The sequence below is a fragment of the Cornus florida genome, unplaced genomic scaffold (genome assembly GCF_030987335.1).
Source record: "Cornus florida cultivar Cherokee Brave unplaced genomic scaffold, ASM3098733v1 CherokeeBrave_3.0.0_Hap2_Chr10, whole genome shotgun sequence".
Lineage (NCBI taxonomy): Eukaryota > Viridiplantae > Streptophyta > Magnoliopsida > Cornales > Cornaceae > Cornus > Cornus florida.
The window spans coordinates 55,259,817-55,331,905 of record NW_026775580.1 but is presented as its reverse complement, the minus strand read 5'-3'; the positions used below and the strand labels follow the sequence as shown (position 1 = coordinate 55,331,905).

General features: G+C 35.1%; 1 protein-coding gene, 1 long non-coding RNA gene and 4 other non-coding genes across 6 annotated transcripts; 1 reads left to right on the top strand and 5 right to left on the bottom strand.

Moving 5' to 3' along the window:
• Positions 1-30,848: 30,848 nt before the first annotated feature.
• Positions 30,849-35,302, top strand: LOC132279252 (growth-regulating factor 1-like). The gene is made up of 4 exons (XM_059781184.1): positions 30,849-31,422; positions 32,173-32,400; positions 32,965-33,346; positions 34,107-35,302. Exons 1-4 carry the CDS (start codon positions 31,020-31,022, stop codon positions 34,957-34,959), a joined length of 1,866 nt encoding a protein of 621 aa, XP_059637167.1. The 5' UTR covers positions 30,849-31,019; the 3' UTR covers positions 34,960-35,302.
• Positions 35,303-40,346: 5,044 nt separating this feature from the next.
• On the bottom strand, positions 40,347-40,435 carry LOC132280653 (small nucleolar RNA snoR8a). The gene has a single exon (XR_009471658.1). It is a non-coding gene; the product is annotated as a small nucleolar RNA snoR8a (small nucleolar RNA).
• A 3,939-nt stretch (positions 40,436-44,374) lies between these two features.
• On the bottom strand, positions 44,375-44,464 carry LOC132280654 (small nucleolar RNA snoR8a). Its single transcript, XR_009471659.1, has one exon. It is a non-coding gene; the product is annotated as a small nucleolar RNA snoR8a (small nucleolar RNA).
• A 309-nt stretch (positions 44,465-44,773) lies between these two features.
• LOC132280656 (small nucleolar RNA snoR8a) lies at positions 44,774-44,862 on the bottom strand. Its single transcript, XR_009471661.1, has one exon. It is a non-coding gene; the product is annotated as a small nucleolar RNA snoR8a (small nucleolar RNA).
• Positions 44,863-45,940: 1,078 nt separating this feature from the next.
• LOC132278367 (uncharacterized) lies at positions 45,941-49,762 on the bottom strand. Its single transcript, XR_009471047.1, has 2 exons — positions 47,852-49,762; positions 45,941-47,185 (listed from the first exon to the last, which is right to left on the bottom strand). It is a non-coding gene; the product is annotated as an uncharacterized LOC132278367 (long non-coding RNA).
• Positions 49,124-49,211, bottom strand: LOC132280655 (small nucleolar RNA snoR8a). Its single transcript, XR_009471660.1, has one exon. It is a non-coding gene; the product is annotated as a small nucleolar RNA snoR8a (small nucleolar RNA).
• Positions 49,763-72,089: the final 22,327 nt, after the last annotated feature.

Below are 72,089 nucleotides of genomic sequence, written 5' to 3'. Positions count from 1 at the left end.
TTTTCTACCGGCCATCTGTCGATTTTTAGGTTTCCTTTAAACCTTTTCTATCTACGTGTCCTTTTTGTGCTAGATTTGGCCCCTCTTCAGGTGAACCTTAACTGTTCCCGCATTCTCTCTTGCCTTCTGGCTTTGAATCGGACTCGAAGGATGTCTTTGAATCTGGCCGATCATCTTTTCTGTTACTCATTAAATATAATAAAGGGTGAGAAAGGTAGGTATCATTTTCATTCTATAGTTGGTAGGGCCTTATTCTCTGGCCTCAATACTTCTGACAAATTATGGAAGGAGAAGATTGTCAAGGTTGGGCGTCTGGTATGCCCCTCTTCTATTTTGGATTTTCCTATTCGGGCAAACTTTTATACCATCTCTACCCTTGCGTTTGACGACTCAAGCGAGTCCTCTTGCTTTGTCTGTGTGGTGAAACTCTTCTGGTATATTTATGATTTATTGGGTCACAAAATTGATCTATTTCCCACTAAATTTACAGACATCAAGCTCGAGTATCTACAATTGAACTTGTGGGACAACTTCCCTCTGGTTAAGACTCTTCTTTGCTCTTCTCTTCTTGAGATTATTTCCAAGAATCCTCTTCTAGCCATCCAGTCATCCTAAGAGCCCATTGATCTTGGGGATTTTGACCTTAAAGATGAGCCCATTTCTTTTATTCATCCCTCACTCTTTAATCGGCAATGGAACTTCTACCTCCCAGGGCTCGTCTTACCAAAAAGGAGAGGGAGGCAGCTCCAAAGCTGGCTTAGGAGAGGAAAAATGTGCTTCTTGAGGCAAGCAAAACCCTTTTTCCTCAGAAACAGAAGGGGGTTTCATCCGAGCTGGTGCTTAAGCGCCATTTACTAAAGGATGCTTCTACCCCAAAGCGCCCCAAGCTCATGGCTGGGGCTTTTAAAGGCAAAGGTGCCCTTTCTGGTGTTGTGCTGCTGATGGCTCCGCCAGTCGCGATTTTACGAGATCTATCAAGAAGTGGTTTCCCTAGATGTTGTAGGCTAGAGATTATGATGGGTTTGGCTAGAAGAATGTGGCCACCTAGGGATGAAATTCTTGGGCAACAAATGAGTGTTGATGATTTCCTTTCTCTTACCCCCAATCCATCATGGAGGTAATAAATTTTGGTAGGCATTTACACTTTTTTATACATTTTTATTTCTCTCCTTGATTCTAACGTTTCCTTGGTCTTCTGTAGAGCTCCTTTTTTTAATGTTTTCTCTCTTGAAGAAGCTCTCTGCTAACTCTCTTTAAGTCTGCCAAATTGAGGCCCTTCAAAAAAGAATCGACTCTCTTGAGGCCTCACTCAAGAATACTCAAAGGAAAAACAAAGATAGTCACAAGTCGACTGAGTATTTTGGCAAGAGAGCCAATGAGATGGAAAACAAGGTTGCCGAGCTGGAGATATAGCTTACTAAAGCCAACTCTAAGTTGCGTGTCATCAAGGATGGTGGCTTGGAGATGTTCCAGCGCTTTTCCCAAATTGCTAACATCCGGTATGCTAATGGTTTCATCTGGGATTCTCTCAGGTTCCCTTCCTATCGAGGAGAGTGAATATGCTAATGCTAATAAGCATAATATGGAGCAGGATCTCCAGCTTATCGACAAGTATACTAAGCTCTTTGCTGAGGCCAACGAAAAAGAACCAGTTGAGCTTCTAAAGGGTCCTTCATCTTCTGAGGTCTTGCCCCCGGTTCAATATCCTTTCTCTTCTTTGGCTAAGCTCGTCTTAGCTATTGATGTTATCCTCTCCTCTAAGAGGCCCTCTGGGGTGAGGCTGGTTGATGCTTTCACTGACTCCTTCAATAAGAAGGATAGAGCTTCTTATTTTGAAGATCACGTGGAGGAATACTAGGAAATATGTACTTTTTTCTTTTTGCTGAGGTATAGGGTATATCCTGCCTCTTTTTGTAATGATCTTAGCCTTCAATTAACATTTTTTTTTATCATCTTATGGGTTTCGTGCACTTGCCCCTCCCCCATTTGCCTTTTGTTACGATCGGCTCTTAGGGCCATTCGGTTTTTTTTGGACTATGTCAATTTTTGACATGGCGTTTTGGCTCTTTGGGCCTTCGCCTTTTGTTACAATCAGTACTTAGGGCAGTTCGACTTCAATGCCATTTTTGCTCTTCGGACCTTCGCCTTTTATTGTGATCGGCACTTAGAGCCGTTTGGATTCAATGTCATTTTGGCTCTTCTGGCCTTCGCCTTTTGTTGCGATTGACACTTGGGCTAAAAAGGATTGCAAGGAGTGTACGCTGATAACAATCCGCCATTATCATCGGGCACTGCTACGCAATTTTATAATCAATGAGCCACACTTAATTAACATAAATACAGTTTATTTTTTATTCGATGTGGGACACAGCTTGACTTGGAGAAAATACTTTCTTTATTAAAAAGGACCATGTTGACTGAAAAAAGTAGAAATGAAATTGTCTTATTGATAATACCTTTTGAGATGCATTGCATTTCGGGGTTTGTCTACTTTGGTTCCGTTCAAGTGTTGAAGCATGTAAGCCCCTTTACCAATTACTTCAGAAACTCGAAATGGATCCTTCCAGTTTGGCTCCAGTTTTTCTACGTATCCATCTGCTTTTACTAGCACAAGATCACCTAGGTTGAAGCTTTTGTGCTGGACTTTTTTTGTTATAGTTGTTCATCAATATTTGTTGATAAACGGCTTGCTTGATTGCTGCTGCTTCTCTTTTTTCTTCTAGGAGATCCAAATTGTGCTCCAACTGCTTGTTACTCGTCTTTTTCCCCCATGCCAAACTTTGAATGGTTGGAGTGATCATTTCAGTGGGTATTAACGTTTCAATCCCGTAGGCTAGGGTAAAGGGGATTTCGCATGTGGGACGTCTCGGGGTGGTTTGATATACACAAAGGAAGCTGGGCAGTTCATCTAGCCACTTTCCCTTCTTCTCCTCGAGCCTTTTCTTGATATAACTGAAAATTATCATGTTGGTTATTTCCTCTTGGCTATTTCCATGGGGATGGTATACTACTAACAACTTTTGATTGATCCCATACTTATCAAAGAACCGTTTGGTGTGTTGACTTGTTCAAGTTTTTACCATTGTCCATGATGATTGAGCGTGGGATTCCGAATATGCATATCAGGTTGTTCTAGATGAACTTTTGGACCTGCACATTGGTTACGCTTGCCTACACCTCCGCTTCTACCCACTTGGTGAAGTAGTTGGTTGCTAACAAGATGTACTTCTTCTGAGATGCAGCTGTGCGCAGAGGACCTACTACGTACATTCCCCATATGCAAAAGGCCATGCACATGGCATGGAGGTCTTCTGGAGGCTGGTGTACGAGGGATGCAAGTCGTTGGCACTTAATCACATCTTCTGGAATATTCTTTAGCTTATCTTGCCATGTATGGCCAAAAGTGGCCTTACGTCAAATCTTTGTGAGCCAGTGATCTCTCTCTAGAAAGGTTGTCACATTCTCCTTTATATAGTTGTTTTAAAACTTTTCTGTGGGGGTCAGGCATCTCAGGTATGACCTCGAGAATGATCGTCTGAAGAGCTATCCACTAATTACCAAATACTTGGCAGCTTTTAACCTGATTTTTCGTGCCGCTTCTTTTGAATATAAGTGGTTTCCTCTTTTTAGATATGCTAGAATTGGGTCCATCCAACTTGGTTCCCCTGGGATGACCAGCACTTGTAGTGTCTTTGTGATACTCGGTGTGTCCAAGATGTTTATTGGTATGATCCCGACCATTAAGTCGTCAGTTACAGAGGTCGAACATGCCAGACAATCAGCCATGGGGTTCTCTTCCCTTGGAATCTGATTGAACTTGATCGTACCAAAGGTGTTTGCTAATTTTTCCACCTCTTCTTTGTATACGCTCATCCTTTATTCTTTGGGGATGTACTCGCCCATCATAAATTATGAGTCACTATAAACTTGTAAAATTTTTACCTGGAGCTCTTTGGCCAATCTGAGTCGCACCAACATTACCTCATACTTTTGCTTTATTATTTGTGACAGGGAACTCTAGCTTGATCACCTGGTGGAGCTTGGTTTTTTTAGGGGTTCTGACTTCTAGTCTTGCACTTTTTCCCCTCTTGTTGGTAGACCCGTCCACGTATAACTCCCAGAGAGGGATTGTCTGGGATTTGTTCATTTTCCTCTGGATCAGATTCTAGTAGGAAGTCTGCAATCACTTGTTCCTTCTTTATTATTTGGGGCTCATAGCATATTTCGAATGAGCTTAATTCAATGGCCCACTTAGTTATCCTCCCAGAGAGGTCTAGCTTGTTGAGGATTACTTTGATCGGGCGAGTCGTTGGTACAATTATCCGGTGTGCTTCAAAGTAGTGTATGAGTTTTCTCTTTGCTTGGACCAAGGCAAGGATTACTTTCTTGGTTGATGAATACCTGATCTCTGAGTCTATCGTTGACTTGCTAGAATAGAATACTGGATGTTGCTGTCCATATATCTCTTTGATCAAAACAGCACTGGTTAGTATTTGACAAACAACCAAGTATAAATATAGTGTCTCATTCGGGATCGGGGCAGATAGAATGGGAGGTCTGACCATGTATTCTTTTATTTTGGCCAGGGTTTTCTTTTCCCCATATCTCCCCATTTTTGCCTTAATAGCATCGAAAAATGACTTGTATTTGGCTGAGAGTCTGGAGATGAAACGGGTAAGAGCTGTTATTCCCCTGGTTAGAACTTGAACATCTTTCATGGTATGTGGAACTTCACTTTAGATCAATTTTACTATTTGGACGGGGCTAGATTTTATTCCTCTTTTGTTGACCAGGTGGCTTAGGAACTAACTAGATGACATTCCAAATAAGCATTTTGCTTGATTTGGCCTCATGTTATTCTCCCTTAAGGTGTCGAACACTTCTTGCAAATGTTGTGTATATTCCCCTTATTTTTTGCTTTAGACCATCATATCATCAATGTAGGCTTTAACTATTTTTTGAACACTTTGTTGATCAGTCATTGGTTGGTTGCCCCTGCATATTCAGTCCGAAAGGCATTACCTTATAACAGTTGGTTCCCCGTTCGGTGATGAATGATATATTCTCCTCGTCCACTGGGTTCATCGGAGTCTGGTTGTAACCAGAGTAAGCATAAAAAAAAGTTAGCCTCTTGTACCCAGTTGTAGCGTCCTCCATTTGGTTAATTTTTAGGAGTGGAAAGTTGTCCTTTGAGTAGGCTTTGTTCAAGTTGGTAAAGTCGATGCACACCTTCCATTTTCCATTCTTCTTTTGAATAAAGACTACGTTGGACAACTATTGGGGATATTACACCTCCCGTATGAATCCAGCCTCTAGGAGTCAATTAATTTCTTCTGAAATGATTTTGTTCCTTTCTGGAGCGAATCTTTTTTGCTTTTGTTTCACTGGATGGTAGCTTAGATCCACGTTTAAACTGTGACATGCTATTTTTGGATTAATGTCGTGCATATCCCAATAATTCCAAGTGAAGACCTGTGGGTTTTGCTTTAGGTTTTCTGTTATGCCCTTCTTTTCCTTGGGTGATTGAAGTGATTTGATATAGGTACCCTTCTGTTCGTCTCCTGGGATTATCTGTATTACTTCCAAGGGTTCTTCGGTTGGTTATTTGTTCTCTTACTCTTCATCCATCTCAGGACCCAAGGGGCACTGTAATTATTATTTCATTGGTTGTTTGCCTTTGTTCTTTGGCTTAATGGTAGTATCGTAGCATTCTTTCGTAGCTACTTGGTTCCCCCAAATATCTATTATTTCTCGGTCATTGGGGCTAATACATCTCACGACCTAATGTAAGGTTGAAGGGACTCCTTCCGTTCAATGAATCCAACCTCTCCCCATGAGGAAGTTGTAGGTGGGGTGAATGTCCACTATCACAAAGTTCTCTTCGCTGCGGTGATCGAGAATGTAACTCCGCCCATTAGCTCTACTTGTCTTCTGTTGATCCCAGCAAGGGTTCCCAATAGAGCGCTACTGCCGAGGTCGATTAGGACTCTTCTAATAAGATATTTAACTGCTAACAGGCTGATTACCAAAGGATTTTCGTGCGGTTGCTGCACCCTTTTGAGGTCTCCTTTGTGGAAGGTAATATGGGTGAAACCCAATATGTTTTCGACTGAGTTGACTTCTCTGATCCTACGTAGCTTATGGGTTTGCCTGAGCTGTATTCTGTAAGAATTTTTTAACTGCTCGTCCTCTTCTAAGTGACCGTGGATCATATTGATGACCCGAATGGGCTGGTTATCAGATGACGCCTTCGGGGCTGGCTTGGCTCGCTTAAATTGCTTCTGGTGGCCTGGTTCGAGCAGATAGTCATCCAGTTCTCCTCTGGCTATTAATGCTTCTACTTGTCTTCATAGGCTCTTATAATTATTGGTTAGATGACCGAAATCACTATGGAAAGCGCAATGCTTACTCTAGTCCATCGGCTGTCAGATCGGTGGAGGGACTTAGAATATTTTCCTGCCTTTAGTTTCTTGGTATAGTCTGGCCAGGGTGGTTTTAAGTGGAGTGACTTTCTCTACTATTCGTGATATCTTTTAAGGAGATCTGTTTTCAATACTTGGTGGTTCTAGTTGAGCTCTCGAGATGTTCACCCGTTCCCTTGTCCGGCTTTCCACCTTAACCAGTGTTGCCCTTTGTTACCTCGTCATCTTATTCTTCTCGAGTTTGATATAATTTTGGGCCGTCGCATTCAGTTTTGACATATCCGATAGAGTATTTTTCACTAGCAAGGAGTGGAACCTTGTATAATACTCCTAATTTTAAAAGGATAGTGTCGGTATTTAATTAATGATTTTATTGCATTTTTTTATTCGATTATTTGCTTATTTGTTTAATTGTTTAATTATTTATTTATTTTATTTAATTATTAATTGTTTATTTAATTGAATTAATTGGTTAATTGTTTTTGTTTTATTTATTGCTTATATGATTTATTTGTTTTAATTCTATATATGCTTAGGTGGACTAATTTGTTTATAAGTTATATATGTCGTATATAGTTTAGGGTTTTCTTTTATGAAATTATGGTGGCCAAATAGTTTTATTTAGTGTACGTTGATATCTCTTAATATAAGTGGAATTAGGTTTTTGGTTAAAACCTATATAAGGAACAGTATGCGTCTGTCTAGGGTTAAGAAAAACCCTATTCACGTATACAAAGGGTTCGTGGTTACAGAGAGAGACTTGAAAGGAAAACAGAGTACTTCGGTTAGGGTTTTGGCCATAGTTTAAGATTGGACCAAGGAGAAAGGAAGGTGATTGCTCGTGGGTTCAATCAAGGGGTAACAGAGGAGGAGAACAGTCTTAGGATTTGCCGAAACTTGAGACGACGGTGTAAGGTTTTGAACTGAAACCTAAAGGCAAGTTCTATTCTTAACTCCCTCCCTTAGGCTTTATGTTCTTTACATGCCTAAATAGTTTCAGGATGAATTGAATGATAAAACTTTATCTGTTATCATGCTAAAGATTTAATCGTAACAGTATGAGGGTTAATAATTTTTAAATTGCTTGAGTTTGTAATTTCTTGCATGATTCTCTGTTTAAATTAATGTTAGTAATACATAAGGACTTAAACACTGGCTGGAATAAACTCAGACTTAGCTACGACTGCTAGGAACCTTAACAGAGAGGTACCGGATGTGTGGAAGACGCCGAAAAAAGGGAAGATGAAGTAGAGGAGGGAGAGAGCCGGCTCCCTCTTAGAGAGAGCCGGCTCCCGTGGAGTGGGAGGTGGCTCTCCTTTGTGGGGAGCTGGCTCCAGGGCTTTGAAAGGCGGCTCCCTAACCTAGGGAGCCGGCTCCATGAGGTTAAAAGGCGACTCCCTTTGTTAGGGAGCCGGCTCCTTCCTGATTTTTGATTTTTTTTCCAATTTTGGCGAGTTTTTCTTTACTGTTGATGGATTTTTGATGTTCCAGATGTAATGAGGAGCTGTAATGGATGATTTAAATGTTTTCTAGAGTCAAATTAAAACTTCAAAAGACAGGTTAATGCAAAAGGAAACACTTAGTGTTAATAGCTTGATCAATATGAAATTATTAAATAAGTTTGCACACTGTGTGGATTTGGATGTTTTAAATTTCTTATTTATATGTTAGAAATTTTCTGGGAATGAATATACAGTTTAATCATGTATCGTTGGTAGCAAATAAGCATGTTAATTAGTATATTTTTATTATGCTTATCATGGATTAATGGATGGTTATACCTGATTTCTGTACTATCACTTGTTGGATAATCCTATATCAGTGGTTAGGATAAGCATGTTAATTTTATATATTTTATTATGCTTATTTTGGATTGGTTGATATTTATATTGTCATCTGTATTATCAACTACTGGATTTATAGATTATATGCACTGATATGGAACGATGGCATACTAGGGGGATTAGCTCAAAACGCTAAGTCCTACCTACTCTGGGATAAAGGAATGGATTAACTATAAAGTTAAGTCATATTGATTTGTCGTGTCAAGCAACGAATAGTTGAGCGGCATTGTTATGGTTTTTGGATGGATTTTAAATATATATAATTATGGTACCTCGATATGAGCGTGAGTCTCAGGATTGACGGTTAGGAAGTGTATATGCATTGGGATGCATAACTGGCTATGATGGTTAGAGGTGTACCCTGTTAGGTCTAGGTACTCATGTCCACTTCAAATGCGTTTCGCATGTTGCCTACTAGTCAAGTTGAGACCGGCCTGTAGTCTAATGAGAGTCCTTTAGTATGGATATATATATATATATATATATATATATATATATATACGGACTACATAGTTATTGTTGGATTATTTAGGATGTACATGCGTATCGGGTCTTTGCTTGGATTGTAGTAGTATAGAACTTGCTCGTGGGTCTGACCCACTCTTATTTTTCAGGTATCAGGCGGTTCCAGTCTTAGAGCTTGATCGAGCTGAGCAGAGACAGTTACTCATTCTTATGATTATGTAGGACTGCTTCTTATATTTCAATTTTACTTTTGGATTTGATTTTTAGCGGTACACATTTCAGTTTGGGATTTTAGGGGTCCACTAGAGGTGGATTCCCAAGTTGTTTAATTATTAGGGAATATTTATGGAGGTTTTGGATTATTGGAGTTTAATCATTTAATTTTAAGGACTATATTTTAGATATCTTTTCAGCCTTTATTATTTATTTATTATTTCATTTTGTATTCCGTGTTCATTTAAGTATTAATTGTTTGGTATCCTTCGGATCTGTGCTCGGACTTGATCACCTGTGGCTCTAGAATCGAGGGGTATCACAATTGGTATCAGAGCACTCCAGGTTCAAGTGTCTCTAGGATAATATCACATAAGACTTCCGCGTAGTGTATTCTCTTGTGTAGAGCTTAAGTTTAGGATTCGTTGTATTCCTTTACTGTCTTTGTAAATTGCACTGATGTCTGTCTTTCTGTGTTAACAGAATGGTTAACGTTAGGAAAGGACAGAACATGCAAGGGAATAGGCAGCAGAGGAGAGCGGCATGTAGGCAGCGATATCTCCTATGGCGTTAGCAGATTGAGGAAGAACAGCAATTGCCTGGGTTTCAAGATGATGATGGTCGGTTTCAAGAAAAGCAGGAGGAAGTTCAGCAGGTTCAGGATCAAGGAGAAGATCCAGAGTATCCTCCTCATATCAATGACCTCATTGCTTGGGCAATAGAAACAAGGGTAACAGCTGCACTTCGGAATCAACCACAAGTTCAGCAGGCACCTGTATCAGCACCGATTGTTCCGACTAATCCTTAGGAAAAAGGCTAGGAATTATTTCACAAAGGGGAGCCCACCTGAGTTCACAAGCTCCACCAATGCGAAAGCAGCTCATCAATGGAAGAAGGATATTAAGCGACATCTTCAAATGGTTCAGTGCACGGAGGTTCAGAAGTAGATGCTAGCTACAATCAAGTTGGTAGGAGATGCACTACAGTGGTGGGAGTTAGTTACCACCTCAGAGGAGAGGACTTCATTGACTTATAATCAGTTCAGTGCTCGCTTCAATGAGAAGTCCTTTCCTTATGTAGTTAGGACAGCTATAAAGACTGAGTTCCTCAATCTAGAGCAGGGGAACATGATAGTGGCAGAGTATAAGTAGCAGTTCACGCGCTTATCTCTTTTTACTCTCGAGAAGGTGGATACAGAGGAAGAGAAGTGAAATAGTTTCGTTAAGGGACTTATGTAGTCTATTAAGCGAGCTATTATAGGTAGTCCAACCTATACTACCTATGCTCAGGTGGTAGACGCCGCTCTACAGTAGTATCAGTTGACTGTGGACTTCAGACAGGCTAGGGGTGAGAAGCAGGGTGACAGAGACTCTACTAATCAATCGGCTGAGAAAGGGAATGGCAATGGACACCGACAGAACGACAAGGGTAAATTCCAGGGATAGCAGTCTCAGAAAAAGCGCAAGGGTGGTTCAGATGTTCACAAGGATGGGGCACCTATTCAGAGGCAGCAGAATGGGAGACCACAGGAAAGACCGGGTCAGCCATAGGCTAACCGATAGAGGAAGCCATTTGGCACTTTCCAGGGTAGTTACTACACTTGTGGAGAGTATGGTCATACTTTCAGGCAGTGTCCTAAAGCAGGACAAGAACAGGGACATCATGTGCATCAGGGACATAGGGTACCGGTACCTTTACCAACTCCACAGGTTCTACAGATTTAGGGACAGATATATTTGGCTTTACTAACACCACCATAGCCTCAAGGACAGGCACCGCAGCAGTTGCATTATGGCAAGGTGTACAACTCCGTGCCATAGGATGTTCAGGCACCTCAGGCTGTTGAAGGTATGTTTCTTATTCATAGTTCACAGGGTCGAGTTTTATTTGATACGGGTGCTACAAATTCATTTGTATTTAAGTCTTTTGTTACTTTATCTGGGATGACGAGGCGAGTATGCGATAGACCTCATGGTATATCTACACTTTTAGGCACTACTGCCATTCTACATAAGAGTGATAGGCTTGTGACACTAGATATTGATAGACTCAAATTTCTAGCCAATCTATTAGTCCTAGACATGCACACTTATGATGTAATACTTGGGATGGATTGGTTATCTCACTACCATGCCCAAGTTAATTGTTATGACAGGTCTATTATTTTCACCATACCTGGTCAGGATATGTACGTTGTCGCTATGCCACGTTTTAACAGGGTCATTAGCACTTATTTGTTCCATGTGGAGGAGGAAATAGAGAAGGAAATTACTGTGTCATTGGATAGCATACCGATTGTATAGGAATTTCTGGACGTTTTTCAGGATATTCCAGGGTTGCCACCTAGTCGAGAGATAGACTTTGTGATTGACCTAGCTCCAGGTACTACGCCTACTGCTAGGGCACCATACAGGATGGCACCAGTGGAAATACAAGAGCTCAGGGATCAGATTCAGCAATTACTCAGCCAGGGTTTTATACGGAGGAGTACTTCACCTTGGGGAGCACCAATGTTGTTTGTGAAGAAGAAGGATGGTTCATTTCGTCTATGCATTGATTACAGGGAGTTGAACAAGGTGACTATTCGGAATAAGTACCCTTTGCCCAGAATTGATGATCTTTTTAATCAGTTGAGGGGAGTTACATACTTCTCTAAGATTGATCTGTGTTTTGGATATCATCAACTTCGGGTTAGGGAGCAAGATGTTCCTAAGACAACATTTCTCACTAGATATGGTTCTTATGAGTTTCGTGTGATGCTGTTCGGATTGACTAACGCACCAGCAGTCTTCATGGACTTAATAAACAGAGTCTTTAAGGCTTACTTAGATCAATTTGTCATTGTCTTCGTTGATGATATTATGATTTATTCTAAGTCAGAGGACGATCATGCTAGACATCTTCGCACAATGTTGTAGACGCTTTGTGAGCACCAGTTATATGCCAAGTTCGAGAAATGTGAATTTTGGCAGCGAAAGTGAAGTTTCTAGGTCACGTGATGTCAGAAAGGGGAATAAAGGTAGATCCGGCCAAGGTTTCAGCAGTGGTAAAGTGGGGACAGCCTACTTCACCTACCAAGATTCAGAGTTTCCTCGGATTGGCAGGATATTATCGTCTGTTCATTCAAGGGTTCTCAAAGATAACGGGACCACTCACTCATCTGATTAAAAAGGGTGTCCGGTTTGTTTGGGATGAACATTGTTAGAAAGCTTTTGAGGAGCTAAAAAGTAAGTTGACTTATGCACCAGTTTTGTCTACTCCACAGAGCGGGATTGAGTATCTTATTTACACAGATGCTTCTTTGCAAGGTCTTGGGTGTGTTTTGATGCAAGAGGAACGACCAATTTCATATGGATCTCGTAAGCTTAAGCCTCATGAGCTTAATTATCCAACACATGATTTGGAGTTGGCAGCTATGGTCTTTGCCTTATGCATTTGGAGGCATTATCTGTTGGGAGAATCTTTCAGGTTATTTAGTAATCATAAGAGTCTGCAGTATTTGTTCACTCAGCGGTAGCTGAATATGAGACAGCGCAGATGGTTAGAGTTTATGAAAGATTATCATTTCTCTATACAGTACCATCCAAGGAAAACGAATGTGGTGGCAGATGCACTCAGTCGTCGACCCTATGCAAATCTTTCTGCTGTATTCACCACTGAGTGGAATGCTTTGAAGACAGTTGACGAGTTGTCGGATACTTTTATGGCTTACATGGTAGTTACACCTTCTATCATTCACAAAGTTTTGAAGACGCAACTCACAAATCAGCAGTGCATTGACAAAGTTACAGAGATAGCTTCTGGGGAGGTTTCATTTTACTATGTTGGGACTGATGGAGGTTTAAGGTACAAAGGGCGTTTAGTAGTACCTTCTACTGATGATTTGAGGAAGGATGTGATGACTGAGACTCACCACTCGGAGTTTTCTGTTCATCCAGGAGGAGACAAGATGTATTAGGATATGAATCGGCAGTTTTGGTGGGCAAGTATGAAAAAGGACATTGTTATTTTTGTCTCTCGGTGTAGTACTTGTCAAATGGTTAAGATTGATCATAAGCGGCCGCCAGGAGCTCTACAGCCACTACCTATACCGTAGTGGAAATAGAAGATCATTTCTATGGATTTTGTGAAGGGATTACCTAATTCCTTTAAGGATCACAATTTCGTTTGGGTCATCGTGGATAGGTTAACTAAATCAGCTCATTTCTTACCTATTCGCACTGACTTCACTTTGGAGCAGTTGGCGACACTTTACAATTTAGAGATTGTGAAACTGCATGGCATTCCGTTATCTATTATATTGGATAGGGATTCGAGCTTTGTGTCAAGGTTTTGGAAGAGTTTTCAGCAGGCTTTGGGTACAGAGTTGCATCTTAGAACTACTTATCATCCTCAGACAAATGGTCAGACCGAGAGGTTTAATCAGATCATGGAGGATATGTTTCGTTCATGTGTCCTTGACTTCAAGGGCCACTGGGAGGAGTATTTGCCACTTGTGGAGTTTGCATATAATAATAGTTTCTAGAAGACGATTGGTATGGCACCGTTTGAGGCATTGTACGACCGACTATGTCGATCTCCTGTTTGTTGGATGGAGGTTGGTGAAAGCAAATTTTTGGGTCTTGAGTTCATTAAGGATACTTGCGAGAAGATTGCTCTTATTAGGGATCGTATGCGCACTTCCCAAAGTAGGCAGAAGAGTAATACAGATCATCGTATTCGTGCATTAGAGTTTCAGATTGGGGATCAAGTTCTACTCAAAGTGTCTCATATGAGGGGTGTAATGCACTTTGGGAAGAAAGGGTAGTTGTCATTGCGGTTTGTCGGTCCATTCATCATTATGGATCGAGTTGGAGCTGTAACTTATCGGTTGGCACTTCCGGATCATTTGGATCTCGTCCACAATGTATTTCATGTTTCCATGTTATGGAAATTTCTGCGAGATGAAGATCGGTATCAGCATATCGATGTTGGGGAGATTGAGTTGCAGCCGGATGCAACATATTTGGAGCCACTGTGTCGTATTGTCAACCGTCGGGATCAAATTCTTCGTAATAAGGTTATCACTTTAATGCGTGTTCAGTGGAGTCATCACAATGAGGCTGAGTCTACTTGGGAAAGGGAGGATGTCATTCGCTCGTAGTTTCCTGAAATATTGGAAGCAGGTAAGAGTGAATTCTGAGAACGGAATTCCTTTTGTTAAAGGAGAAGAATGTAATACTCCTAATTTTGAAAGGATAGTCTCGGTATTTAATTAATGATTTTATTGCATTTTTTTATTTGCTTATTTGCTTAATTGTTTAATTATTTATTTCTTTGACTTAATTGTTAATTGTTTATTTAATTGAATTAATTGGTTAATTATTTTTTGTTTTATTTAATTGCTTATATGATTTATTTGTTTTAATTTCATGTATGCTTAGGTGGACTAATTTGTTTTAGTTTAGGGTTTTCTTTTATGAAATTATGGTGGCCGACTAGTTTTATTTAGTGTAGGTTGCTGTCTCTTAATATAAGTGGAATTAGTTTTTTGGTTAAAGCCTATATAAGGAACAGTATACGTCTATCTAGGGTTAAGAAAAACCCTATTCACGTATAGAGAGGGTTCGTGGTTACAAAGAGAGACTTGAGAGGAAAACAGAATACTTCGGTTAGGGTTTTGGCCATAGTTTAAGATTAGACCAAGGAGAAAGGAAGGTGATTGCTCGTGGGTTCAATCAAGGGGTAACAAAGGAGGAGAACAGTCTTAGGATTTGCCGGAACTTGAGACGACGGTGTAAGGTTTTGAACTGAAACCTAAAGGCAAGTTCTATTCTTAACTCTCTCCATTAGGCTTCGTATTCTTTCCATGCCTAAATAGTTCCAAGATGAATTGAATGATAAAACTTTATCTGTTATCATGTTAAAGATCTAATCGTAACAGTATGTGGGTTAATAATTTTTAAATTACTTGAACTTGTAATTTCTTGCATGATTCTCTGTTTAAATTAATGTTGGTAATGCATAAGGACTTTAACACTGACTGGAACAAACTGGGACTGCTAGGAACCTTAACAGAGAGGTACCGGATTTGTGGAAGATGCCGAAAAAAGGGAAAATGAAGCAGAGGAGGGAGAAAGCTGGCTCCCTCTTGGAGAGAGCTGGCTCCCATGGAGTGGGAGGCGGCTCCCCTTTGTGGGGAGCCAGCTCCAAGGCTTTGGGAGGTAGCCTCCTAACCTAGGGAGCCGGCTCCATGAGGTTAGGAGGCGGCTCCTTCGGTTAGGGAGCTGGCTCCTTGCCATTTTTTTTTTTTTTTTTTTTTTCTTCTCCAATTTCCGCGAGTTTTCCTTTACTGTTGATGGATTTTTGATGTTCCAGATGTAATGAGGAGCTGTAATGGATGATTTAAATGTTGTCTAGAGTCAAATTAAAACTTCAGAAGACAGGTTAATGCAAAAGGAAACACTTAGTGTTAATAGCTTGATCAGTATGAAATTATTAAATAAGTTTGCATACTGTGTGGATTTGGATGTTTTAAATTTCTTATCTATATGTTAGAAATTTTTTGGGAATGAATATACAGTTTAATCATGTATCATTGGTAGCAAATAAGCATGTTAATTAGTATATTTTTATTATGCTTATCATGGATTAATGGATGGTTATACCTAATTTCTGTACTATCACTTGTTGGATAATCCTATATCAGTGGTTAGGATAAGCATGTTAATTTTATATATTTTATTATGCTTATTTTGGATTGGTTGATATTTATATTGTCATCTGTATTATCAACTACTGGATTTATGGATTATATGCATTGATATGGAACGATGGCATACTAGGGGGATTAACTCAAAACGCTAAGTCCTACCTACTCTGGGATAAAGGAATGGATTAACTATAAAGTTAAGTCCTATTGATTTGTCGTGTTAAGGCAACGAATAGTTGAGCGGCATTGTTATGGTTTTTGGATGGATTTTAAATATATATAATTATGGTACCTCGATATGAGCGTGAATCTCAGGATCGACAGTTAGGAAGCGTATATGCATTGGGATGCATAGCTGACTATGATGGTTGGAGGTGTACCCTGTTAGGTCTTTGTACTCATGCCCACTTCAAATGCATTTTGCATGTTGCCTACTAGTCAGGTTGAGACCTGCCTGTAGTCCAGTGAAAGTCCTTTAGTGTAGATATATATATATATATATATATATATATATATATATACGGACTACATAGTTATTGTTGGATTGTTTAGGATGTACATGCGTATCGGGTCTCTGCTTGGATTGTAGTAGTATAGAACTTGCTCGTGTGTCTGACCCACTCTTATTTTTCAAGTATCAGGCGGTTCCAGTCTCAGAGCTTGATCGAGCTGAGCAGAGACAGTCACTCATTCTTCCGACTATATAAGACTGCTTCTTATATTTCAGTTTTACTTTTGGATTTGATTTTTAGTGGTATACATTTCAGTTTGGGATTTTAGGGGTCCACTTGAGGTGGATTCCCAAGTTGTTTAATTATTGGGGAATATTTATGGAGGTTTTGGATTATTGGAGTTTAATCATTTAATTTTAAGGATTATATTTTAGATATTTTTTCAGCCTTTATTATTTATTTATTATGTCATTTTGTATTCCGTGTTCATTTAAGTATTAATTGTTTGGTATACCTCGGATCTGTGCTTGGACTTGATCACCCGTGGCTCTAGAATCGAGGGGTATCACACTTTGTGCCCTGGATTATGGCTATTTTGAATGCTTCTATGGCTGTTGCCTGATTACAATCGGGAATGCCAGAAGATTACACGTTGAACCTGGTGAGGAAAGTTTGGAGTCCTTCGCCGTTCATCTGGCAAATGGTGAATAGGCTGGAAATGGTCTTCTTTTGATTCTTATTCCTGCAGTATTGGGCCAATAATGATGTGCATAGTGTCTCGAAAGTCGAGATGGACTTATATGGTCTAGTCTTGAACCATTCCAACGCCACTACTGTTAGGCTAGATGGGAATATCTTACACATGAACGGATCATTTCATGCCTCCAAGGTCATTTCCTGGCTGTAGTGGTTTAGATGATGGAGGGAATCCCCAGTTCTATTTAACTTAATAAACTTCAGCATAGTAAACTTCTTCAGTCTCTCGATCTGCTCTATCTCATCCGTGAATGGAGTTTTGATTATAGAGTCAGTGAACTTTCTTGCCATGTCCTTGGGTGTCTAGGATTTTAACCCCTTGATCCATTTGTCTACTTCTTTTTAGAAGTTTGCTAGAACGTCGCCTCCTAGCAAGTGTTGGTGGTGCTTGTTTGGAACCAAAGTATTTCGCCTTCCTGATTTAGAGTGGTCTTCTAAGATATGGGCCTGAGTCATTCGCGGTCCTCCCAATATGAAGCCTGCTACTGCGCGGGATTAGTTTGCTATATCATCACCATTGTGCCACTCTGGGGAAGCATGCGGTGCGATGAGATTTAGTGGTTATCGAGGGACCCCTGACTGTTGGAAGGGATCGTTGACTCCGGAGGCCAACGGTGCTGGTGATGGGTTCAACTGCTCATTCTGGTGTTTAGGTTAAGGACCGAGTAGGGCCGGTTGTTGGTCCGTCGAGGGAGGTGGATTGGTCTGCCAAATGATAGCCCAAAGTTCCTCATTTTCTTGACGCAAAGTGTTGATCTGTACCGCACTGGTTTCATTGGCTTGCATTAAGGCATTAATATGTTCAGCGCTAACCTCATTAGCTTGATGTATGGTGTTAAATTGTGCCTGCATCTCCTGTCACATTTTTTGTATGATTTCTAATTGTTGCAGTTGAACGGCATCTGATCATGTTACCATACCGGAGCAATGTCGCATGTATTAAAATTTAGAGTAGTAGTGAGAGACTTTTCATAGCTTCCCATAGACGGTGCCAAAGTGTAGGTGCATAAATTTTTGGACCAAACATGATAGCTCGAGCAGAGGAATTCTATGCTCAAACATTCACTGTGAATGCAATCAATCAATGAATAAGAAAGAAAGAAAGAATGAGATCAAGGAAAAACAAGGGCTAATAGTGCTAATAAGGGGGTGTTTTTTCATTTGGGTCGTGCCCTTATATTTATATCTATACAATGAGCTTTTTTTGGAGCCATTATTGAGCATTACATATGTGGACTTAACTTCTCCGTGATTCCTTGTGATTTGATAGCGGGCATTACTCCCAGTTGTGTTGACCAAGGATTTGGATTGGGCTTGCTAGGCTTAGTCCTGCTCTTTGGGCCAATTTGGTGTTTTCCTTCTAGACTTTTAGTTGTTTTCCTTCTAGACTTTTAGGCTTCTTCCTCTGGTCTAATGTATTTGGCTGGCCTTTTGGCTTGGTTTGTTGACACGTGGCATTTTGTGAGTGGTGGGAAAATTTCCCTCCACACAATGTTTTGCTATAATGCATAAGCAATCGGAACCACCAATTTGGTACTTCCGGTTTTGACTTATTTTTCCGAAACGTTTTGGTATTATTGAAATTGCAACAAATTTACCAAATTCACTCCTTATTTTGCTTCGCTACAATACACCATTTGGGAAAAATAAATAAATAAATAAAAGTGATTGCCAAACAGGGACTTAATGATTTCATTCGAAAAAAAAAAAAAAAAAGAACGCGATTGTCAAATCGAGACTTAATGATTTAATTCGAAATATATATATATATATATATATATATATCACGAAATAGAAATGATTGCCAAACAAGAACTTTAGTGATTTCATTTGTGATTTTACGAATCGAATAAGTAAAAATTATTATATATAACAATATGTTATATTATTAATTTTTTACATATTCATACCATATTTGTGTCCTAATTTTTGAAATAAATTACTTTTATTGTGTTTACAATGTGTCGCACCGATGTCTCGTGCGCATATTCATGATCTCTCGTCAACTGAAGCATGATTTCTGGTGATGCACCTTCAAGTAATGTATGTAACAAATGCATTTCTTAAATATTTACATTAAAGAGAGGGAGATGGCAATATTGTTTAGAGCAACTCGGAGGTAAGGAGGGAATAAGATTTAGGGAGGTGTGCTGATGATGGTGTCCATGGAAGCCATGTGCTCTAGAAATTCCATTATAAAAATATGAGCATCTCAATTCTCACGTAAACAATGCATAATACTATAACAATCATATTTTAAATATTAGAAAAAGAGTATAAAATGATAAATAGAAAATTTTGAATCTTTCATCCTTTTGCAGGGAAATTTTTTTTATTATACTCGTTGCACAATGTAATAAGCACATTCAACTATTGTAATAAGCACATTCAATAATATATGCATCGCCGTTTGCTAAAAAAAAAAAAAAAAAAAATATGCCTCCATGGTGATGAGGAATCATCGCATTACCATATCAACTTAATTCTTTAAAGACAATTACTGAAAATGGTAGTGGAAACAGATGCCTCCAATATCGGATACGGTGGTATTCTTAAACAGAAAAATCCAAACACAGAAATAGAGGAGCTTGTTCGCTTCACTTCAGGAACTTGGAAAAATGCACAATTAAATTATTCAACCATAATTGAATCTGGGATAAACATAATTTAGACAGAGTAATATTCATATTGTTCATTACATAATTACGATAATAATCATGCTACCAGAACCTGTGATACGCTGTAATATATAACAATATATAATATATAATCACAGATGGATCGATAGATAAAATTTAAACAAGGGTTGAACAGACTTACAGAAAGCTTTCTTTATGAATAGTCCAAGCTTTTACAGAGAAATATTACAAAAGAGAGAAAAGAAAATTGAAAGATACATTGAAGGGAAACATTTCCCTCTATTTATACATAAAATGGACTTGAAATTAACAATTTGAAGTCCGCATAGTGTAGGGGATCGTGTGCTAGAATAATGCAGTCGGTCGGCCCACCACTAAGTGCTGTCTCCTTATCTGATGGAAAGTAGACATCTGATGAAGGGAATACTGTTGAAACAAAGACTTTTGGGAAAAGTTCTTTGTCTTCTTCTGTCGGCAGGATAAGAGGAATCTTTACTTTTTGGGTGGATTCATCCTGTCCTTCAAATGACCGGTAAGAGAGTCCCAATAGTCTGCTACTGTAGGCTCATCTTCAGAAATAAGATCGTCATTGGGATCTTGGGCATAACCTGCGAGACAAGAAAATTGATTTCCGTCTTGGCTGGTCTGGCTAGAGACTGACACCATGGATGCATCATCTCTTACTGTAGGAGTGGAGGATTCAAAGGATTTAACAAATTTATTCTTCATAAAATCCATGCATTAAACCATTAAATCAGCTTCGGTAATTAATGGTTGTTGTTTTCTGATCATATCTTTAACAAGTTCAAATGGGTTAAAGATTTCGGGTTCTGGAATAGTTAACTTTGGAATCTTATCCATATATTCCATTGTTTTCTTTCTGATCTGATGGAGGAGGGCTTGAATAGGTTCTTGAGTCATGCCTGACCACCATCTGTAATAAAAAATCCTCTGAAGGACTGGTAACTTGTCAGTGGTATAACCACATTGGAAATCCCATTTCCAAATCCAAGGGATTCCAAATTCAGTAAAGAACAATAAGGTGGATTTCCCTATAGGAATATTATCCTGTCCTCGTAATTGAGGATGAAATTGTTGCCATGGCAAATATAATTGACTGATTGATTCGGGCAACATATCCAGATCAGGGCCAAATATAGCCCACCAGGGTATAACCCAGTTTGGGAAATCAGCCTTAACTGATTGAGGGCATATCTTGAGGAACCAAGAATGCTTATGCTTCGGATTTTGATAAAAGAACGAATATGTCCAAGCTGAGATATAATCCCAATAATTGTAGCTGTGACCATAGGATATCTTCCTTGGCAAATTTGGATTTAATCCCCAGTCACTAGGCCGTATAAGCCTCTTAAAGATAGCTTTACTATAAGTAAGAGGACTATCTTTGGAATTCGGAAATTGCTTCGTGTGGTTGATTTCCACAGAGGAAGTTTCAGTAAGAATGGCTTCATAGATATATCTATGGCGACCATCTGGTGCAGCATATTGTTGAGTTTGGAAATATCTGGATTTTACTTCCCAAGGATCTGGCATCCATTGCTCATCTTGGGAATCCAGTACCAATACTGTTTGAATATACCTTTGATTAGGTATCCATGGAGTTTCTTGTTCAAGAACCTCTTTCATGGTTGGTTTCTGTTGTTTTTGCTGCTGGGAACTGCTGCTTCCTTTAGAAGGAGTTTTGAGTAGATCAGCAACATGTTCCAAATATGGAAACTGATCATCAGTGAGTGGTATAACCACTTTGGCCTTAGCCTTGTTTTTGCCACGAGCCTTTGGAGTATTACCCCGGCCCTGCCCATGGGGGGGCTGATTCATGAACCCTGTAAAAATTCACGAGTTAGAAAATCAGGTAAAGAATTAGAACTGCCTTTAATATATTCAATAGAAAAATCAAAAGCAGATAAATCAGCTTGCCAACCAGCAAATATCTGTTTGGAAACTAAATTCTTGACATCTTTTTCCAGTACTTGTTTAGCAGCACTACAATCAATGCGTAACAAGAATTTCTGATTGATTAAATCGTCTTGGAATTTATAAATGCATTTAACCAAAGAAAGAATTTCCTTTTTTATGGTTGAATAATTTAATTGTGCATTTTTCCAAGTTCCTGAAGTGAAGCGAACAAGCTCCTCTATTTCTGTGTTTGGATTTTTCTGTTTAAGAATACCACCGTATCCGATATTGGAGGCATCTGTTTCCACAATTTTGAACCATGAAGAATTAGCTAGAGCTAAGCAAGGAATTTGTTTGGCTCTGAGTTTAATCTTCTGGACTGCTTTGGTGTGTTCCAAAGTCCATGGGGAAGGAGATTTCCTTAACCTGGTATACAAAATTGCTGTATCCTGTGCAAGATCTCTGTAGTGGTTGCGAATATAATTCAAGCTACCCAGAAATCTTTGAAGTTGAGTTTTATCCTTGATTTCATCTGGAAATTTAGAGGCAAACTCAATACTGCGATTAATAGGTCTAATTTTCCCATCACAAATTTCATGACCAAGAAATCTGACCTCTGTTAAAAACAGTTTTAGTTTAGGAGCAGAAACTACTAAACCACTTCGGTAAATGACATCTTTGAAAATTTTCAAGTGTTTATAATGCTGATCAATTGATTTTGAAAATATGAGAATATCATCAATATAAACAATCGAAAATTCAGTAAAAGGATTAAATATGTCATTCAAAATATGTTGAAATTCTGAAGGGGCATTTTTTAATCCAAATGGCATTACTGTCCATTCATACTATCCGAAAGGTACGCAAAAAGCTGTTTTGTACCTGTCTTCTTCTGCAATCTGTACCTGGTAATATCCAGATTTAAGATCAAATTTCGAAAAGATTACAGCAGATTGTAACCTATCTAAAAGATCTTTGATGTTGGGAATTGGGTATCGGATCCAACTTAAAGCAAGATTGAGGGGCCGATAATCAATAACCAATCGAGGAATTCCTCGTTCTTTTTCAGCATTTTTATTGACATAAAAAGCTCTGCAACTCCAGGGGGAGTAACTAGTAGTGACAAGCTTCTTAGCCATTAAAGAACTGACTTCAGTTTTACATAATTCCAAGTAGTCAGCTTTCATGTGGCTGGGACTAGCTTTAGAAGGAATCATGCGATCGGTAAATCCCTTTTCATAGGGTAAAGAAACAATATGCTTCTTTCTGGCCCAAAAGGCATTAGGAATCTTACTACAGATTTCTTTTAGAAAGTTTTGTCGTAGTGACTCAACTTTCCTTTGCTCAATGGGTTGTACCAATCTTTGATTAATTGCTAAGGAGGATACCTCCTTTTGCAAATAATTCAGTTGCTTTTCCTTAAAGATAATGTTATCTTTAAGAGCATTGATATGCTTATTTACTGGTGGGGTCAAAAACTGGAAAGTAATTGACTGACCATGTAAATTAGAGCATATTCCATGAGAATCAATTTTCTCAATTGGCATAATCAAAGCTAAAAAGGGAGTGCCCAAAATAACTTGTTGTGCCATGTTTCTGATGAGTAAGAAAGTAGATGGTAGACAAATACCTTCTTTACAAATGAAAACATGATTAAGTTTATACTTAATCTGCATCTTACCTCCACTTGCACTGGTAAGACCTTGAGTGGTTTTCTCAAAATATTGAGTAGGAACCAATCCTTCCTGTATGCAGTTCATGTCTGCACCACTATCAACTAAGGCAATTGCATTAGTGATTGTGTACTCCTGATTAATTACCAAATTGATAGATATATACCATTTTTGGTAAGTAACTTGATTCAAGAGTTGAAGATAATTAGTACCTTCCGATTTAGGAACTTCATCATTGGATGATGAAGATGGAATTGCAGATTTTGCTTTTAAAAGAGTAATTTCCAAATCCATCTTAGTCTGACGAGACTTTAATTGACGAATTTCTTCTTTTAAAAGATTAATCTCCATTCTAAGATCAGGGAGATTAGCAGGACGAGAATTTTGTCCTTGGTGTTCTAATCTGCTTAGAACTTCTTTCATGCTGTAATGATTTTCTGCTCGCAGAAAATCTGGATTATCCGTATCCTCATTAGATCGTGCCAGAGCAGAACCTATTTCAAAGACTTTCATCTTGAGTTGAGGATCCTGGATATGATCTATAAGATCCAATAAGGATTGTTGAGTCGAAGTCAAAACATTTAAGCTTAACCCATTCATCTCAACAATTGCCTTATAATAATCATCATACGAAGGATTACAGGAACATCTAGGGTTTTCAATCTCTGCTTCAGAGGAAGAAGAAGACTGTAATTCCATGACAACATCTCCGTAATCACTTGATGATTCTGGTTCAGAAGAACTAGTATTAAGTAACAATTTACTTAATTGAAGTCTCAGTTCCTCTTCTATGTGAAGACTACTGAGTTTCTCCTTAGTTCTGCATTTGTTTGCATAGTGGCCAATACGTCCACATTTGAAACATTTAGCCTCAGCTTTGGGTTTTCCTTTACCCTTTGCTTTAGGAGTATATTTCCTTTTAGGCTTAGTATACTGTCTAGAATTATCCTTTTCCTTTGAATAATTCTTTCGTTTGGAATACTTCCTTTTATAAGGTTTTTCAACCTTATTTCTTTTCCTAGGTTTAGGATAAGATAAGGGAGTCTGGTAGGCAAATTGATCACAAAATTCACCTACTTCCTTTCGACCAGTTAACCTTTGGGACTTTAACTGGGATTGTAACTTCAGATCATTACAGAGAGCTAGACCTTCCTGGATTACAATGTTGACTAATCCACCATAGGTATAGTTTCTGTAAGGGATAGAGATACCATTATTCATATCTCTAAGCTTTTTTCTGATTCTTTCCGCAAAGAAGGTTGGTAAACCATCTACAAATTTGGCTTTCCAGTGCTCATGATTTGCATCATTGAGTTGGAGAACTTTTGCCAAGAATACATCATTATACCACCGGAAATGAGTTAAAGATGGACATCTTAGATTTTGTAGAAGTTCACGACTCCGTTCACTATTAGCACCTTCAGGGCCAACAAAATGTTGGATAATAGTGGTAATGAGTGTGTAAACAGCATCAGGAGCAGGGCCTGATTGTTGAGTAGCTTCATCTTTAACAATCTTGGTAGCAGAAAAGATTTCAGCTTTCTGAATGTCAGTGAGAACATTATCCCACCATCCTTTAAGGATTCCTGTAAAACCAGCAACGACAAACTTAGCAATGGTTGGGTCAGTATTGTTGTTGATTTTACAAACTTGGCTATACATCAATATTTGATGAATAACCTCGTAAATCTGATAATCAGATTTGCCATCTATGTTCCATTCATAAATGGTCTTGCCATGAAAAGATTTATGTGTATGAAAATAATCTTCTTCATACAAGATATCTTGAGGTGTGGGTCTGGGATAATAATATCGACTCGGAGCAGGGGCTGTATTAGAGTGGATATTCTTGTCATAGACAATTCTGTTGAACTCAGGCATCTGAGTAAAATCATTTTGGAATACCTCAATATGAGGTAACACATTTTCAGAATCAGAACCAATTTCAGATTCATCATGGGATAAAGTCTGAATTTTGAGTCCTTGAATTTTCTGAGTAAGAAGAGTAAGAAATTCTTCATTCTTCTTAGGATGTGTCAGATTGAAGCCTTGAACTTCAATTGCAGGTTTCACCAATGCGCTGGATAAGGAGGCTTCTGGAGGAGCTTTCACAGAAATACACTTAGTATTAATTGTATTTAATACTGTTTCGATTCCTGTTTCAATTCTCCCAAGCTGGGACCCTATCGTTTGTAGGCAAACATTTGTATAATTGTTCTGCCTGTAAACATGAGTAATGTCCTTTTTAGTAGCATTAGAGGATGGATCAATTACTCTAGGTTGGCTATAAGCCTTGGTTTCCACTTTAGAACCGTTGTCCGGGTCAATTCTTTTCAGAATTAGATGTTCAGGGGGAGGATGGACAGAGTGGAAAACCTTGTCTTCAGATGTGGTCCATGGTTTGAGAAAATCATCCAATATGTTGATATTAACAAGAGAATGATTAGTCATGTAGAACCAAGAAACAAAAGGTATAACCATTTTGCGTTCTTGTAGAAAGTCATAAAATTGGGTTTTAAAAAGTTGTAATTGATTTTGGTCAAAACTTTTGAAATACCAATTTCTGAATTCTTTATATTGATCCTGTTGAAATTCAGTATTAATGGCAATTCTATCAGGGACAAAATCCATTAAAACTAATATTCATGAGGGTCATTGATGTCTGTGGGATCTTCAAACTGATCCTTTACAGATTCATTTCCGATTCCCATTTCAGATGGAGTTGGGCTGAATTCAATTCCAAATTGGCCACGAGACATACCTATTGGTGCTTTCTCGTAGACTCCTCTTGGAATTTGATTCGGAGATTGTTGTATTCCTTTCAGCTTGAGCTTGGAATCAACTGCTTCAGGGAGTCCTTCCTTACGGTAATCCGACGAGATCGAATGTCGAGAAGGGGGACAAGAAACATGATAAGGAAGATGACTTCCTTTGGATGATGTAGATGTGGATAGATCTATGGATTTTCTGAAATTCAGAAAAACATCACCATCCCGGTCCTGAATAACACAGTCTAAGCTATGATTAGCAATTGGCTGTGCTGGAACGGCATTTGAAATCGTCCAGTGTTCAGGAAATGTTATTTCACTCCAAGGAATCATCCTTTTTGTGGCAACATTTGATGTGTACATGTTGGTATCCCATAACGCTGTCACTCCTTTAGAGTCTTTGCGTATGGCTTTGGGACACATAGTATCAAGTACTTTGTAATGGATGCGATAAATAACACTTATCACTTCCGATCCAGGTAAGTAATCATATCCATAAGTCTGAACCCTAAGACTAACTGCCTCATGGATATTTTTATCTGTTAAAGATAAATTCAGACTAGGATAGACATTAAAATAAACCGGTCCATGACATAGACTGGTTTCCAGTGCACCCATTAATGAAGGGTGAAATTTCAGACATCTAGCATCCCTAAGGGTTGCTTGAATGCAGGCATCCATACCTAACAAGGTTAAAGGTTTAAAAGCAATTTGAATTAAACCTATATGGATGTACTTATACTTATGCATGTGCCTCTGAAGGTCACGGGAAGACAATAACTTAATTATTGTATCCTTAGTGCTTAATTGCATGGTCTGTTCCATGGTCTTGATAGTCCATAGATCAGCTAGATTAAGCATTCCGATTTTGTAAATGCTTTTTGCACTTACTGGAGGGATAGTCCATCTGTTCAATTGATTTTGAACATTGGTCCATTCCACTATTTCAGTATTTTTTACCAGTTCTGAATCCTGGTTATCCTGAAGTCCTGAAGAGGAGGACGAAGATGATTGTAACATGTCTGTTAATTATTGTTAATATCAACATATTGGATGATTTTCTCAAACCATGGACCACATCTGAAGACAAGGTTTTCCACTCTGTCCAGCCTACATGAGTGCTGAAAAGATCAATGACTGATCATCAAAATAGTATTATTTTTCTTAAATTAATTGCTTCGTCAATCCAAACTTTTACTACTTTATTAAATTGAGTAATATCCCCAGCTAACCTCCAACAACCACAAATTTATACCTTCCAAACTTTTTATTTATTTATTTTTATTTAAAAGTTACATTAAACTATCAAAGATATTTAGTCTAAGCAGTATAATCTCTCTATTTTCAAAGAAAAGAGAAAAGGTTCGAGTCCCGAAAAGAATGTGCCAAAAAATAACTTCAAATGTAAAAAATCAATAGTGCCCTTATATTATATTATATTGTTCATTTTGTCCCAAAATACTTATCAATTTCACATTCTTAAAATGAATGTACTAATTTTTATAACATTTCTAAACCTACCATTTTGATATTTATTTTATTAAATAAGTATTTCAACTTGGGAGTACTCTTTTGTCTTTGAAAATTCACTCTTAACAATACAATAAAAAAATATTAAAAATTTACCTTCATAAAAAATTAAATTCCCCATAATAACCAAAAATTTTGGAATGATGGAGTACATTTTATATATATATATATATATATATATATATATATATAATACTATATATTAAGGATGTATACTTGTCAAATCTCAAAAGAGTTCAAAAAGAATAAAAATTAAACCATTTACACATTTCGGTGGGTGTAATTTACATTTTTTGTTTTTGAAAATTTATATACCTGTTGAAACTTCACATACCTAAGTACATAGAAAAAGTAAAAAGACAATAAATATTCATTGATTTGTAAAACTATAATGACACTAAATTGTCTCGTAGACTTTTTAACGAAGTAGGTCTTGAACAATTGATTGGTGTACAAAGGTGGGCTAAACAGCACCAAGAGTGTTAAATTGTACCCATTCGTCAAACTATCTTATTGAAGTTTATTTATTATTTTTACCAAAAAAGATACTAGTTGAATTCCAACTTCAATGTTTTTTTAGTGCTAGGTAGGTGTAGGATTATAAAAGGCCTTAAGTTGTATCGAGTACCTAAATATATGGGGGGCATTGACACGTGGCAATGCAATTTTTTTTTTTTTAATTTTTTTTTTTGGGACATCTTATCTTTTGTCTCACCGAGCTTAAATGCTTTGAATGCACCTACATGCATCCACACATGAATATATTCAAAGCATATGTTGGATTGAAACACTCTAGAATCCCCGTATTAATAGGAGTAAAAGAAATTAGATGTACAACACTGTGAGTCGGTCACTTGTTTTTTTAATCAATTAAAATCGGATTGATTTTTTTTTCTATTTTCAATAAACATTAAATTTGTTTGAGATTGAGATATTGAACAAATCAAACCCAACCAAAAATTGACAACTAAACAATTACTGATGATATTTCTAGTAAGATATCATCTTCAAAAGTCGAACACCTTCTCATTTTGGTAAGTATGAAAAATTATACAATGCTGATGTGATACAATTACCGGTTACAAACAATCTATCAAAGGCTACAAAGCAAATAAATTAGTTTTTTTTTATTATTATTATTTTTTTATTGTATTGTAAGTCCACTTTGATTTAGTGGATTGTTTACTCATTGTAACCATTGCAACGTATAATTTCTCATTCATTGTAACTCTTACAAAAATAATGTGGTGTAACAGATAGTTACAGATACTCCAGCAAAATAAAGTGAACTAATAATATAACCAAAAAATTGATACATGTGCTTTGAATTATTTGCAACCATGTTATGCAATGTATAACTTCTTCATTTTGATGGTCTATTTTTTTCATAAATATTTTTTAAAAACTAAAATCCTTTGGTGGTTTTGACTCGGTGAGTGTAATGAAAAAAAATGAAGAAGAGATGACATGAATCACCATCCCTTATATTTATCTCCCATCATCAGGACAATCACATAAATTCTTTTAATTACTTTAATTAAATTTATTGGATATTTTTGTTGCTTATATTATAATTAAATAAACAATTTTGACTTTTGCATCTTGAAGTCTATGTTACCACTTAAGTGTATATTATTTAATTTTATCATTAATAAGTATTATTTCTAAATGACTATTTATTAAAACTTATTGGAGTGTCGGGAATAAGATGGAGGCTGACTAGTTTTATAAATAATAATACATACATGCATACTTATAGACTCACACATCGACTCATAATTTGTTATTCGCTATGAAGCACGAACACTTTTTTCGAATAACCTGTACCCGTATCGTATTCGTGTCGGACACTACTTGGACATGTGTCCGTAAATAAAAATAAATTTTTATTGTTTTGGACGCTTTTTCGACACTTCATACACTTCGTCGATACTTTCAATCATTTTTAACACAAGTATACTCGGTAATCTTGAAAAAAATATGAACACATTAATGTTTAACTTTTTTCTTTAAAAAAAATTGACATTATACACATATGACATATGATCATAAGCGAAACATTAAATAATATTGGTTCATCTAAAATAAAAATACTATTATAACAAAGTAGTGAAATAACTGTAAATATGATGTAAAATTTATTATAACTCTTATTATAAAATTAGAAATGAATTAAAGTTTTATAATATTATTACTTAATACATGTATATAAATAAAAATTCATATTTACATATCGCTGTATCCAAATCGTATTCGTATCCTATTTTAAAAAAAATTTGACATGTCGACGTAGTTGTATCCGTGTCCATACTACATAACTTAACGGGACTTCACATTGAGCAAAATATTTTTGGTGTTTCCGGCTTAGCATTAAATCATGTATTGCATGGGTTTTAATGAAACTTGTAGAACTAGATTGTTACCAATAAGGCAATAAGTTGAGATGATTTTTTTTTTTTTTTTCTGAAACTATTTCATTAAAACATTAATGCTTTATAAGTTGGGATGGACTTACAATATTTTTTTTATGAAAATATTTCATTGAGAGATTAATGCTTTATAAATTGAGATGGACTTGTAATGCATTGATTTGTGCATGTAATTCTTTATTTTAGAATTATCTCACGTCGAATTCGGATTAGAAGTGAAATAAGTAAATGGTTTGACTATTAATCCCATTTAATAGCTTAAGTTTTTATGTTGAATCGTAACGATTATGATTGACTTCAGAAGCAGATCCGGTCACACCAATATTAAATACACATTAAAAGATAGGGACGAAGAAGAAAAACAATTTTTTTTTTTAAGTCATACCATCTTTTAAGTAAAAAAAATCACTAAATGATATATTAAAGGTATATAAAGAACTCCTTTGATAACATTATTTAAAGAATATTTTGTACAATGTGTTTTGCTTTGTTCTGCTTTGAAATTCTGTGCAACACTTTGTGTATTAGCAAACACTTTTTCTCCACAATAATTTAACACAACACAACTGCAAATGTTTAGAAGAACTCTAACCTCAGCCTTCTAAATTGCAATGCGAAAAAGCCCTTACAGATGAATAAGTGTTGTTCTTAAGCTATGTATATGCTTTGCTATACTCATTTTATATGATTTAAATTTTGTCGCATTTATGTGCTTTTGCACTCATTTTGTGTCACTTAGCAAAGAAATAATATTACATGGTAACATCTCATATGTTTATAAAATTAAACTCATGATTAAAGGAAGTATCCCCAATTAAATTTTCTTTCACATAACATCTCATCAATAAATACAACCACCTTATCAGTATCCATATATGTACATATACACATACACACATATCCTTAAGATTGTTTTTTGTTAGTACGTGTAGTTATAAAGGATGATATACTAACTCATAGAGGATGTATTTAGTGCTACCACCTCTCTCTCTCTCTCCAATTATTATTATTATTATTATTATTATTATTATTATTATTGACAAACATCTACTACTCCCTAAAACAAAACCACTCTGGTATTCATTTTTCAGCCTCTTCTAACCCAACCATACATAGCAGTGATAGCCCACCCTTTAAAATGGTCCTCCCTCCAACAACACCTCTTCAAGCCTCTCTCTGAGTGTCCCAATGCTCGATTCTGTGTGTCTGGTGGGTTTGTGATGGATTTTGGGGTGGTGGGTTTGGATGGGTTTTTGGGTTCAGACACTGGTTTTACTTCTTCAGATCCTGCTGATACCAAGCAAAAGTGGTACGGATCTGGATTTCTCAAGCAAGAAAGATCTTCTGGGACTGCTACTGAAGATGACTGGAGGGGGTTAAAACTGGCAAAACATACTTCTAGTGATGATTTCTCACCCTCCAAACCAACAACAATGCTCCTCCACCACCAGCAGAGAAGTAGTCCTTTACTGAGATCTAATACTACATCTACTAACAACAACTCCTCTCTCTGCTTCTCTACTGATGCTCAGCAGCATATGCTCAGCTTCTCTTCACCCAACTCACAAACTGTCACACTGCCTTTCTATCACCAATCTTCAAATGCTTATGGTAGAAATACAGGTATATATGTGTGTGTGTGTGTGTGTGTATGTAGTGTAAGTGTGTGACACATTATGTGAGAGAGTGAAAGTGTTTCTCATTTTTGGACTCTGGGTTTTGGTGAATGTTTACTTGGTTGGGTTGGAAAGATTAGGCAAGTTTTTGCAGCACAAGATGGTTGATGGGTTGAATGCCAAGTACTGAAAAGAGGGTCTTTTCATGTAAATCTATAGTAAATCTTGGTTTTGGAGTCTTGTCAAAGAAAAAAAAAAACTTCTTTTTTTTGGGTCCTTGAAATCTTTGTCTTCCTGTTTTGAGGAGATTGGTTTTGGTAATATTTCAACACAGTAGAAACTGTTGATGGGTACAAAAGAAGAAAAGAAATGAAGCAAGCATATACACATAAGAGGGAATAATACTAGGAGCTAGTAACATTAGACCAATCTTTCCTTTAATTGGGTTTTGATTTCTTTTTCTTTCTCTTTCTCTCTCTCTTTCTCTGTCTCTCTCTATGATGTTTTCTTGTTCCATCTAAAAACAAGAACTTTATGATTGTTGTAGCCTCCTTAAATGTTGCAGACAAATTAAAATTTTTTGGGTTTTCTGTCACATACCCCTTTCTACACTCTGATTTCTCCTTTTACACTTATTAACAGTCTCAGAGGTCTTTTTTTTTTTTTTTTTTTTTCATTTCCAGTGAAAATGTTATATCAGTATTTGGCTTTTTCTATCAATATTTTGACCTAAATCTTTTGGTCTTCTCTTTTTCAGGCCATGGGTCTGGAGGTTTGAATGCTGCAACTATGCATGGGGCATTCGCTGGTGTGAGAGGTCCTTTCACTCCATCACAGTGGATGGAGTTGGAACACCAGGCCTTGATCTACAAGTACATCACTGCAAATGTCCCTATTCCTTCTAATCTGCTCATCCCCATTAGGAAAGCACTTGATTCTGTTGGCTTCTCTAGCTTTTCAGGAGGACCTCTTAGACCCACTACTTGTAAGTCTGTCTATTCTCTCTTCTTTCTTTCCTTTTTTTTTTTTTCACTCTCTTAACAAGATTTGCGTACTTGTCTTTAAAATTGATTACCAATATTATTAACATACTCTAATTACTTATATGATCTGTGTGTGTGTCACTGTGTGTGTATGTGGGGGTAGGAGTCAACCTTTCAACAATACAAGTATGTGTGGGTAGTTGTCTAATTCATTAGCTGCTATATCGTACTATTGATTTGATTTTGTTTTCTTTTTCCCTCTATTTCCTTCAAAATAGTTTGGATTAATGATGGATAAAGTATATTGTGTTCATTATAGGTGAAAATTTCTAGTTAATCCTATTATTCTTGTGGTATTTGTGTATTTGTTGTATACCATACTATTGGGATTAACTTCTTTTTTTTTTAATAATTTGTGTTGATTATAGGTGAAAATCTATAGTTAATTTTTGCATTGGACTAAAATGAAGTACAATTTTTTTGGGGGCTTTGTATGCACATATGTGTTTGCTCTTTTTATTGTGTTAGTTGATTTGGTTGTTTTCATTTTTTTTGAATGTTGAAAGTGGGATGGGGTGCTTTCCATCTGGGATTCTCCAACAACGCTGATCCTGAACCGGGGAGGTGTCGACGGACGGATGGGAAGAAATGGCGGTGCTCAAGGGACGCCGTTGCAGATCAGAAGTACTGCGAGCGGCACATGAACAGGGGACGCCATCGTTCAAGAAAGCCTGTGGAAGGCCAAACCGGCCATTCCGTCACCGGACCCACCACCACCACTACTGCTACTACTGATAAGCTGATGCCCATGGCTTCTTCCACGTCAGCATCTGTGGTGTCCGGAGGCGGCGCATCCAACCTCGGCCTCTCGCACCACCACCACCACCAAATCAAGAACTTGCAGCCTGGTGAACCAAGTCCTTGTTCAGCCCCCCATGTCAACAACAGGTGACTAAGAAAAACCCCTTGTGGATATGAATTTCTTATCCTTTTGGCATATATTCACTTTTGGCCTACATTCATAGAACTTACATTGATATAAAATCATGTGCAGTGCTTATATTTACATCTTTATATTTGTGAAAGTGACTGAACTTGGTAGCTGATATTCTTTCTTAAGAAAGAATAAATTATGTTTATTTAACTAACATTAATGTATTTTTACTAATTTAGTGATCGGGTTTTGATGCAAATGATAAACATGTGTCAGAGAGAGAGAGCACTATAGAATTTCTCTTCATTTCTCGTTTAATTTTTTTTATCCCCGTGATCGGTTTCCCAAAACCGCCCCAAACAGAGTGGGGTTTTGCCGAGGTGGGGATTTTTACTACCCCTTTATACATACTTGACCTATTTTATTAATATATCATAATATGTAAGGATAATTTCGTAAAATTATAGTATATTTGGGGTGGGACGAGGCGGGGCAACCATTCCTTGAAACCTCCCCAAAACCCGTTGGGTTTTTCAAAATAGCCCCCATCTTGTCTCCGTTTACATAATCGGTTCTCCCAAAACCGTCCCCAGACAGGACAGGGTGAAAATTTTTGCCATTCCTATTTCTATGAGTGGTTCACATAAACTTGGGCTAATTAGCTGGTTGAATTTTGATGCAAATGATCAACATGTGTGTGTTAGGTGGATTATAAGTTCACATAAACTTGGGCTAATTAGCGGTTTCTTTTTAATGGTTTGGTTTTTTTTATAGGATTTTTCTGAACAAGGAGAATATGGGTGAGAGAATGCAAGATGCATCAGACCTCTCAATGCTATCTCCGGCCATTGGCGGCCTAAAAGAGAACCAATTTTCCATTGCAAAACAGCGAAATCCATATGAAGATTCTTCTAGACCCGACTTTGGACTCGTCTGCTCTGATTCCTTGCTCAACCCTGTGCATAAGAGTTCTTCGCTCGTTGACTGCAGAAACTACAGTTCTTCCCAAGAGCTCAACAATAGAGAAACCGGATCGCAGCATTCACTTCACCAGTTCATTGACGATTGGCCTAAGAACCAGTCCGAACGCTCAGCCATTTCATGGCCGGAAATTGATCTGCAGTCGGATAGGACCCAACTCTCAATTTCGATCCCCATGGCTTCTTCAGACTTCATGTCATCCACCTCCTCTCCTGCAAACGAAAATCCCAATCCCACGCTTTCGCCACTGAGGTTATCAAGGGAGCTCGACTCAACAACTCAAATGGGGTTGGGAGTGGGTAGTGTCATACATGAACCAAACCAAAGGCAAGCCAGTTGGATTCCGATCTCCTGGGAGACTTCCATGGGTGGACCTCTTGGTGAAGTGCTGCATAGCACGAATAACAGTGCCAGCGACTGCAAGAACTCCTCCGCTCTCAACTTGATGACCAAAGGCTGGGACAACAGCCCTCGGTTGGCGTCATCCCCAACTGGGGTCTTGCAGAAGACCACATTTAGATCACTTTCTAGCAGCAGTGCTGGAAGCAGCCCAAGAACAGAGAACAACAAGACACATGAGGGGGCTAGCCTTTGCAATGACCTCCGGGGCTCAACTCTTGTTAATTCTTCCTTGCCTGCATTGTGAGACGATTTGAACCCGGACTAAGAAGAAGACAGTAGGTTAATGGAAGAAGAATGAGTTGAGTTGTATCTGCTGACAATGAGTTGAAACAATTAACTTTAGGAGTTTGAATTTTGTTAATTTGTTTGATTATTGCTATCTGTTTATCTTTTGGGCATGATGGTTAGATCAGTGCAGAACTTTGACCGATCACATAAGAAGACTTGGACATCAGCCGTTTTGGCTTCTTATTTCAGATGTAACTGTGATTTTAAGATTTGGTTTTTTTCACTTCTCATTATATATAGTTTGTGAGATTTATGTAACAATCAGTTCTTTTTTATGTTTGGGGAAAGCAACGTTGATTGGTAGCAGGTTCTTTGTTTTGTTCCATGTAAATATGTTTGATTGCTTTGTGGTACATCATGTTACCATCAGGGTGAAACTCAAAACAACAAGGCATTTCATCAAATTAGTGATTTGGGAGGAAATTTAGTTCAAGGGTGCCGAATCGGTACTTCCAAATATTAGCATGAAAGCCCAGTGTGTTGGTTTCAACTATATGTCGAACAGTGAGAAGAGTGGAAAAGGTACACCTAAAACTTTGGTATTTTTATGCAAAGTGCCTCATTGTATTAGTTCCTTGGGTTCAAGGAAGTTCAACCTTTATTTCACTACCACCACTACCATATTTCCACCTCTTTATTGTGTATCTTGTACAACAGATACAAAACCCTTCAACAGCAAACACGGGGTAACAATTCATCGTGCACGGTGGGTTGTAACATAGTGGTATTTCCGATACGCCTCAAAGGACATGGTAAGCATTCGAGTTCCCTTACGAACAAATGGGTGCGTGAATTTCTTGTTAATAAAAAAAATAAATAAAAAATAAAAAAGGTCCATCATGCATCCTAACTATAGTTGACTCCACAATGACCATAGTAGCTTCTTGCCAAAAAAACGATGCATCAATACTACAATAATATGCACAACCGAGGATAAAAAGTCAATGAATCCAAACAGAAAATTTAAGAACACAATGAAAATACATCTCTCAAAATGGATATCCCAGTAGGTTCAGTTCAATTCTGAGGTCACCTGTAACTTTTCAGAAAACTGTTGGAAAGTATCTTTTAGTTCCTGACTCGCTGCTCATCACTGGTGATGATATCATGAAATGGAATAAGCTATCTGCTGAAAGCCTTTGACTATATATGTGCCAATTTAAAGCAAACCTAAAGGCTAAAACAATGTAGAATCCAAAGTCACAGATAATCTAGTTCTGATTTTCTACAATTGTTTCAGCCTACAAAATCAGAAAATAGTACTTGGGGTAAACTTCATCAACAGAGATGAGTGAAAAACAGAAACGGGGTACCTAAACACACACACACACATATTTGTAGGTTACACAAGACATTTGTTTTGAAGAATTTTGTTGGATTAAAAGTATATAGATAATGCCCAAGAAGGCTATTGTCTGCCAACCTCTGATGCATTATGATTTGACAAGAGCTCTTGGCACTGTCTTACATTAATTGACAAATTTGAAAATAGTAATCAAAATGACAATCAATTTGTACCCAAAAAAAAAATTGTCTATATATTCAATCTACTCAATTCAATATTCCCTGTACAAGTTTTGTGCTTTAGGCATTCAGGGGGTTATGCCACCACTGTTGCCATGTTGCTTGGATGCATATTGTTGTGCCATCTACTCACTGGATTCAGAGTAAGAAATGAATCTTTCCCTTCTATGCTTTCCCCTTTTACACACAAGTAATAAACTAACATAAAAAACTTACAACCTGCATAGAAAAAGATTTCTGCAACCTGCATAGAAAATGACAAATAATCACCGACAGCCCAGTGGTCCAACGGTATCAAGTCCCTACTTCCTAAAAGGAGGTCAGGGGTTCAAAGTCTTAGTAGAGGCATGGGTGTGTGAGTATCAACTACGAGAGAGAGAGAGAGAGAGAGAGAGAGAGAGATATTTTGTTGTCAAGCTACAAGAAGGAAAATTCATAACCTATCTTTCTTGAGAAATTCCAAGAAAATACAACCAATGTAAGGACAGATGATGGCCGGAAATGCTTTTATCAGTCTCAATTGTAACGACTACATTCCTTAAAACAGATAAACAACCATATTTTCTTTAATATGCATATATATATATATTACATGATGTCAAAAAGTTACTATCACTACACACCATGAAAAATAACTAGCTTAATTAGCTAATCAGACTACAAAAGAAATCAATATTTTTTTTCCCCTTTTTGAAAAGTAAATGAAATCAGTTTATCAACCTAGGATTGTATAATCAGAATGCAATTAGAATTGTTAAAAAAAAAAATAGGGCCAACATAGACAACAAAATAAAAAATGCAAAAAATATAATTGAAAGAAACTTACAATTGAAAACCAGAAAAACGAATGAATTACAATATACAGATTTTTCAATCATATGGAGGTATGTGTAACCCTAACCTCTGAATTTTTTATTTTGACATATTACGGCTTTAAACACCACCATATCAAATATTAGGTGAGGCCAAGCACACATCACCCAAAGTTTGTTAGTGCCATGTTAGATCATAAACCCAACTCCTTTAAATGAAAAGACTAAACTAATTTTATTTTAAAAATATAATAAAAACTACCAACTTCTGGAACAAATTACCTTTAGCCATAACATAAAAGCTGAATCAAATACAACAAAAGATCTAAATATCAAAAATCCAATGAAATAGCATGTAACTACGGTAATTGATTCCGACGACAACATTAAGCAAAAAGTAGAATTGAAATAAAAACAACTAATACATTTATGAAGAGCATATACACTTAAAAGAAGTGTGCCAATTCAAAACATCCCTGGTTAAAACCATTATCAGAGCATTGTCCTTGTCATATCTGATCCTCTGTTTTTGTTTCCGTGAAAGGGAAATTTTTAGTTTGGCACAAGTGCAGGTTTGAGCAAAAGTGTGGGTTTGAGCAATGACATGGCCGAGCCATCTCAAATATAGATTGATTTTGCAGTAGCATCGGGAAGCATATCATTACTAATATATCTATACATATGACAATTTCCCAGGTAAGGAAGTATGCAAGATGATGCCCAAAAATGCCTTATGAGTGCCCATATTAACAACTTCAATCTTTAAATAATAAAGCAACCATATTTTCCTTCATGGAGAAACAACAAGGCATCAAATTATACATATGATGCATAATGTCAAAAGTTACCATCACTAGGCACCATGACAAACTTCTGCTTACTGAGCAGATCAAACTCCGAAAGAAATTAAATTAAACCAGTTTATCAACCAAGCATGGTATAAAAATATCAGAATGCAATTAGAATTGTAAAACAAGGAAAGAAAAATGAAACAGAAAGCATAAACAACAAAATAGAAAATGCAAGAAAGAAGAATAGAATAGAAAAACAAGAAAATGAAAGGAGAATGAAACAATATAGGGTATTTTTTTCAATCATGTGGAGGTATGCGTAACCCTAACCTCTAATTTTTTTTTCTTTTTGCCAGATTAGGGCTTTAAACACCACCGTATCAATTTTAGGAGAGGCCAAGCACACAGCAACCAAAGTTGGTCAATGCCATGTAGATCATAAAGCCAACTCCTTTGAATGAGAAGGCTAAACTAAAAAAAAAAAAAAAACCTACCAACTTCAGAAGCAATTACTTTAGCTACAACATAAAAGTTGTTCACATACGAAGCAAATACAACAAAAAAAATTCTAAATACCCAAGAATTGAATCAAATAGCATGCAACTACAGTAATTGATTCTCCATAAAAATGTCGATAAAAAAGTAGAATAGAAATAAAAACAACTAACAAAATTATGAATAAAATATTTTTAAGAGTGTATTACAATTCAAAACATCCCTAGTTGAAACCATTATTATAAACACAGCAAAGGGATTACATGATTGCTGTGTATTTCAATAATTTGGTGGTATGCGTAACCCTAACCTCTAGAATTTTTCTTTATCAAATTAGGGCTTTAAGAACCACAAGATTAAATTTTAGGAGAGACCAAGCCCACAGCATCTAAAGTTTACTCAATGCCATGTAGATCATGAAGCCACTCTTTTGAATTAAAAGATTCAACTAATCCACAAACCAACTTCTGAAAGATACTCCGTATAACAAATACAAAACAAAAAAACCAAGTTATGGAGAATTCAATTACACAAGCATACAAAAATTTTAGTTACAAATGATGACACTAAAAATTAGATTAAGAATATATCAAAGAAATAAAAACTATTAACACATTTATGAAGAGCATATTTCTAGGAAAAAATATATTGCAATTTCAAGATCCAGAATTCAAACAGTTATTACAAACATTTCCAACAGACAATAGAATGCAATTAAAAAATAAGCATAAAACAAAGTTCGTTCTCAACCGCCTAACTATAGATTAGGAGGGAAACACTGATGCAACTCAAAACCAACAGTCCTAGAACTTGGTAGGCACTCAGCAGCCACCCTTACTTAATTTGACAATAAGAAAACCAATAGAACATTGTTTCAATACCTGTTATTACTTCTTGTTCATTCGTCTTAAAGGAGAAGAAACCGATGTTGGTTAGCAAAATAGAAGCGTCCATTTATAATATAGCATCTACATATGGTGAAGCCCCAAAAAATATAATGCGATCATCAAAATATATGGTGAAGCTTCTCTTTGTGCATGTCTATAGAAAATTCTGACAAGTAATATTTTTATTTTTAACACAGTTTTTTATCATTGCCATCTCAAAAGTAGCCCAAAATCAAATTCACTAAGACTTGAATTGTATTAATTTATTTTGAAACTCTAAGCTTCAATTTTGGGTTACAAGAACAAGAACTTCAACATAACAATTTGGGCTACACTCGAGTGGTTGCAAATTGGATCATTGCGATCCATGTTGCCCCACACTCAAACTGAACTGATGATATATCAAATAAAACCAGACCAAAAGTAAGGGAATTTGCATGTAGAGAGAGAGGAGAGATGGAAATGAAGACGGATAATCAACATTTGCTGTATTAAAAACCTACCAGAATAAAGAAAGACTGAAAACCTCAATTTCCTAGCCTATTACAGTGACAACCTCGTACTGTTAACCTAAAACAATCAAAGTTACTTTGCTATCCCTTCAAATTGTAAAATCATAATAGATTTTGAAATTTGCACTACATTTACTTCTGCCAATATATAGAAGTTCTTATATGATAAACATCCAAATTCATGTACATAATGAGAGTGCTCTATTCTCCAGCCAATACCATACCATAACAGAATTAGTGATAATTTCCTACTACAAGTACTTCTTGCTGTGGGGTTGTTCATGCTAAGAAAGTATTCAATAAGAAAAAATATAATTTGATGGGTGCTCATATTCTATGGGTGTAAATGTGTCTGTCATGCCATGGCAATAGCATTCAGAACGAGGAATTTTTTATAATCATTGCAACCCACCATTTTTACTTCAATAATAGCAGAGAGAGAGAGAGTGTGCAGGGCTAAACAATAACACAGACAGAGCAGATCTGCAAATTGAACTAGTAACAGAAAAGGTATTCTAATTATCAGGTAACCATGTTCTTCATACAGAGTGAAAGACAATAATGCATAAAAAACTAGCAGTGCTTCAGTGTGATAATAACAGCTACATACATCGTTCCAATTAACGATTGACATTCACAAAGAACAAAAAAGAAAAAAAGACGGAGAAAAAAAGACTAATCTGAGTTAATGAACAAGTCCGAAGAGGAAGACAAAATACTTCTTAACTTGGATGATGAAGTAGCTACATCTGTCATTACAGTCATCGGTCTCCAGAGACTTGCATCAAGAAACGTACCATGCTACAACAATGACTTCAAACAAAAGTGCTAAGTCATAGGGGGCATTAAGTCAAGGAAACCGTAGTAGAATAACCAATTGTCAAAAATGGAAGAAAGATCAGAGCTTTCACAACAATACAAAGGTGAAAGAGGAAATAAGATGGATCATAGAATCCCTAACCCAAACCCTATTAGAAAGGGAGTTGCAAAGGAAAAAAATGGAGGGAAATAACATTATGATGTTGTATAGTATTTGGTATAAAATTTTAGAAAAAAATAAAAGGAAATGAAAATTTTGGTAGAGATCATTAAACCATTCACTAAACAAAATTTTCGGATAATTCAACAAGTAAATGCTCTTTTAAAAATAAATTATTTGATAATTTGACAAATCTAACCTCATATATTAATTCCAATTAAAACATATATGTAGTACTTTGTTTGGCTGATTGTATGCGTGGGCAGAGCCAGTGTGTGCCCGGGGTAGGGGTGGGCATTTGATCCACCTATTCACAGGTGCGATCCGATCCAATCGAAATCAAATTGTTAGACGGTGAGGATTCAAAAATATAATGCTTTTAAATTGGTGTTACATGCCCAAGAAGGCTATGTCTGCCAACTTCTGATGCATTTTGATTGGAAAAGAGATCTTGCCACTATCTTACATAAATTGACAAATTTGAGGATAATGTTCCCAATCAAAATAATAATCACTTGGACAAAACAATACAAAGTTTATATTCAGTGTTCTATTTTCAATACAACCCTTTATTCCCTCCACAAGTTTGTGGTTTTGATGTTCAGAAGGAAGGTGCACAGTTGCTTGGATGAATATTGTTGTGACAACCTATCTCACTAGAGCAACAGCATGAAATGAACATTTCACTGCTATCGATTTTCATTTTAACATATACTTTAATTAAAAAACAATGAGGCAAGAAAGTATACATATATTACATGATGTCAAAAAGTAATTATCACTACACACCATGACATATATCTACTTAATGAGATAATCAGACTACAAAAGAAACATAATGAAATTACTTTTTTTTCGCCCTTTTTCTATTTGATAAGTAAATGAAATCGGTTTATCAAACTAGCATGGTATAATAAAAAATGCAATTAAAATTGTAAATCAAGGAAAGAAGGGGGGGAAAATTGCAGCATAGACAATAAAATAGAAAATGCAGAAAGATAATTGAAAATAACTTGCAATTGAAAACCAGAAAACTGGGAGGACAATGAATAATAACAATATAGGGTTTTTCCAACCATATGGAGGTATGCGTAACCCTAACCTCTGAATTTTTTATATTGACAGATTAGGGCTTTAAATACCACCATATCAATTTTAGGAGAGGCCAAGCACACAGCAACAACAGTTTGCTAATGCAATGTAGATCATAATGCCAACTCCTTTGAATTAAAATAAAAGACTAAACTAATTAAAAAAACTACCAACTTCTAAAAAGCAATTACTATTAGCTATTACATAAAACTTGTTCAGGTACAAAGCAAATACAACAAAAAGTCAAGATACCCAACAATCCAAACAAATAGCATGTAACTACGGAAATTGACTCCCAAAACAACATTAAGAAAAACATAGAATTGAAATAAAAACAACTAACATATTTATGAAGAGTATATACGTAAAAAAGAGTAACACAAATCCATCTCATAGCCTAGGCTCTTCATGGCATGTGCATGCTTTATTGATTTGCAATAATTCCAAGGCAAAAATCAGACTCAGAGATAAAAATTAGCTACAGCTTATCTCAAAACCAGGTTAGGATACATCTTCTTTCCTATCACAGGGATTACATAATATAATTTACAAGTTAGCAGAAAATGAAGTTTGGTTGCATTGTAACACTTCTTAGCCTATAGAATTTTTTTTTTGTCAAATTAGGGCTTTAAAAACCACAAGATTAATTTTGGGAGAGGCCAAGTGCACAATAGCTAAAGTTACTCAATGATATAAAATGACCTTTGAATTAAAATTTTTAAAAAATCCGTAAATCAACATCTTAAAGCAATTATATAAAGCTATAACAAAAAAGCTTGTTGTGTAGAGAACAACTACAGAACAAGAAATCAAGTAGTGAAGAATTCAATTACACAACCATACATAAATTTTAGTTACAAATGATGACACCATAAACTAGGTTAAGCATTAACCCAAGGGAGCAAAAACTATTAACAAGTTTCTGAAGAGTTTCTACGAAAAAATATATTGCAATTTCAAGATCCGGAATTCAAACATTTCTAATGGACAATAGAATGAAATTCAAAAGTAAGCATCCAACAAAGTTATCAATCACCTAACTTTAGGTTAGGATGCCAACCTAGACTCAAAACCAACATACCTAGAACTTTCTAGGCACTCAGCTGCCACTTACTTGACAATATGAAAACCAACACAACATTGTTTCAATACCTGTTATTACTTCTTTTTCATTCCTTCAAATCATAATTGGCTCCTAAAACCCAACCCACATTAAAAAGACCTACATTTAAAGAGAAATGTTGTTCATCTTAAAGGGGAAGCAACAAATGTACAAAACCAAATTCACTGTGACTTACATTGCTATCCATGTTGCCCCACACTTAAACTGAATTGATGATAATATCAAATAAATGGACCAAAAGAAAGTAAATTCAAGAGTAGAGAGAGAGAGAGGAGATGGAAATGAAGACGGATTACCAACATTAGCTGTATTAAGAGAAGAACCTAACTTAATAAAGCTGACAGAAAACCTCAATTTGCTAGCCTATATTACAGTCACAGCCTCATACCTTGAACCTAAAACAATCAAATTTACTTTGTTATCCCTTAAAATTGTAAACTCAGTAATATTTTTTGCAATTTGCACAAAATTTACTTCTACCAATATATAGAAGTTCTTATATTGCAAACATCCAAATTCATATAGTAATCACATGCATTATCTACTCTGACCGAATTAAACATAAGATGTATACAGATGCAAAGAGTTTTCTTAAATTATAACAAGCATTTAGGTCCTAGCTATTGACCACATTATCTTAACAAGTTAGGCTAGAGAATGCAATTTAGGTCACAAATCAAACATTAAAGATTACCTACAAACCGTGAAAACAGACCCATTCACCATATAGTACTCTGACCTAGAATTGTTCTTATGTCAATACATTAATGATACGCACTTGTTAGACTTGTCTAAACTCCAGCCAATAGCATAGCATCCCAGAATTAGTGATAATTTCCTACTACAATTGTCATTGACATCCCATTAAGTAATTAGCAGGGCTACAATCTCAACAAACAAATAATGGATTTGTATCTCTAATTTAAATCAAAATAGATTATCAAATTACCAACATATACGAGCTGAAATGTTGTATACACCAACCCTTGTACATATGTCAGTTGTATTTTATGCCCATAAAGCTTCAGAGGTACCAATATCTCCCGAAAAACACAATCAATCAATACCACATAAAGAGTGCCTTATTTGAAAAATAGTACTTCATGATCATGTTAAGAATGTATTCATTAAGGAAAAAAAAAACCATAATTTGGTGGGAGCTCATATTCTATGGGTGTAAATGTGTCTGTCATGCCATGGCAATAGCATTCAGAACGAGGAATTATTTTATAATCATTGCAACCCACAATTTTTATTACAATAATAGCAATGTGTGTATACGTATACAAGGCGAAACAATAACACAGACAGAGTAAATCTACAAATTGATCCGATAAAAAGTAACAAGAAAAATGCGAAAAGATTTTTATAATTATAACGAGTGAAAGGCACTATTAGTACTTCAATGTGATGATAACAGCTGGTTAGAGTCATTCCATTTAAAGATTGAACATTCACAAAGAAACCAAAAAATAAAAATAAAAAAGGTACTCAATTCTATGATTTGTTCATGCTAAGAAAGTAGTATTCATTAAGAAAAAAACATAATTTGGTGGGAGCTCATATTCTATGGGTGTAAATGTCTCTGTCATGCCATGGCAATAGCATTCAGAACGAGGAATTTTTTATAATCATCGCAACCCACCATTTTTGCTTCGTTTTACTTCAACAATAGCAGTGTATATATATGCAGGGCAAAACAATAACACAGACAGTAGATCTGCAAATTGAATACGTAACAGAAAAGATATTCCGACTATCAGGTAACAGAATAAAAAAGAACTAGCAGTGTTTCAATGTGATAATAACAGCTGCATACATCGTTCCAATTAACGATTGAACATTCACAAAAAAATAAAGTTTCACGACAATACGAAGGTGAAAGATCACATAATCTTTTGTATGGGCAGCACAGAGAACGTACTGGTTTGAAAGGTTCTATCAGAACTTCGTGTTATATAGAAGAAGACGGAAGAAACTCCGCCGCGCAGATTTATGTTCGAAACCCTAATCCTAAACCCTAGAAGAAAATTGGGGTCCGTTTGGATTAACTTTTTTTTTTTTTTTTTGACATTTTGCACACACTGGCTAAAAAATGATTACATATGTGTTTAATTGAAATTAACATATAAGGTTAGATTTGTCAAATAATCAAATAATTTATTTTTAAAATATCATTTACTTAATAAATTATAAACCCCTTATTAACATTTAAGTTTTAAATTTAAAAATTATTAAAAAAAATACTTTGAAAAATTTTGTATTCCAACTAAACACATATGTAATCAGCGTATATTGACAAAATTTACTATTTAACATCTTTTTCTCTTTCCTTTTTAATGGACTGCTTACCACAATCTTTTTGACATTTTGAATCCAATCTTCTTCTCTTTCCCTTTTAAATGTATAGTACTATTTTTAAAAATATTATTGGTATTTGTCATCATCTAACTATCAAAATAAAATAAAATCAAAAAAATTAAAATCAAAATTATAGGTATTTGTCTTTATCTAACTATTCTTTTTCTTTTTTTTTTCAAATATAGCTCAAGTAAATATAATTAAATGTCATGACTTTCAAGGATTTTTTAAAATTTTAATAATAATATTATGGTTGCTATTTAAAAATAAAATAAACATAATAACTTAATGAATATTTATGTTTCGTTTGGTTTGATTTGAAGGAACGTTATGTTGTTCGGACGTGTCACCTCTAAACCCATTTTTTTTTTTTTTTTTTTTTTTTTTTTTTTAATCCTATTTTACTAACCATTTGACCATGGGCACAGTTAGTGGTGGTTGAGTACCTACTAACAAATGTAAATAGATAGTATCAAATATGATACACAATTTAAAATCATAATTTAAGTCATATAATTCTAACTCATAATTTTACTACTAGTACATAATAGTTATTAAAAAATATTTTAATAGTTTCATAAATTTTCTAACTTTAAATAAATGACTTAAAATCATTAAAAACTGACACACTTTTATCATAGGTTTTAAACCTTTTTGTGTTTATTTTCCTCATTTAAAAATAGGCCTAAGTGCACTAAACCCACTGTTGTTTAATCGGACTGCAAAATAAGGTATTTTAAATAACCCCTTCCTACTTTTTTTTATGGCAATAAAACCCCTTAATTTTCCAATTGTTGCAAATTGCGCTTTTTGGCTGATTGTGACCTAACTCGAGTTAAGGATAGCGTAAAATTACATAAATACCCCCCAAAAAGGGAAATAGACAAAAATAAATATATAAATAAATAAAATTAAAATCACTATATATCACCCATTTCTGTGTCAAGCTCATGCACATCCATATCGCAGCACCTTCGTGCTCTATGGCTTGGGTTGAGAGCCAACTAATTAGGAAGATGAAGTACAAATATACTGACCAACATAGTCAAAACAGAGAAACAACAGTATTTCCTTTAATTGACAAACAATATGCATATGTTACATGATGTCCAAAGGTTGACATATATCTACTTAATGAACTAAATGAAATCATGATTTTTTTTTTAAATAATCAGTTTATTAACGTAGCATAAAACATGAGGGGAGAATTTAGGGGTCTTTTTTTTTTTCAAATCATGTGGCGGTATGCGTAACCCTAACCTCTGAATTTTTTATTTTGACAGATTAGGGCTTTAAACACCACCATATAAATTTTAGGAGAGGCCAATCACACAGCAACCAAAGTTTGTTAATGCCATGAGGATCACAAAGCCAAACTCCTTTGAATTAAACGACTAAAATATTCTATTGTAAATAAAAATAAAAAAAATAAAAATAAAAACTACCAACTTCTAAAAGCAATTTACCTTTAGCTATAAACATAAAAGTAGTTCAAGTACAAGCAAATACAACAAAAAATATAAATATACCAAGGCATAAAATTATACATATGTTGCATAATGTCAAATGTTACTATCACTACACCACCTTGACAAACATCTGCTTTCTGAAAGAAATAAATTTAATCAGTTTATCGACCAGCATGGTATAAAAAAGTGTAATTAGAATTGTAAAACAAGGAAAAAAAAAAAAAGTGAAACAGAACGCAGAAACGATATAATAAAAAGATGCAAACAAATAATTGAAAGAAACATGGAATTGAAAACCAGGAAAAAGAGAGGAGAATGAATAACAATATAGATTTTTCTTTTTTTATTTCAATCATGTGGAGGTGTGCGTAACCCTAACCTCGTTTTTCTTCTTTTGAAAGATTAGGGCTTTAAACACCACCATATCAATTTTAGGAGAGGTCAAGCAAAGTTTATCAATGCCATGTAGAACATAAAGCCAACTCCATTGAATTAGAAGACTAAACTAACAAAACAATAAAAACAATGTGCCCAATGCACCATGCACCGGACACATCGCCCTCCGAAGTAGGAGAATATATACAATGTGCCCAATGCACCGTGCACTGGACACATCGCAATTGTTCATGCCTACAACACGTGCAAAGTAGTAGGAAGAGGGTTTTAAGCCCCGTAGCCCATAGGGTCAAAGGGTCAAAGTGGGTGTGTGAGTATATTTCTAATCAAGATAAAATAAAAAATAAATAGATAAACTTTAGCATTAACTTGACAATATGAAAACCAACACAACATTGTTTTAATACCTTTTATTACTTCTCGTTCATTCCTTCAAATCAAAATTGGTACCTAAAAACAAACCCAAGTTGAGAAAATCATACACGTAAAGAGAATATTCATCTTCAGGGAGAAGCAACCGATGTTGGTTAGCAAATAGAAGCTTCCGTTTATAACAGCATCTACATACGGTGAAGCCCAATAAGATATAATGTGATCATCAAAAGATATGGTGAAGCTTCTCTTTCTGCATGGAAAGTGATACTTTTTATTTTTAAAACAATAATTTATCATTGCCATCTCAAAAGAAGTCCAAATTCAAATTCACTTCCAATAAAACTAGACCCAAAGTAAGTGAATTTGCATGTAGAGAGAGAGGAGAGATGGAAATGAAGAAGGATTACCAACATTTGCTGTATAAGAAACATACCATAATAAAGCAGACTGAAAACCTCAATTTGCTAGCCTATTACAGTGACAACCTCATATCATCAACCTATCAACCTAAGACAATCAAAGTTATTTAAGTGTAAAATCATAATAGTGTTTCGAAATTTGACTACACTTACTTCTGCCAATATGTAAAAGTTCTTATATGATAAACATGTAACTTCATATAGACAATGAAAACGATATCAAATCTGATGATATCAAATTAAACACGAGATGTATACAGATTCAAAGAGAATTTTCTTAAAGTATGACAAGTTTTAGGTCCTACCTATTGACCACGTTCTCCTTCATTAAACTTAATGAGCTAGGCTTGAGAATGGAATTCAGATCACAAATCAAGCAGTATAAATTAGTACCTAAAAACTGTGAAAACAGAACAGTTCACAATATAGTGAACTGAGCCAGAATTGTTCTTATGTCAATACATTAATAACTTATACTTGAGCATGTTTGTAATGTAGGGTGTCAGATTCCACTAAACACCCGACAAAAGCATATCATCCCATAATTATTGATAGTTTCTTACTACAATTGTCATTGGCATATGCCAATAAACAAGTCAGGGATGCCCTCCGTGTCGAGGAACATGTACTAGGGTGTCTCCTAGGGTGTATGTCCGACTCGTTCATCTCTGATTTAAATCAAAATTAATTATAAATCTACCAACATGTGTTGCTAAAGTCACAACAACTTGGAACAGACCAGCCCATCTAATTCTCAAAAAGGGTACAATAATTAAAAAAAAAATTACTTCTAAAACTGGGGTGAGTTGTTCTAGAATGCCAAGAAAGTATTCATTGAGGAAAAAATAAAAAAATAAAATAAAATTATATATATATAATTAGGTGGGTGCTCATATTCTATGGGTGTAAATGTGTCTATCATGCCATGGCAATAGCATTCAGAACTACGAATTTTTATAATCATTGCAACCCATCATTTTTACTTCAATAATAGCAAATTGTGTGTGTATATAAATATATGCATGTATACATATGCAAGGCAAAACAATAACAGAGACAGAGTATTGCTACAAATTGAACTCATAGAGAGTGACAAGAAAGATGCAGAAAGGGTATTATAGTTATCAAGTAAATTTGTTAAAGGCATAATAAAGATTAAACATTCACAAGAAAGAAAGAAAATATCTAGGTTAATGAACATGTCCATCAATTCCAAAAAATGGAAGAAAGATCGGAACTTTAGCTACAATACGAAGGCGAAAGAGGAACTAAGAAACATCACAGAAACTTGTTGATCGGCGACAGAGAGAGCGTATTGATTTGAAAGATTCAATCAGCACTTGGGTTATATAGAAGAATATCAAGTAACGCTGAGGCGCAGATTTATATGAGGAACCATACCCTAACCCTAGCTACAAAATTGGGGGCCGTTTCGATGGAGAGGTAGTTGCAAAGGAAAAGGGAAGGGATATGTTGTATTTATCCCAAATTTGGGAACGTACCTAACTTCACAAGTGAATACTAAAAATGTGTCGCCGAATCTATCTACCTTTTTTGTAGATGACTTTTAGTATTTTTTTATTAAATTGAATTATCAATTTGTTCGGGTGATGATTTATATTTTATAAATTTAACTCAAAAACCATTACATTACTTTTCAAATTGAACACTTATTTTAAAGCAGAACACTTACTTTGAAATAAGAGAATAATTATTTATTTCTTAATTACACAATTACCCTCCCAAATATATTTGGTCTCCCCTTCTCTCTCGTATCTTTAGGCTATATTTGGCTTGGTTTTTGCGGCTCCAAAACGAGCTTTCATGTTCAAAAAGACATTCCCAAAAATTTAGCATATTTGGTGAGTGTTTTGAAACGGGCTTTCCCTAAACGCCAAAGTCATTCAAAGCCCATTAGAGTGAAGCCGAAAAAATAAGCTTTCAGAAACGCATTCTCAGGAAGTTGAACGACACTTTAAGTAATATATTTTGATTTCCAAAATTATCCTTATATGTGTTAAGTTATTACAGTACCATATTAACTTACTGAATTACAACATTGGTTTTCTCTATGCGCTTTTGGGATAAGAAGAACACCGATAGTCCATGAAGAAGAATATTATTGCTCGACGCCGGTGAGCAAAACTTGAAGAAGAAGTTGCTTGAAGCTGACACACACGGTGTGTGTGTGTGTGAGAGAGAATGATGTATTGGGTAGTTATTGAAAGAACAAGTGATACTGATAGGATAAGAATTGATTAAGGAACAACTAATTGATAACTATTGATTAAGGATATATTTGTTTGCTATGTAAAGAGATACGAATGATTGGGGTGTTGTGAATAATGATAATATAGTGGAAACTTATCTATGGTGTTGTGATTGCTCTTAATTTTTGATTTTTGTTTAATTTTTCTTTTAGTTAATTATTGTTTATTTTGGAATTAGTAGTTCAATTATTTATACAATTTGGCAAATTCACATTTGTTATTAGAAATTTATTATCTTCTTTAAATAAATTTATATTATTTATTTGTTAATATAATTATTATGCAATTTTATTGGTACAAATATTTTTATGTGGTTTTTTCTTTAATGACAAAATAACAATGAGGCTCATTTTTAGCCCATAGCTATAGGAAAGAAAGATAAGAGAGCAATACTCCCACCCAACAAGGTTATAATTTTTCCATGCATTCAGAAGCATGGTAGCTACGCAATTTATTCGGAACTCTTAAATCTTATTGCAAGTGTCACCAACAAACAATAAAAGGGCCTTGGAAAAGTGTAATACCTAGTTAAGACCAAAAGAAAGAGAAACCCTTCCCAAATACGGTTAAATAATTATATAAGAGTATTATTGTAAACTTATGTTTATTTTATATCGAAAGGACTTTGGTCATTTTGTTTCCAAACAAGTAAAATAATTTTCGCAGCTAAAACAACTTCTCAAAAGCAATGTTCACCAAACGTCTTTTTTTATTATCAATTCTTTCCAACAAAGTCATTTCTATAAGTCCTTTATAATAAAAGGACTTTTTATTTTGAAAGCTCCTCCAAACGCAACATTAATTTTTATAAATAAATTATTACAGGGAAAAAAAAAAAAAAAAAGTTCTATCCTAAATAAATTATCTATTTTGACAATACTAATAAATTTAAAACCATGCCCCCCTCAAAAAAAAAAATTTAATTAAATTAATTAAAAAAATTAAAGCTTGTAGTATAAAAGATAGTTATGGTATTTTAAAATAAGATATGGTGCATTAATGAGTATATGAACTTTTTTGTCATTTTATTTAGAAGAAATAAACAGGTGGAGTAGGAATATCGCCTCCCTAAAATTTTAGAAAAACATTAAGAGTAATTCAATGTGAGATGGATTTCATGACAATTGTCATTGGCTCTGTCTTTTTGTCGTGATAATGTACAAACTTTGAGTTGCCCATATAACCATTTGAAAGAAGCTTATACAAGAATCTCATTGCACATCAAAATTTATTTACGGATAACAAGAAGTCAAGTGGATGAGTTGATTTAACATTTAAACTCATAGGGTTCGTTTGGTTAGCGTGAAAAAACCAAAAAGGAAAAGAAAAAAATATATATTTTTATTTTTTCGCATGTTTAGTTAGAGGGAAAGTGAAAGTTTTGGGGAAAATAGAATTCCCACATCTGAAAAAAATTTCGCGCATAAAATACACGAAAATTCACTTTCCCGCAAAAGCTATGCACTTTAATATATTACTTTCCTATTATACCCATGTCAGTTTTCTCTCTTCGTTCTTCTTCACTAAAATTACAGACTTCATTGAAAAGGTAAATAGCATTATTCTTCATTAAAATTACAGAAAAGGTAAATATGTGAGTTTCTTCTTCTGTAAATTGCTTGTTTATACAATCAAGTATTACTAATTTAATTGTTTGTACATCCAAAATTCTTTTTTCTTTCATTGTGGAATTTTTTTTTCATATATATTTTTGGATGGTATGAAATTTGTAAGATATTTTTTTTCCATAATATATACATAAAAGTTGATAGCAAGAGTGTTGGGTGAAAACTAGGGGTAGTGTTGGAATTTGATCGGTTGGTCAATCAAACATCAACCTTCGCAATAGCACGAATCATTGTAAAATAGGGCTATTGGTCGGGTAAGTCGAACCACTGGGACTGTGCTAGTCTTAAGGCAACCTAAGTATCTAGAGTTATTTTAGAGTGATAAGGGGTGTTCATAGAGGGTTTGTTTTGTTTGTCACTAAACTACAAATTCAGAATGCATAAAACAATAAATTGAAGGAGATTAAAAGAGAAGATTTAGAGAAGGAAGTCTAGGGAAGTGAGTCCACTCCAAACCTCTACACAAGCTAATTATATGATTAATTTGGGGAATTAATGTAGAAATGACCTTGATATATAATAATACATGACTACTATAATATCTTCAAGAAATTCAATTAATTAAAGAGTAAGAACAACCTATCAAAGCTTCACATGGTTGAGTTACCTAAACTAAGATGCAACCCTAGACATGCTCACTAAGCTAGAGATTGTCAAACAATTAATTAATTGGTGGAAGCACATGATATCAAGTCACAAGATTAACTCATCAAAAGAAATTCTTAAGTTATGGATTAACAAGCTACTCAAAACCATGCCATTAAAACCGTTCCATAATCTTAGTTCCATTGTCACTATGAAACTATAAGCCATACACTATGAGATTAAATAATCTAAGACAAGAGTATGTAAATCGACATAGTCATTCAAACATTCAAAATCTTCATTACAATTTGTAACATGCTCTAGACCATGGAACTAGCCAAATATACATTTCATTCCCCAAAATAAATCAAAAACTAGACATGCTTACAAGGTAGAGCTTCATCACCTCCCTAGATGGAGGTTTAGTTACCCATTGATGCACTAGAGGGAGGAGGAATCAAAAGCCTTGACCTCCATTTTCGAGCTCCCCTTTTCTAGCTCCAAGAACACCCTTTTCTTGCTCTCTTCTCTCTCCTCAATCTTGCCAAAATTCAAGGATAGGATGCATGTGGCCCTTAGTTGCCTTATATCTTTCAACCAAGCTCTCTCTCTCCTCCAAAGACATTCCCAACCACTCCATAAAGAAGGAAGGTGGAAATGTGGAAACCAATGCACAAGTGGGCTGAAGAGGGGTTCATTTCCGAGCTACAATCTGGCTGATTTTCGAGCACTCGAAGAGTGGTCTCGAGCACTCTAAATTAGTGTAATATGCAACATGCTCTTCTTGCTCAACACTGACCTACTTTGGTAAAACTGCTATAACTTTGTGCCCCGAACTCCAAATGATGATCTGTTTGAAGATTTGGAGAGCTGATTCAGTGCTTTAAAAACTTCATGTTTTGATGAAGACCCAATTCTCAAGTCTGGTTGGTCGAAAATGGGGAGAAAGGAAGTACTTCAGTGCTGCCAGGCAGTTCTGCGCACCTCTGTTAAGAAGATCATAACTCTCTGTTCCGAACTCCGAATGACGAACCGCTTGAAGATTTGGAAAGCTGATTCAGAGCTCTAAATCTTTCATGTTATGATGGAAGTCCAGTTATTGAGTTTACTAGGTCGAAAATGGCGACAAAAGTCAGGTTCTACCGCTGCCAGAAATTCAGAATTGGCACCCTTTTTGTTCATAATTCCACAAGGCATCATTTTTGCTTCCTTTTTGCACTTTAACCTGAAAATGCACAAAAACATGCAAATGGAGTTAATCTACATAAAATAATCAATTAATGGACTTTGTTAATGTAATTTAGGGCGCCTGAATATACAGTATTCAGCGCTTATCAGAATTGTTGGTCGTCGGCTAGAGGAGAACAAGCTTGGGAACGGCCTTGAAACTCACCTATTGTCAATTCTTTCACAACTCTGCCTATTCATCTACGTCATCTCTGTGTGTTCAAACCAGAGCCAAAACTCTAGCTTTATAAATACTCCCAACGACGTCTTATGTTTGAATTTGAATTCGAATGCTTAAGAAGCCTCCATTCTCTACACCACCAAGAATCACAAAGAGAATTGTAAACGACTAACCCTAATAGTAACTTGAATCGCAGAGCGAGTTAGAGATTGAGGCTTAATTCCGTGAACTTAAGCTCTGCTGGGTCAGCCTCAATGAAGACCCAGAAAGAAAAAGGGATTTTAGGTAATACTATAATGGTGATGCATAGCAAAGAACATGGAACAGAGAATAAAAGGTTCATTTGGAGAGAACAATTTATAGTTTGAAAGTAGAGAGAGGTATTTTTGCTTCTTCCTGTCAATTTTTTTTCTTTCTTCATAATATTATATCTTATTTTCTTCTCCATTCCATATATATTTTGATAAAAATATAAATAGTGTAATTTTGAGGTTTATCACATACCAAGCAAATTATGCTCTCTCTTTCTTTCCTTAGTTATCTATTTCTCATTTTTAAAAATTCCTGACATATAAAATTGTATTATATATATTTTCTACCATATCATTATATAATTTGAATGTCAAAAATTTGCTGACTTTTTTTAGATCTAGTTGTTTATGGATAATACATTCACTATTTTCTTCTTTTTATTCATCAGATGATAATATGTCTCTTTCAGTACTACCCTGTGGAATTTTATACTTGGTTTAAGTTGCTGTTTCAAATTATTGTAATATATTCCTTCTGTTATTTTTGGGTCCCATTTTTAGTTTGTGGTAATTTGTTATGTTTTAATTGTAAGATACAATTCTTCCGGATCTCAGCTACAGCTCATGAGGTTTTTTTTTTTTTTTTTTTTTTTTTTTTTTTTTTTTTAAGTGATGTCAAATTTCGTAAAATTAAATTTTCATATATGTCATCTAATTAGAATATACCTTCCAATCTTGTCATATATAGATTGATTCTTTACAGGGAAGAATACACTTGTAGGGATTATAGTATATGCAGTTTAAATTTTACTATAAATTAGGTTTATATTCATTTTGTTTTATACACATTTTTATGTATGGATATATGAATATATAATATAGTAATATATTAATATAAATGTGTATACCAATTCAAAAATGTCATCTCTTTTTTCATATCACTTATAAGCTAATTTTACAGCTTTCTAAATTATTTTTTTAATTATTTGTTCTTATATGACCGCATTTTGTTAAACTTGACAAATGGATATAAATGATGAACATGATGAAGAACTTAATCTCATTGTTACAATGCTTGTTGGCATTATAACTTATTTGCATGGGGTATACTATTTAACACACTTTGATAGGAGGCCACAACGTAATTGTTATTTGACTCAATGTGAATTTGTCAATGATGTCACACGATCCGATGAACATTGTCATAACTTATTGTGCATGAGAATGTGGAATCCTTTCAAAGATTTGTATACAGATTTAGAGGAATCGGGAGACTGAAAGACACTGTGCATTATAGTATTAAGGAGCAACTTGCAATATTTTTACACATTATATCTCATAATATTAAGAATTGTAGTGCAAAATTTTATTTTAAGCGATCCGGTGAAACCATATCTCGACATTTCAATACAGTCTTAGATGCAATCATAGACATAGAAGACAACTTTTTAAAACAGCCTACTCTTGGAACAGAGACGCCTAATGAGATTCGTGACAACAATATAATGTAGCCATATTTTAAGGTATTCTCTTGCTAAAAGAAATTAACTTATTAATTAAGAATACATATTTTTTTAACTCATATGTTATTACTGTATTATAGGATTGTGTGGTAGCAATTGATAGTACACATCTCGTGAAAGTTTCCATTGAATATGTAGCAAGATTCCATGGTGGAAATATAACGACCCAACCCTAGATGATCTGAGTCATTAACGGGCAAAGAAAGTAAATCCGAATCCTTATCTGAACCCAAAGGCTCACTAGGGGTAAAATAGTCATTTTACCTAAGAAAGTTGATAATTTGACATTAACCAAGTCCAATGAGGTCCATTCAATCTAATTTGATCATTTGGTAACATCCTAATGTGATACCCCCGGATTTACGAATGCGGGTTGGTCAGGCCCACGCCCGAATACCCGGGGATATCAAAAACAAATCGGTAATAAACGAACACAGAGTACAAAAGAATAAATAGAAATAAATAATTTGCTATAGAAAACTAAAATAAAAATCTAATAACTCCTCAGAATAAATTCTTATTAATAATAAAAACATTCTGATACAATTAATCCTCCATTAATACAACTCGGGAATCCATACTATGTGGACTCCTATAAAATATCCAAAATAGAACAAGTGATAGTAATAACTGTTTACATTAGAAAACTGAAACGTAAAAGAAACTCTTATGTAGACTCCGGATGAGTGAAGTAAACTGATCCCTGCTCAGCACAAATAACCTCTACTCCTGACGAACACCTGAAAAATAATGGTGGGTCAGGCCCACAAATAAGTTCTACTCTACAACAGTCCAAGCAGAGATTCGATACACGTATACATCCTAATCAATCCAACAATAAATAGTAGTCCGTAAATATATATATACACACACTAAATGAACCTCACTAGACTATAAGGTTGTCTCAACCTGAATAGTAGGTAACATGCAAAACGCACATATAGTGGGCATGAGTACCTAGACTTACCAGGGTACACAACTACACTATATCTAACTACACATCCCTGGCGATATACGCGCCCTAACCGCTGATCCTGAGACCCAAGCTCATATCATGGTACCATACTTATATATATATAATCTAGTAACTATCCTATCCAGTATAAATTAATCCTCCATAAGTCGTTCAACTTGTTCAGCTAACCTGACTTGAATATAAGTAGGACTTAACATTTTAGTTAATCCACACCCTTATATAATAAATTAATCATCTATAAGTTATTCAACTTGTTAAGCTGACCTGACTTGAATATAAGTAGGACTTAAAATTTTAGTTAATCAATTCCCTTATATAAAATAGGTAGGACTTAACTGATAAGTTAATCCGTCCCTAGAATGCCACCGTCCCACACCGGTGCATTAAACCACACAATCCAACAATTGAGGTAACAATTAAGGAAATGCATCAAACATTTCAAAAAGAACTATGATAGTATGATATCAAGTTGTCACATAATAGGAATGACTTATTATTTATTTAAACTTCCTATATCATATGTCTTACACAAACTGAATCTTATACATGATGATATTTTAGCATTCTCCATATCCAATTCATCCTACACATTTAATCTCAACTGCTAAAACATTTTAAAAGATTAAATCCATTCGTTTGTTTAAAACATTCAAATAGCAATCATCATTATGATTGAGTCTATTTAAATTTATTTAAACCCATACCTAGTCCCTATTTAATGTTCAGAAATCCTAGGCATGTTTCTACGTTCCATCATTCCACAGATATGAAAAACACATAATTTAAACATGTAAAAATTCACACCAGAAATCAAATCAAAATCATGCATTTATCAATTCATAACACAAGAACAGATATGAACCAATTTCATAAAACCTATGTTCCAATCCAATTAAACATGTATAATTATTTAATTTTATGTGTTTAATAAATCCTGGAATTTTCTAGGCATGTACAGAAACACGAATCAAAGGGAAAGAGATAGAAGAAGAACTTGCCTAAAACTTTCGGATTGAAAATTAAATTTCTTCTTCCTTGATCTTCTCTCTACATGATTTTTCTCCTCATTCCTTCCTTAATTTTCCCCCTTCCCTCTCTAACTCTCTCTCTCTAGAATATATCACGTGAATATTTCTAACCCCCTTTTACAACTTATAACTATATATTTATAGGCTAAATAAATTAACCCAACCCTTTTCACAATCCAAGTCAACTTAAAAAATAAAAATAAAAATATTAAAAAGGTAAGTAAAATATATTACGTATATAATTTATGTATATATTTATTAAATAAATAAATTATACACATCCCATTATTTATTAATGGATTATCCAATAATACCAAAGTTACCATAATATTATAAAGTAACTTAAAACATAACACGTATTAAATCTATATATATTTTTATTATTTAAATATAAAACATATACATCAGATTAAATATTATTACCCAAATTACCATAAAAGTAATTAATAAATTACCCATTATTTATTAATGGATTATCTAATAATACTTAAGTCACCATAATATTATAAAGTAACTTAAAATATAACACGTATCAAATCTATGTATATTTTAATTATTTAAATATAAAACATATACATCAGATTAAATATTACTATCCAAGTTACGATAAAAGTAATTAATAAATTATTTTCCTTTTTATATATGTATATAATATATATATATATATATATATACACACACACAACTATCTATGGGTAATAATCCATACCCATCCAACCTCCCACCCAAGTAGTCCATGAGACCCAATTGGTTGGCCCATTATTACTAACCATAACCATAAAAGAAAAATAAAATAAAATAATAAAATAAAAGAAAACATTTAATTTACAATTAATCAAAACATCATTTAAGCACATAACCTAATTAAACAATTAACACATAGACAAATACAAATAACACATAGACACATAATCAAATATTCAAGTAACACTTAATTCAATTAAACCCATAAGCAATTAGTCAAATAATCAATTAAATAATTAAAAATACAATTAAAACAAATAAATAAATACCAAGACTATCCTTTTAAAATTAGGGGTATAACACCTAAGGGGTTCTAGGGGCTATAAACCTAATTTCCCACAAATACCCCCATCTCAGTTTAGGTGATTTTCTGACATTGTCTCACTAAATTGTGAATATCTCCAAGTAGGAATAGAATCTGAAAATGGGATTGGTATCATTGGAAAGTTGACTCAAAATCCTTAAAATTGGATTCAAGAATGATCCCATTTGGATTTAAAATGAAAAGTTATGGTTGTTACAAAATCGAGTTGCAAAACTGTCCAACGGGTGAACAAGAGTGCGAGCGGTTGTCCTAGATCCACGAGCGATCGTGGTTTGCTCCAAGGACACTGTTCGAAATTTGAGCGATTGTCCCTTGTCCATGGAGCGATCGTGGGGCACCAGAATGACCCAAAAATGCTATTTTAAATGCCTAAGACCTTGGGGACCTCCTTAGCATCAACCATGGCTACAAACTAAGCCTAAAACTCATCTCAAACATCCTATAAACATGCTGTTAGGCATGAAAATGATAAATCCCAAGGATGTGTGTAAAACATAACCGAAGCAACACACACATACAACTTAAAATGGCCTTATGGCATCAATATAATATATTACATTACCATGAAATCACCTATACATACATGATGTACAAGTAGCTCATTTAGTTACAACTACTAAAGAAATAAAGTGCAACATAAGAATGCAAAATCACTAAAATATGCATTAAGTTCTATAAACATCAAAAGTAATCTAAATCTACAATGAGTTGAAGTGAATCTTCAACTCAAAAAGTCTTATAGTATAAGATATCAAATACATGAGTTTGCAACTTGAAAAAAAAAAATACAACTTAGGGTTTGAAACCCTTTAAATATACATTGAGATACATATACACCAAAATGAATTTACACGACTCAAAACATATCATCAACTTCAAAGGTTGTCCCGGGTAACTCATTTCCTAAAAAATGTTTAAAGTAAAAGGGTGAGCACCGCCGCTCAGTAGAGTATGCTTAAGGTATGGCTTTTAAAGCCAAGTGAGCAAAAGACGTAAGGGAAAATGAGGTAAAGACAAGGGATCATGCTTTCACGGGGGAAAATAATAAAATCATCATCACATGTGTTACAGGGCTAAATTACAACACGAATTTTTTGCCTCTGTATGGCACTTGGGGCCACCAAGTCTCAGCCAACACAACAACACAATACACACAGTATAGAAATGTAAAGAAGGCACACACAGTTTACAGGGATAAGCCCCAACCTTTGCTCATATTAAACATATTACAAAGGAACATGAGTTCGTACAAGGAACAACCAAGGCTCACACCCTCCTCCCTGTTCCCTCTACAAAGCCCACCTTAGCATTATATAGGCCACTCTCAAAACCGCCCATAACTGCCCACTAAGATGATGGATGACACCCCCATCCAGCTAGGGTCGTACTGGCACCCTCTAAATGTGCAGCACTATAATGCAGTTGACAAGCCCAACTGCTAAACTTGTTGGCATGTTCTGCTTATGCCATATAACCACAAGAAGTTACATTCTGCATAGTGGAAGAAACCACCCTTAATCGCATGTGTGTTGGTCCTCTCAGAATTGTGCCACATGCTTGGGAGGTTACTTAGCACTCCCCCACTTCCCATGATGAGTGGGAAGTGTTAGTAACTCCCCCCAACCGACCGAGCTCACTAAGCCACCACCTCTTGTAACCGCAAGCCATGACTTTGTGTTGTCTATGCTCTAGCCACATCTGAGTTAACCTTGTGAACCTAGTCCAAGCCAAGTCCACCAATCTGCACCCATATATATATATATATATATCTCTGAGTGCATGGCGTGCCAAGCCATGCACGCCCATGCGCACGCTCGGGTGCACGCCAAAGTGCAAGCCGACGCACACACTAGTGCCCTTCTACGCACGCCATGTTTGAACCCTCATGCGCCCGTGGCTGTAAGCCTGCCTGGACGCTCGTGCGCACGCCGAGCTAGACGCTCGCGCACACTAGGTTGGACGTCTGCCCGCGCGCCCACCTGCATGCACGCACGCGCGCCGCTGCACACCAGCGCGCGTGTCGGTGCCCACTTGTTTGCCTTTCAATATCTTGGATGCTCCCCACTTGTGCAACCATCTTGGAGTGGTGCAACACGTGCCCATGCACGTTGGCTAAGCCCTCTAAGCAAGCCATGCCATAGCCCAACCGATGTGCTCAACAGACCCCCCCTAGTATAGTTTTAAGGAAATCCAGCACTCTGACAGGAGTAAACATCACCCATGCTTGAGGAGTCATAATGGCCTTTTAGGCCTTTCCCAACATCCAAATTGAGTGCCGTCTGCGCCAACTAGCTTCAATGGACTCAAGGTACCTCCCATAAAGATCCCGAGTCAAAACTCCAAGTTTCATTTTTTACCATATTTATGAAAGTGCCACTGGGCACCCCCAGTGCACGCCGAGCATCCTTTTAAGCATCCTGTGTGCATGCTGAGCATCTTGTGCACACTAACAACCCACTGAGCATCCTCATGGCTGTCTAACCAAAGCCAAAGTATTCCCAAGACATGGCATAGCCTTGAAATGCCCATGTCTTCCCTTGGACAACCGTCAAGGGGTTAACAACATGACATTAGCAATAACATTCAGTCGTAACCACATTCACACACCCAAGTACATCCTCACATTATCAATGCAATCAATGCTCGTGTTTTATACTTAATGCCATGATTTCTTCCTAACCAATCACATGACCTCATTCTAGACACACTTGCACTATCTTAATCAACCCAAATCCCACACACATATCTGCACCAAAATCCACAAACTCCTAATGGCACAAGTCCACAGCTTGTCCACTATTTGGAATACCGGCTAGCTATCCCTGGTATAAGTTCACCGCTCATCACGATTTAAGGCCTAGATACCATAATCTCAGAAACAAGTCTACCGCTTGTCTTCCGTCCATCACAAACTTTCCATAACTTGAATTTCATCCTTCTCACATTACCCTTTCACTCACACATTCTCTACCCAATGCTTGAGCTAAAAACACTTTCATGAATGCACCTAGCTAGCATCATGAAATGTATGCCATTAAATGCCATCATAACTATCTTACACAACCAAGAGTCTTCAACACAAAATTCAATAATTTACTTCACATTGGCAAGTTATCATCGATCAAGCATGCTTGTAGTCTATAAAGCTACATTTAAATCATGTTGCACATAAGCATTACCAATGTCATGCTATAACATTTACCATTTTCTCTATAGTTAACTTATAGTACTTAAACTATTTTAACTTCCACCTTTTTAAGCATGCTTACAAAACATTCACATAACTATCTTTGTATACAAGATTGACACAATCTCATCATATAAGTCATGCTAGCAATTCATTCATATAGTCATTTTAGGTTACAATTTGATACAATTCTTCATGCTAAGCATACTAACAATTCATTTCACAAAGATGGCATGTAATCAACATCATTGAAAATCACATAAGGTATGATAATGAATTGAATTCTTATCTAGTAAATCAAATTACTACAACAAGGATACATAGAATGTTATGTCATGAAATCAACACATAAATATTCACAAATCACCAAGGACTCCATGAATTAGACACCCCTACCTCTTGAATGAACAAACCTTAGCTTTGACTCCTTGTGAAACTCCTAAAAAATGCAAGTTATCACCACCAAAATGAAGAGGAGGAGAAGGAAACCAACCTTCCTTCTTGAAGACACAACAAAAGCCCACCTCTAGCCTTGGTCGTAAATCTAAGATGCCTCCAATGGTCGCTAAAATCACACCATCATGTAGATTAAAACATGCTCTCCAACTTCTCTAACAAGCCCTTCCCTTAAATCCAACTCCTAAGAAATTAGAAATTCCAAAATAGCTCTAATGGCTACAATCTTAACAACATCTTGTAGCCTTCATCATGCTCTCTTACTTTCATAACTACCTCTCTCTAAATCTCACTTTAAGGTGATGAAAATCAAGCTTTCATGAGGTGGGTTTTATGTAACAATGGAGGAAGAAGAAAACTAAAGATATGAAGGGAAATTCGGTGGAGAATAAGAAGAAAAATGGGGTTAAAATCTGATGTCCCCTCCTTGTGCAAGTTTGGTTAAATGGTGGACCCCACAAGTCCACCCCAAAAACCCCAAAATGCCCTTACATGCAAACTAAATCCCCACAATGTCCTACACATGTAAAATTCCACTTTTACCCACAAATATACATAAAATAATATACATAACATGTATATGAATCAAGAAAATAAATTTGAGCTTGCAAATCCGGGCGTGGGGCCTGCACGGAATCTCCCGGCCTGAAAATTTGAAAAATGCTAAAACGCACCAAAACACATTTTAAAGAGTTCTAAACTCAGAGAAATGTCCCAAATGGCTACCGGGGTCCTCGTGGCACGCTAATCGGTACACGACATGCAAAACAATGCATAAAAAAATTAATCACCAAAAATTGAAGAAAATTTGAAAAAATCCGAGACGTCTCAAGAAAACAGTGGCCCTCACAAAATGTATTAGCAACATACACATTTGATTTAAAATTCACTTATGTGTTAGTTGGATGGGAAGATTCAATACCCGATTCTAGAATTTTACATTGTGCTACGCACAGGAGACATAAACTTACATGTCCACCAGGTATATACATAAGTTAATGTTATTCATAAACATTTTTAAAATTTATAATAATTTACTAAAATTACGTGTTGTAATTTGTATAGGTAAATACTACTTGGTATGCAGACTTTCCTTTATTGGAGCGTTATATTACCTCATTCAAAAGTACATGATATTACCTAAACGAAATATGAAGACGTGTACCTAGAACGCTAAAGGAATTGTTCAACCATAGGCATTCTTCTTTATGGAACGCAATTAAACGAGCCTTTGGGGTGTTAAAAAAATATTTTCATATCCTAGTGGATGAACCAATGTTTTGCTTTGAAAATCAAGTGAAGTTGGTAATCACTTGTTATATAATTTACAACCACATTCGAGGAGTGATGCCAGATGATCCACTTTTAAATGATGCTGATCATGAGAATGCCACTCAATCACCTCATATTCATGATCCTGTTAACAATCAATTGACTAGGGCTGAAGATGGAAGGGAAGGAAAGAGAATTTGAACACAAATAATAAATGAAATGTAAAATAATTTTAGTAGTAGACATTGATAGGAGTTCCCCAAGGTCTTAGGCACTTAAAATAGCATTTTTGGGCCATTCTGGTGCCCCATGATCGCTCCATGGACAAAGGACGATCGTTCGACTTTTGGGTAGTGTGCTGGGAGCTAACCAGGATCGCTCGTGGATCTGGGATGATCACTCGTACTCCTGTTCACCTGTTGGATAGTTTTGCAACCCGATTTTGTAACAGCCATAACTTCTTCATTTAAAATCTAAATGGGGTTATTCTTGAGTCCAATTTTAAGGATTTTGAGTTAGATTTTCAATGGTACCAATGCCATTTTCAGATTCTATTCTTACTGGGAGATATTCACATTTTAGTGAGACAGTGTCGGAAAATCACCTAAATTGAGATGGGGTATTTGTGGGAAATCAGGTCCATGGCCCCTAGAACTCCTTGGGATGTTACCAAATGATCAAATTTGATTTAATGGACCTCATTGGACTTGGTTAATTTCAAATTATCCATTTCTTTAGGTAAAATGACTATTTTACGCCTAGTGAGTTTATTATTGAAGTAAGGAAAATTAAAGATAAAACGAAGAGAAGGCTAAGGATTTAAAACCGGCACTGAAGGTGTGAGGTGCAAGTTTCTTGGTTGGTGACGATGGACCGTTACCGGAGATGAGCAAGAGAAGGGTGGGTGGTTTTCTAGTAGGCAGTGAGGTGGAGGGTTTTCCAGAAGAAGGGGGTGGTGGGTAGTTTTGTCTTAAAATAGTAATTTGGTTTTTTTTTTTTGTTTTTGTTTTTAATATTTAAAAAATAGGGCAATTGAAAAGGCAAAGGAAAATTACGTCATTTTGGCTTGAATTAGAGAACTGTAGGAATATTTTTATTAACTTTATCAAATAAGAGCGGATCTCATTATTAAAAAAAATAACTTCTAAATAATTGTCACTATAAAGGAATTCAGGCGGTGATTGTACTTTACCCTAATCTGTTTTATCTCAATTTTATGACAAGTAAATTTTAGTTATCGTCTATATGCAAGCACATGATAGAATGATCTCTCTCCATGGCTGGAATTTGGAGCGAGACCTGTGGCAGTATAGGTGGGTCAAGAGTTAGCCTAAGGTTATTTCAGCCCAAACCCACCCATTGCATATCAAATTATCAATCCACACCATAACCCACCAGTTTCATGAATTTTCAAAATCATCCAAAAATTTAATAACTTATTAATAAATAAACATTGCAGAAAATAAAATGTTGAAATATGTAATACATACCCGCGACACCGACATCACATAAAACCACTGGCATCACACATCACGTGACAAGTAGAGAGTTTCTCTTTTTGTTTTTTCCTAAATAACAAGTAGAGAGTTTCTCTCTATTATTTATTTATTTTTTGAGACTTTGGGTGATTAAAAACTTTTTAGGACTTAATAATATTGTTTCCTATTAGAATTTTGCAAAAACTCAAAATCTTTATATATATATTTTATATTGTTTTTTAACTAAAATTTAATTATATTTTTTATACTTCAAAATTTTAAAAAAAGAAAGCACTTCAAGGTGAGGTTAATACCTAAACTACAAATCATATTATAATTATAATTTTATTTTATATAAGCAACATATAACCTTAAGACTCTTCTTGTATTTCGACTTCATCGGGTTAATAAAATGTTTGCCCTGTCCAAAATATATTCAGACCGCAAAGCTTAAATCAATCTTAATAGTCAAATACTTTGCTATGGCTTATAAAATTTTCAGGCGGAATTTAGGTATGCAGTATGCTCGAGTTAGGTCCACCCACGTCCTCCTAATTCAAATGTTCTTAACTTGTGTACACTAGTGTGACTTGGATAGATTTCTAAAGACTGTATGGAGTTACCTAAAATGTAATTTGTATGGAATTCCCTAAACTTATGTGGAGTTGTGTACAGACTATAAACTTGTACAATGGAAGTCTAAAACTTTAAAGTGATTTAGATATCTTTCCATATTTTAGCTAGAAGCCGGTCCTATAAATAAGTGTGGAATCTCATCAGCAACCAAGCATGTATTGTATAATGATATCTTAGCTTAATGTGGATTGATTTGATAAAAAATAATATCTTATTGATTTTTGTGACAAATTGGTTATTTTAGATACAATCACTCGAAAGTTTGTTATTCCTATTTGTAAAAAAACTATATGTTTTGGCATAACATTTATTAGGTTGAGGTGCAACAGAATTCGAGTCCAACCCAAACACAAATTTTAATATATTTTTATTATATATATATAATATAATATAATATTTCAATTATGATCACATTTTTCTTTTCAACTTTCTTTGTTCAAATCACAATTTATTATATGTTAACACTCTCGGTGAATTAATTTCTTAAAAATTTGTTTGTAGTTTTTTAATAATTTGCATTAAATTTTTAAAAAAATTTGTGCGTATCGGAGTAATCTAACCTAAAACTAAATATCACACTGAATTCAAAATTGGGTTATACTTGAATTAAATAGTTAGAGTACATCAAGTTAGAGTTAGATTATGGTTGAACATTTTATTCATGGGTTAAACTTGAAATGTACCTCCAACTCATCCGACTTGTAGCCCTAATAAATTAAAGATAAAGTGCTATTCCATTTCCATTCATATTTTCAATCTTTATAAAGATTTGGCCTGCAGAACGTTGTCCAATATGAGTTTGTGTGACTTGTGTCTCACTTTCTCTTTACCCATTTTTGGGCCTCACCTGCCTATTTGTCAGCCCTGTCCAACTCAACCAACACTTTGCTTAGTAGGGGTATTTAAAAAATTCAATAAACTGAAAAATCAGATTGGATCGTACTGAATTGGGCGATTTGGACTAGTTTTATAGCGGTTTGGTCCGATCCTGAGTCCAAAATTATGGAACCGTAATTTTTCGATCCGGTACTGGTTTAGGATCGTGTTGGACCGGACCAACCCGGACCGAACCGCTACTATTTTATATATATATATATATATATATATCATATCCTAAACCAAATATATATATGTATATCATATCCTAAAACTAAATCGAGTAATATTCTCACGTGTCCCCTTTTTTTCTTTTTTTCTTTAAATTCCGTAAATTTCTTTTTTAAAAAGTCAAATTTTCCTTTTCACATATATCTTAATTTTCTTTCTTTTCAAATATATCTCATTTTTCTTTCCTTCATTTATTTATTTTTTGCGTGTTATATTAATGTTAGTTGATTTTATATTTATATTTATATTTTTTTATTATTATTATTTTTAAACTTTGCCCTCTCTAAATTAAAATAAAATAAAAAGGAAATCAATTGAAACCGACAAACCGAACCGGTTTTTCGTGGTTTGGTTTGGTTTGGTTCTATGGATATTATGGTTCGGTCTGATTTTAAAAATAGTGGAACCGTTATAAATAGTTTGGTCCCAAAATACTCTAAATCCAGTCCAAACAGAACCGTGTGCACCCCTATAATACTTAGCATCAAATTACATATTTCTTATTAATGAAAACCTTTACTCAAGGGATTACAAAACTTTAACTTCTTGTGGTAAGTGAGGGTATATTTGGTGTGAGTGAATGGAATCAAATGAAGTAGGAATGGAATGTTTTTATTTTCATCCTTTAGTTTGGTAACTTACTTTAAAGTTGGAATGATATTCTTATCCATTCTCCAAGAATGGTAATTCCCACTAATTCATTCCACTTTCTAACTAAAGGAATAACCATTCCATTCCCATGCACTTTAAAAATAATAATAATAAATAAATAAATAAAAAAAGCATTTAATGAAATGTCGGCTATACACATATATATATATATACATATAAATATTTATATATGTTTTACAAAAATAGGAGGTTTTTCTATGCAACAAAATATGGGAATGAGAATGGTCATTCCATTCCCACTTTATTTCATTCAACCAAGCTAAACTAATAAGAATGGTCATTTCATTCCCACTTTATTTCATTCAACCACACCAAACTAGCCATGAGGGTTTAAACTTAAGTAGGGGTAAAACAAGTGATTTTTTTTTTGTTTTTTAAAGGTTAGAATAAGTGAATTTATTTCGTGAAAAAAAAAATACATTTATTCATGGGGGATTATATCTTTTCCAGTTGTTACAGAAAACTTTTTGATAAACGTACAAGAACCGCAACATTTTGACATCCCTGGATCGAGAACTAGCATCTTAACTATATACTTGCCTTGGTTTTAAAAATCAAAATAATTATATATAGTGATCTTTGTAAAAACAAGCATCTTAATTATGTACTTGCCTCAATTTCAAAACTCAAAATAATTATATATAGATCTCTGTGAAAACAAAAAATTTATAATGCATAAGAGTCGATCTTTTTCTACCTTCAACCACGACGATCATCATCCATATGTGAGGAAGTTTATGAGGCAATCACTAGTTTCTACATACTGATACGCTCGCTGATGGAGGTGATACTTGTAATGAAACTGTCCCGTACAATTGTACAAGTAAGATGGTTATATATTAAAGTCGTAAAGTTTCTCAACATGTGTTATTCTTACGCTTTTAATACGTTTTTGCACTCATTCTTATTATGTGTGACTTAATTTTGTCATTTTTGTGCTCGCTCTGACTTCCATTCTTACTTTCTCTTTATGTGACTTATGTTATATAGTCTTCACTAAAAACACCAAAAAAAAAAAAAAAAAAAAAAAAAAAAAAAATTTGAAATACAATTGTATACGTTGGTTTCAATGGGTTCAAATGAAGCCAAGAACAAAATAAAAAAATCCAAATGATTCAAACAAATTCTTAACCTTCCTAAAACTCTGGAATTCAGTAATTCTTATTCTTATTATTATTATTATTTTTCCCATGGACATAAATTTTAGTTTCTTAGTCTTCATCATTCCATGATTTTTTTTTATTATTAATTTAGTATGAAGTCCATACACAAACCAGATTTATCAGGACTTTGATTTACTTAACACAACGATTAACACTGCAGCGCTAATCGATGAAGTGATCAACGCACGGCCTTATCGATGTTCTAAGAAAGTTGATGCAAAATTTTCTACCGTCAATATCTAAAGACAAAAACGTTAATAAGTGATTATTAATTTTTCTATGACCAAATCAAGTTTTGAACATCTTAAAAACGTGTGTTTTGAAATTTAATCGCTCACCTCCCTAAAAAAAACTGTGATTAATTGATTTTTATAACATAAGTTTTTGACATCATATATTCTCAAACACGAAATGGATGTATTGTACACGCAAAAGTTTGTACATATATACATTTCCAAATGTTAAATTCTCGACTGGTTTTGATGTGCCCATATGACATATATTATGACATATAGTTGCCAGTTATCTGCAAATTTTAGTTCTTTGTTGTTATGTATATATAATACTTAACTTCTTTAACTTATGCATTTTCGCATAATTTTGTTGACCCTTGAATTCCAGTAAAATGATTAAATGGTTGTCTTTGTTATAACTATAATGATTAAAAGTTACAAAGTGGAAATGATGCTATTTGGAAAAGAACTGGATCTTACCTTAATGTACTTCCCTCATTTATTTATTTATTTATTTTTATTTTTTTGTCTTTGGCAAAAAAAAACTTCCACAATGTTTAAGGGAGACATTGAATCTTTTTTATTTTATTTTTTATTATCTCAAAATAAATGTCTCAATTGAAACTTGATTATTGATTCATGACACGCCTACCTAATATCACCTTTTCTACGTTAACGCAACCCAATTCGTCAAGTGAAGCCTAACAAAAGATCACATAACCCAAATCACGTTCATGTATCACCAACACCGGGGGCTACCTAGGTTCAAAAAATAAAAAATAAAAATTAGTACTATTATTTCTTATTAGCCATAGCCCAGCCCAGCCCAAGCTGCCCAATCCATAATAAAACTTAAATGATAAATGGCCCAGCTCAAAAAACAAGCCTATAAATAAATTAGAACTAGAAGATTGAAGAAGACCTAGGGGCTATTTGGTATGATGTGGTATTATTTTTGGTATTTTTATCTTTTGTGCTTGAATTTTTTTTTTCCCCAGTAAATTTTCTACTTAAATTTTTTCTTTAGCTCCCTTTATTTTCAAATCCTGGCTCCGCCCTTGAATAACATTGGAGCTGCAGTCAATCTTGTCTTCAACTCCTGAATCTATTACATTTCTTAGCGGAAACTTCTCTTATTAGATCCAGTCAAATTTTTATATTTAATTGCAATATTTTTCACAATGTGTTATTTTATTATATATATATATATGACGTTATTTTCGATTTTTTTGTACCTTCAAACACCACAATCATCTTATAACTTATTTTCCATAAATAAAAGTTATAAATGGTTCGGTAGAACCCTCATTCAAGCTGTTAGCTAGGTTGATGAAATAGAGCATGATCGGATAGTAACGTGTGCAAGTGAGGGTGGTTTGGCAGGACCAGAGTTAGTTCAATCTCACTCCTGCATGTACAACACAAAATAATAGTACTGGGACACTTATGTATGTTGGTTTAAAAAGACAATGGGTTCATATGTGGCCAAGAACCAAATTAAAAAAAAACAAATCACTTAAATTAACAAAAAAGAAATAAAAAAAAAAGAAAGAAAGAAGGCCTGCCACCACCTGATTCATTCAATTTGCATTAAGAAAGTAGATTTTATATTTTAATAATTTTAAAATAATCATCATTAGTTTATGCGATCATATGGTGTGTGTGTGTGTGTGTGTGTATATATATATATATATAGTCTTTTGTTCAGATGCTTAACATGCCAAATTAGTGCAGGCCTAGCAAGCTCGATATGGCTTAATCAATGTTCTAAGAAAGTTGATGCAAATATTAATTTTGCTATCATCAATATCTAATTAAAGACAAAAATGTTTGATAAGTACGTGATTATTAATTATTTTCTATGATCGACAAAACCAAAGTTTGAATATCTTAAAAACGTATGTTTTGAAATTTCGTCACCTACATAGAAAATTCGTGATTAAACTCATTTTTATGACCATGGCTTTCTGCCATCATTTATTCTCAAACATGAAATTGACGAAATCTACACGCAACAGTTTCTACATATATATATTTCCACACGCTAAATTCTTGACTGGTTTTGATGTGTCCACATAATATATCTTAGGATGTGTCCACATAATATATCTTAGGTATACATTAAATCATTGGTTCCTAACTACCCTTCCATATATGATAATATTATAAATTTTCCTTCATCTGAAAGAAACTGATGAGAGAGAGAGAAATGAGTAGGTGGTTAAGATTTTGTCCAGTTATGGGTAGTTTTCTCTAAAAGACACCTACGGTCATGCTATAAAATGGGCACTAAATAGATGATCATATATATATATTATATATATACACACACAATTGTGATATATAGTCCGAGTATTAAATACATTTTATTAAATTTATGTAAATAGGGGATAAGTTATCCTCATTTATATAGGGTCATGCTATGGTATGAAATGGACGCTTAATATATGATTGTATCATACTTATATAATTTATATATATATACACACATAATTATGATATAGAGTTCGAGAGTCGGGATATATTTTATTAAATTTATATAAATAGAAGATATCATCTCATTTAAAATAACCGGAAATATCTTTCAGGTTATTTATTATTATTTGTGTGTGTATATATATATAAAAATTTTGACCAATGGTGAGCCACTGGAAATAAAGTAGGTATATAATTAATGATTCGTTGATTTCATTGTTGATCATACAAAGTATCATCGCATACACTGAGTCAACATTCGAAGCTTGTCACATAGCATCTTAACTCATTCTTTGCATACTTTTCTACAATTTTCTCATGACGTAGACCCTCAAGAGCCAAGTCTTTCTGGTTACCCTTTTGTCCATTCCTTCGTCATCTTTTCCTGTCAGTTTAGTTCAAAAGCTACCACACCCCATCTCTCCCTTCACGTT

Bases quoted from the DNA above. Each gene is read 5' to 3' on its own strand.
- LOC132279252 (XM_059781184.1), top strand. From the start codon at position 31,020: ATGGATTTTGGGGTGGTGGGTTTGGATGGGTTTTTGGGTTCAGACACT. The intron at 32,401-32,964 runs GTAAGTCTGTCT...GAATGTTGAAAG, and splicing joins ACCTCTTAGACCCACTACTT to TGGGATGGGGTGCTTTCCAT. The intron at 33,347-34,106 runs GTGACTAAGAAA...TTTTTTTTATAG, and splicing joins GCCCCCCATGTCAACAACAG to GATTTTTCTGAACAAGGAGA.